General features: G+C 47.1%; 1 protein-coding gene and 1 long non-coding RNA gene across 2 annotated transcripts; one reads left to right on the top strand and one right to left on the bottom strand.

Moving 5' to 3' along the window:
- Positions 1–1456: 1456 nt before the first annotated feature.
- On the top strand, positions 1457–35944 carry BLK (BLK proto-oncogene, Src family tyrosine kinase). Its single transcript, XM_085218322.1, has 13 exons — positions 1457–1905; positions 16056–16158; positions 17608–17656; positions 23689–23782; positions 24723–24821; positions 25531–25634; positions 28913–29062; positions 29514–29666; positions 30077–30256; positions 30801–30877; positions 33916–34066; positions 34829–34960; positions 35388–35944. The coding sequence occupies exons 2-13, from the start codon at positions 16057–16059 to the stop codon at positions 35594–35596; spliced, it is 1500 nt and encodes a 499-aa protein (XP_085074448.1). The 5' UTR covers positions 1457–1905; position 16056; the 3' UTR covers positions 35597–35944.
- Positions 35945–36879: 935 nt separating this feature from the next.
- LOC146545123 (uncharacterized) lies at positions 36880–44584 on the bottom strand. Its single transcript, XR_014881707.1, has 3 exons — positions 44422–44584; positions 43958–44044; positions 36880–43220 (listed from the first exon to the last, which is right to left on the bottom strand). It is a non-coding gene; the product is annotated as an uncharacterized LOC146545123 (long non-coding RNA).
- Positions 44585–71328: the final 26744 nt, after the last annotated feature.

A 71328-nucleotide genomic window follows, 5' to 3' on the forward strand; every position in this document is an offset into this window, starting at 1 on the left:
CATTTGTCTGGGACCTCTTCTGCTGGGCAGCATCCAAAGGACCTGCTGGCTCCTTCTGCAAAGGTCACGGAGGCCCCGCATGTACAAGTAGAGGCCACATGATGATGGTGGATGAGCTCCCTAGGATTCAGCCATTTCTCAGTTCACGCTCAGTCTCACACTATGATATTTTGAGTGTCACAGCACGGGGTGGGTTGCACAGCGTGGGCAGCTCAATTCCCCAGTGATTTCATCAGCATCCGCAGGGGCCAACAGGAGCTGTAAGAAAGCTGCCCTGGGTCACAGCAGTGTCCTCCAAAGATGCAGGCTGCAGCATCCCTGTCCTTAGCACCCCTCTTGGTCTCTGCATCAGCATCTGCTCACTGCTATGGCAGGAACTGGGTGAGATTTCCTGGGTTTGTATGTGATTGACAGACAAAAAAACAGTTTCACTTCATCCTTTGGTGGCATGACAAACTGAATCTGACCAATAGCTTCTGCTCAGAGAACAAGTGAAAGACAGACAGAGCTGTTTTTGACTTTTTTTTTCCGCCCAGTAGTTTGATTTTCCTTTTTTTTTTTTCTTTTTTCTTTTTGGTTGCTGTTTCTGAACAAAACTGACCCATTTTGTAGGCACTCACTATGAAAATAGCAAGTGAAATATGATGGCTTTTTAGATTCTTCTGCTTCGTGGGTATTTTTTTCCAGGGTAGGGAATGAACCATTGAAAGAAAAGTTCTCAACTTCCAATGACCACCCTTTGGAGGTAGTCCACAATTCCCACATTGCCTTTGGCAATGTTGTCTCAGCCAGTGGTGCTACCTGAACTGCAGGACCTCAGATTCAGTCTTCTGTTAGATGAAACTGTAAGTCCTCATCTCAAAACTTAGTTGGTGAACACCCACCGATGAACCAGATTCAGGGAGGATCCCTATGTTTGGCAATAAGCTTGGGCTGGCTTGTGTTGATTCGGCAAAGGCTCCATCCAAAACCCGGCAGAACCAATAGGAGATGCACGTCAGCTGCCTGGGCTTTAGGTGGGTCTGGAGATCTGAAAGCCTGCTGATGAAAGTGTTGATGATCGCCTTTCACCACACTGAGTGGTTGGAAGCAATCTGTGCCCAAAGACCCTATAAGATCTTAGGAGACTTTACATACATGGAATAAAGAGATATGGTTATGTGCTGTCATCTGTCTCCTGCATCTCTCTCCTCCCCATGCCCTAATGACAGCGTAGCTCTGAGGAGGAACCTGACTGTTCTCTTTAGATGAGATTTGAAGCAGAAGCAGAACCTCAAATGGAAAGTGAATGAGATTACAGCACTGTAACCTTGATAATCACAAAATGGGAAACTGCTCAGGCTAGAACCTGATAAGCTCTCACAAAAATTAAGCATGCACAGTAAATATCTCCACTCCTACCATTGGCCCAGAGTGCTCTGAGCTGTGAGTGGGCCAATCTAGAAAACTGAAGGACCCATATTTCTCCTCCCCTTTACAGATAACCTTTAACGCCCTGTGGATTCACAGGTGCCTTTCAGCTCACATCAGCCTGAATGAGAGCAATTTGGGGCATCTGTTGAGAAGGAACAGTCTTTTTTAGATGCTTTTTTACAGCCTTTGTGGATAACAGTTCTGCTGGGGTGGCCACATTTCTAACATTAGCAGTAAATGAGCAGTGTGGTTATACTACCAGTCCTACAATATCTACAAGTGTAAAAACCTGTTGTCGACAGGAAGCCACTAACAGCAGCCAACTGACAACACCAAGAAGAATTAGGGTTTCTCTTTCTACGTGCTGTAAGGATTAAAGCTTATCAAGGAGAGCTTATGCTCTGAAGTTCGCACCCTACAAGAGATTTTTAAACTCTGGTAGACAACTTGGACCACGTGGGCTATGATTTAATCTGACAAAGGAGCAGCCAGGTAAGTGCAGATAATTTTGCAAAACCTTTGCTTCATTCTGCTGCCTGTTTTTTGCCCGCCTCTGGATGCATCCTCTTAGAGTACCCAAGGTGTGATCCATTTGTGGTTATCGTCCATGCATTAGTGGTGACCGAGCCCTTCAAGATGTGTGGTGGGATGGTCAAAGGGAATTGGCTGTGGGCTGAGACAGCGTGCATTTCTCCCTTCTCTTCTGGCAACGTGTATCATCTGGAATCTGGGCACCCTCTGAGGTGGGAGTGATGCTCTAAGCCAGAAGCTGACCCAGGCACTGATCAATCTCTTTCTCCTAAAAAGAAACCAAAAACTTATAAGTAAATGAAAGCCCTTAAAATGGCAAAGGGAAGTAAAAATTTTGATGCTTGTGTTCTTGGTGGCGGTTGCTGAACTGAGTGCTTGGATGCTGCATATGGTGCAGAGAAGGGCTGAGGCTTTAATTCCCCATCTGCCAAGAAGGTCACTGGGGGCTGAGGTTCTTTCCTTTGTTGTGCCCTACAAATAGGTTGGATTGTGCTGAAGCTGTTTGTCTTTTTGGAGGTAATAACTGTACTTTCACCACCTCCTCTTGTCAGTCTTGTACAACCAACAGCAGTTTAATAATGCTGGTTGTGGACATAGCTTCTGGCAATCTGGAGTACTCCAATGGAGTTATAGGAACTATATCCTCATGCTTCTCTCCCTGGTCATTTCCCATTCCCATGCATGCAATCCTCCACAAACCTCCATGCCTTTCACTGTTGGTTGGATACCTCAGACACCACTGTGTTTACTGTGAGACCTCTGTGAGGGATGAGCAGCTGCACTGACGTAGGCTGTTTGCATCTCAGAGCTCTGCAGATGTTTGCTTAAGGCTTCATGGCCGGTTTGGCAAGTTAAAGCTTTCTTATGGCACTTTAGTTACCTTCCCTGTGAAATGGGGGCACTTGTCGCCTATCCTGTAAGCGTGCTGGAAAACTGTGTTGATGATGAATCTTCATAAACACAGAGCCAGGAGAAGGTGCTACACATAGCACTGACACGTGGTTCCAGGTCTGGTATGTGCTGGAGGAGAGGAGACAGCAAGAAGTTAAAGGGAGAATAAGACAGCTGCAGACCAGCAAAGGCATCTCATTAATATGCTCCACCAGTCGTTACATGAAGGTTTAATTAAATCTTTGTCAGAAGGTCTGAGGGCTGCAGAATGCGTGGTTTCTTGCACACATCTTGTATTTTCTCCTAGCCCTTCTGCAGCACTATCATTATGCTGATGCACAAAGATCTGTAAAATAAATTTGTTCGGCCTATTCTTGATTTGCTTTGCCGAGATAGGGCTGCCACTGCACCCTGGTTGCAGCTAAAAGGCAGAAGGCTGAGTTTTCTGATGGAGGAGAAAGAACCCAAGACATATTTAAGTGAAAATTTCGCCAAGGTGCCCCAAAATTTCTTTTTTTTTCCTGCTTATGTAACAACTTCCTATATTCTACTTAAGAGAACCTGGGGTGTTCTTTCTTGCATTTCTACCCTGGAGTGTTGTGTTCCTCAACCCGCGTTAAATAAGCTCATGATATCTCAAACTGAGCATTAAAAGAAATTGAAGCATTTGTGTGTTTTGGAACAATTTGAGCATCTACTACAGACAAGAATATCAGCTCTTTTATTTCCGCTTTGTGGCTCTCCTCTTAACCATGCATTCAGCCTTTAACTCTATGAAACCTCTGTGGACACTTCGAAGTCCAATGGGTTAATTAATCTGTCTTCTAGTGCAGACATAGCTTTTGGGAAGGGGCTGCTGTTCACCAGCAATACCATCTGGAAGCAGGTCTTGTGAGTTAGATGGGAGTCACGGCACAGCACTGGGCAGAGTAGGAGCATTGGGGAACACTGTTAATTCATCGTTATTTGTCTTCCTTTCTTCCTATCATTCTTTCCATTTTCTCTATGTTAAAAAGGGAGTTTTCTTGCTGCTCTTCCTGCAAGATGCAGGAGGCAACCAAGCGTTGACTCCGTGTGGATGAGCTCCCTTACAGTCAATAGTTTCCTGCAGACCCAGAGAGTTCAATCACGGGCAAATGTTTTGCAAGATCTCCGGAGCTAAATCCTGCTGGAGCCATCGGCAACCCCGAATTTTCCATTCACTTATTCATCTTCGATGGTGCAAGTCAGCTTTTGTGTTGGGGTTACAGCAGATGGCAAACAGCAGAGATTAGAAGTAGCGGAGGGGATAAAGATGGATGGAATTCTCCCTTTCCAGAGGTCTTGGCAAGAGATTACAGCCTCAGGGTCCTGCTACTTGTGGAAGAATTAGCTACACCGTCAAATGTCACCATGGAACTCAAAAGAAAGTACATCCCTGCGTGAAACAGGATATTCAGGGTCATGGTTATTGCTTAAAAATAAATGTTAAAGCGCAGCTTACCCGGCGGGAACATAAAGCAGACCTCCAGTGCTTTGTATTGGACAAGCCCTGTGCTTCTCAGAGATCGATCTGTCTTCCATATCAGGGCTAAACCCACTTGAATTCCTTCCACCGGCCAGCCAAAAAAAATTCCCTCCCAAAAAAACAAAGCCCAAAAGACAGCAATTCCTCGTGTCGAAATAAAAAATGGACTCATAATTATAATCACTTCCAAGAAAATGTTGCAACCGGGCTGGAGAACAATGTTTCTGGGGTTTTGCAGAGTAATTTTGCTTTTGTTAATGTTGGTCAGTTTTAACTTGGAAAACATTGTGGTTTTGCCTATTCAAGAAAACCCAATTATAAAATGCCCAAAGCGGAGGCACACAGCTGAGCAAAGGTGCAGACAGGGTGAACAGTGTAGGATTTTTGCAAGAAGTGATGCTGTTTGATGTGTGTCACTGGCACTGGAGAAAAGGAGGGAATAAACTTCACGCCCGTGATGGACAGGATAAGCAGATGGAGCTTTCAATGAGGGTAATTAGTGCTGATGATTAAGAAGTCATCTTAAGGATGTAAGAATTGGAGGGCTGGGACAAGCTGCCTGGGGAGCAGTTGGAATTTCCATCGCTGAGAGCCCGTAAGCACAAGTTAGGCAGTCTCCCAGAAATGATATAGGCCTACTGGACAGACTAGATGACCATTTAGGCATCAGTCCTATATTTCACAGAATCATAGGGGTTGGAAGGGCCCTCTGGAAATCATCTCCAACCCCGTGCTGAACGGGTTCCCTAGAACCTACAACCCTGTAAAACATATGTCGGTTCTGAAAGGAAACAAACTTTTCAAAACTCACTACTGTTTACTCCCTGCAAACTTGTATTTACTTATGAAATTGTTTGTTTGATTTGACAGAATCTGATAGAACACATTCTGCTCCTCTGGGAACAGAGAAATCTGTTACTGATCAAAAAGCAGCGCACAGGATCCTTCGTGTCTGGCATGTCAGGCACGTAGGAGATAGAGCAGAAATACAAATGAGTCCTTTGCTTCTCTGATGAGAGAAGAAGAGTGAAAAATTACTTGTTTGTCTGGGGCATCTGGGCCGCTTCACCAATGGTTGGATGCGCAACTCTTGGAGGTTAAAAGCTGGGTGCACAAACTCCTGGTGTCATTTGCATAAAGGTCTTTATGGCCAAGAGGAAAATGAGGCAATTAACTGTCCAAGTCAGCAGGGTCCCCGTTTCCTGCACTATGATGTATCCTAGTGCACAGAAGGTCATAGCTTGCTCTTTTCTCAGACCCCTGTACTTCCCCAGGTGATGGTGACACGTGGTGAAGGACCATCAGATTGCACAGGTTGCCTCCATAAGAGGGTACCCCCCTTCTCAGTGAGGGAGCAGGGAAAAGGGAAACCCTTCTGTGGGCAGAGAAGCTAAGATGTTGCAGAACCTATCTCAGGTCGGGTTGGTGCCTACCCAAAACCTGAGCCGCAATGGCTTCTGTTTTTATGCGAATAACTGCTCACAGTGAATGGCTTGAAACCAAGAATATTAGGGGCAGCACAGCTCAAAATGGGGTTGGAGCTAGATGATCTTTGAGATCCCTTCCAACCCAAGCCATTCTACGGCAATAAATGGGCTTTGAATATACAGGTTAAGTGAGATCTATGGAAATATTAAGGCATCGTGATGGAAGGAGAGAGATCCAAGACCGTGTTAAACAAAAGGAGAAATTGATACAAAAGCTTTTACTTGACATTTATCTCAGAGTTTTTTCCCAAATATCTCTTACGTATTTGGCCTTCAGACTTGAGAGGCAGAGGAAGAAGTCTGCAGCTCTTTGAGACATGACTGCAGCAAACACGCATCAGAAATTCTCATTTGTTTCCAGCACCAGAGGGAGAATACTAGTCAGTTAGGGTCTCAGCTGACGCAAATAACCAGAATAGGCATGATGTGAGCAGCCTGGCAGGGAGGGCTGGGGAGAGGAGAGCTTGTCCCACATGGGCAGGCTCCTGGGTGCAAGGAGAACAGATTCTGCCAAAGCCACAGCTGTGTTTTCATCCCGGTCCCTTGGGATGTAGTACCCACATGATTTAACAGGTTAAACAAGGGAGAGCCCTGAAAAGTCCTAGCAAGGAGTTTGCCAGCAGCCACCGTATTTTAAAAGGTGAGAGATTTTACTATTTTATCACTGGAGATGCTGCCTTCAGAGGTCAGAAAATGTAAGTGGTCACAGCCCTGAGCTGCTGGAGCTCAAGGAGCATTTGGGCATAGCTCTCAGACATATGGTTTGGATTTTGGGTGGTGTTGTGTGAAACCAAGAGTTATACTTAGTGATCCTTGTGAGTTCCTGCCAACTTGGTTCCTATCCTACAGTTCCTATGAAAATGGAGGCTGCCGGGTTGTTTATCACACATCAGCATCCTCATCAAGAAGCACTATGTTGCCTTAAATTAGCTTTTAATCTGCCAGGGGAATGGAAACTGGAAGGTTCAGATGATAAATTAGGCTAAATTAGTCCTGTGGAGTGGTAGGTCCTTGAGGTCCTACAGGTCCTTAGGTGCCTACAGACACCTAAAAACCATGGAGGTGGCAGTGTCACTGCTCCTGGAGCTGTTCAAGAACCATGCGGGTGAGGGATATGGTCAGTGGGCTTGGGGGGGTGCATTGAGCTTGGACTTGGTGATCTTAGTAGTCTTTTCCAACCTTCATGATTCTATGACCCTATGATTTAGCTCACAGGCTGGATCTCTGGGATCCATGCATGGCTTTTGGGGGATTATAAAAGGCAGCAGAGACCAAGCAGCTATGGAACTGCACACTGCTCCTGGAAAACATCTAGGGACTGATGCACTGCCATCTCCCTACTTGGAGGGTGAGATAACAGCCTGCATTTTCAGGATAGAGAAATTTGGGGCAGGTGGAATCCATCTGGAGTGATCTGGGAACTGCATACAAGACATTTTCTTTTTTTTAGTGCCCTTTTTGTATGCTTTCTGAGTGATTTCCTACCAGTTATTTTCAAAAGACACCTTTAGGCTGATGCTTCATCACTTCTGAGTAAGCAAACTGCAGAAGGGATTCATTTGTGTGGACTCCGAGACTCTGGATCTCATCTCAGGGCCGTGAGATTTGCACGTAGAAGCAATAGTTGAAGGGCTGACCTGCAGGTAACAGCCAGTGTCACAGCCAGGATACCTTTGGAAACAAAAAATCTCCTTGGAATGCAATGGATTTACCTATTTTGCTTATTTAAATTTCTCTCTTTGAGTCGCTTTAAATGTGTCCATGTCTGGAAGTGTCTGCACAGCAGCCTGGCTGTGGCTGTTGGGTTTCCCCGCTGCCAGAATTGGAAATGTGTCTCAGATCAGAAGCAGGTCGCCTTGTTTCCCAAGATGACTTGGCAGCCTTATTTCTAAGCCTTTGCTGCACCTCATGGCAGCTTCTCCTTCCTACCTCTGCGGTGGATGGCAAGCCGCCTTCTAAAAAAGCAACTTCCTTTTTTGTAGGAGTAGGAAGTGAAGCTCACTTAGCAAAGAGCAGTCAGGTACCTCAGATGAGCTCTCTGCCAAAGGGTAAAGCCCTTCCCAGAAGTTCAAAGTGCTCCAGCTAGCCCTGACACTGCCATCTTCTTCCCCAGCCCCAACCCGGCCCCCTCTGGCTCTGTGTCCGCTCCTCTGGCCTTAGCCGGAGGAGAGCGGGGACAGCAGAATGAGAGCTGGCGAGGGAGAGGTCTGACAAATCTGCAAGGGCTTCCTCATTTCTGTATCTCTTCGGTATGCAAACAGCCAGCCTGGTTCTGCACACGCCTGGCTGGGGGCAACCGAGTGGGTGTCTGCCCTGGTTGTCTGCGGGGAGAACCTGTGTTGACCTTGGCCTCTGCCAGCTATCAGTCAAGGGGCATGGAATGACTCCAGAGAAGATAAAGTGCCACAGATTCCTATTTAAGGCCCAGCCTAAGGTCCCGCGGTCTTGCAGCCCTCCATGGGATTTTCTCCTTTTGCCAGGAGCACAGAGCACTTGCAGAGGTGATGCCCACGAGCAGCATTGGGGCAGTGGGCACGTGCATCCTGGACCAACTTCTGCATGTGCACAGCATCGTGACCTCAGCCAACCCCGTCCTGTCCTTGGGTCTTACGGCCATTCAGGGTCCTTTGCTTTGACCTCAGTGCTGCCCCGCGAAGCCTTTCCTCTGCCAACAACATCAGCAGAACGTGGGTGACTTTGGGGCTGTGCACTGCACTGAACGGATGTTGGCTTACGTTTGTCTTCCCTGTGAGAGCGGCTGAACTACAAAGCATGAGGTCTTTCCAACCTCAAGAGCACAGAGACCCAACATCCCTTCCCTCCTGCTGACCCATATGTTACAAAACCACAGCATGCAACAACTCACAGAGGTCACTCAGTGGTTGTTTTTTTTTTTGGGGGGGGGTCCTCTGTCCTTGCAACAGCTTAAAGACAACAAACAGCAGCCCAGCAGGTCTGCTCCACAGACGCATTGAAAATGCCCTGGAGAAAAAAATCCCCTTATAAGCACCCTATGAGAAGCCTCAGGAATCAGCGGGAACAAGTTTTGCTCCTTATACAACAGTCGTCTCCTGAGATAGACAAATTGCAGCCTTCCTACTGATCGTGCTGAGGCAGAATGAGAAAGTCACTTCTTCATAGTCACCCACAAGTCTCTGTCCAGGTCTTCGTCATTAGACCGTGTTGCCCCCTCAGTGCTATGGTTGAGTAGGTTCATAGAGGGCTGGGGCTCCCTGGAACAAAATGCATTTCATCTGAAAAAGTCTTTTTATTATTTTTCGTTTTGTATTTAATCACTGCAAAGTGAACAGTTTGTTCAGCTGTTTCCTAAACTTTGGTGGTTTGCATGGTGGAAACACAACCCATTCACAGTCGTCATAGCTTATTTTAATGACGGCTGTTAGTAGCCTGTGTGTTTTGATGGGTTTTGTGCCTGGGTTCTCTCTGAGTTTCTCGCCTTCCTCAGTGCTATTTTGGTCAGATTGTCTGGGAAGTGCAACTTGCCCCCCCTCCCGGATGGATCATGCCAGTATTTAAAATAGAGCAAGGAATCCTCTGAGGGAAGAAAGGAGTCAGTTCTGACACGGAGACGTGATTAAAAAAAGAAAGTCCATTAAACGCAATCACAAAATCAGGCTGCTTCTGCAACCTGAGGGGGTGCAACATTCAAAGCCTTCAGTCCTATGGATGGTGGGGATGTGGTGTGAGCCAGGGATCTCTAACGGGGAAGTTTTCTGAGTGCTCTCAGCCCCATGGAGCATCAGTCATGGGTTGGACCAGTGCTTCGCCCATCTTCAGGTCGTGTCTCCAGGAGCAGCTTCATAGGAAACAGGCAAGTAGGGCTCGTCCCACCCCTCTGAACGTTTCCCTGAGGGTGGGGGAGGCTTTCTTCTATCTTCTTCCTCTTTCATTCCCTCTTATTTGATATCTCCCTGCCCTGTTTCCTTCCCCTTCGATCCATAGGACAGAGAGGGAAGATGGGAGCAGCACCAGTGGTTGCTATAACCTGCTCCCAAGGGATGGTTTTCAAGGAGGCTTTTCCCTTGGTTTGCAGCTAAAAGAGAGAAATGTGTGCCAGGTGTGTGTACTTTGATCCTCCCATCCTCCCTGTCCCCCAGGGCCTGCAGTGGAAGAGATCAAAGTGTATGTGTGGGGGACGCTGGTTGGAGCTGGACACTGCTGTCATCAGCAGGGGAAGGCTCCTGAGCTCATCTGTTTCTGATCCGGCTTTCCAAGCAATTGGAAGTGTTCAGAAGGGGGGCTGGAGATGTACATCTCTCCCTATAGAGATTCCTTCTTTCCCCGTGGAGATCCCATCTTTCCCCATGGAGATGTACATCTTTCCCTGTGGTCCGAGGCCTCATCTGAGCATGGTGGGAAGGGGGATCGTTCCAGCTGAGCCTGACCCAAGGGGCTGATGGATCCTGCAAAATACCATCAATTTCCAATGGAAAAAACTTCCCTTGCTGACGAGAGCTCATCTGAACTACTCCTGTTGTCTCCAGAGGGAGGGCTTGTGGGAGGGGCATATCCCAGGGCAGAAATATGGCTGACCAAATGTAGTGGTGTGGAGGGACACCCCATCCATCTCCTCAAGCCACCATCACTGAGGGCACAGCCCTTCCTCATGTCCCCATGGCTGAAGGCTAGTTTGGTTTAGGCCAGGCTCACTCCACATCCCTGTAGATCACCAGAATGTGCCCACAAAGTATTTCAAAACAGAGCTTTGCAGGTTTTGGCCAAGGAGCACAGGCTGTCCCCACTTCTACAGGATTTAGACCTCAGTCAGAGTTGGCCTGTGTAGTGGATCTCCCTTTGCCGTGCTCCAACTTGCCTATAACTCATGAACAAGCTTTGGACTGAAATGCCAACAGAAATTGTTATGCAGCAGTGCAGCTTTGTGATAACATTGTTCATAAATGGTAAGCCCCAGAGACACTCCTGGCACCCAGAGAGTTGTGTGTACTTCTCCTGGCCCTGTCCTCCTCCTTCCTCTCTTGACTGCATCCCTATCCCCATGCTGCAGGATCTCAGCTCCTGTAGATCCATCCCCACCTGGCCATCACAACATTAGGGCTGAGGTCTTGATGAAAGCGTCCTCAAAAGACATTCACAGAATCATGAAGGTTGGAAAAGACCACTGAGATCATGAAGAATTACGTTGACTTATTGCCACCATACCCACTGACCACATCTCTCAGTGCCACATCCCCATGGTTATGGAGCACCTCCAGGGACAGTGACCCCACCACCCCCCTGAGCAGCTGTGCCTGCACATAACCATTATTTCAGAAAAGAAGTATTTCCTAATATCCAACTTGAACTGGACGATGTTTGAGCATTACCAATAGGAACCTTCCAGGTCTTCAGTGATTTTGTGTAGATGCAACACGTAACATAGACATCTGCTTCACTCTCCAACGAAGGCCGTGATACTCACTGCTCTGTGCTTTCCAGCTCTACTTTCTACATTGCTTTTCTAATTCCTCTATGCACACTCTGGTCCCTCCAAGCGAGAAGTAGCTTTTGGACATAGGAGTGATCATGACTTTAGCTAGGGACGCAGCACTGCGTGCATTGCCTTCTTTCTGAGACAGACCTTCTGTGGGATTGGTGCTGTTTATAGCATAGCACATTTCTTGTTGCTCAATTCTGACTTCTAACCACCTCCTAGCAACAGACCCGCTAATCATGCAGACTTAAACGTAGTGTTAAAAACATCTTTACCAAACCCCAGCAAAACTGGAAAGCAGTCACAGTAGCGATGGCTTCTTTGTTCCCATTTGAGTAACTGATCTAATCAAGCTCTTCTGTAATTCTTTGGTGCTGTGTCTTGCAAAGCAATCCAAGGTTGCCTAGTTTGGAAATGTAATGAACTATTTTGTTAAGATAGAAGAAAGCTTCCAGAGTATGTAATGCATCTGGGGCATGCCTAGATCTGCGGGGAAAATTTCAACGGATCTTTTTTTCTCCTCACTTATACAACTGCAAATCTGGCATAACTAAATCACTGTATCTAAAGTGAGTTGATTTCATTCATCTTTTCTGGTAGGAGAAAGAGAGCTTCGGCAATCAAGACCCTTCATTTTTAGAATATGTTTTTATAGTTTTGCATTTTTTTTAATGCCATTTCCTTTTAAATGCATTTTCTTAAGAAAGACTTTCTGAAACTTTAAAATGAAGTGAAATATCCAATCTTGGTCAACTATGAAAACACTTTGCTGGACCCCCTCTAAAGTCTGAATGTAAAAGAGGTAATTTTGAGATTTCTTGGGGGTTTTTGGAGCTGCCCTCACAGTGAAACACTTTTGGCTTGCTCAGGCCTTAAGTTCTTTTTCCATGGCACAATTTCATGGGCGTGAAGCAAATAACGAGCCGAGACTTCTGCTTTTTTGCAAGATTCGGTCTTGTTGTTTCCCCATGCACGCCCATGCAATCCCAAGGCTGTTCATCTGTGTCATCCACATCCCCATTGCAGAAAACATCAGAATAAACATTTGTTTGGGTAGCAGAAAGAAGCCAACTGCAGGAGATGGCATGCCTGTGATATAGGATTGCTTCCCATAATGAGGATGGGAAAATTAGGTCTTGCCACACCTGGCTTAGCACAGGTACTTCCATCCTATTCTCCCATCTGCTACAACAAATACAGAGTCTGTATATCCAGCAGGTCCATTTTGTCACCATCTTGTTGGTTTTTTTTTTGACACCCTAAAGAACTGAGAAGGCCCAGCATTGAGATAAGGCTGATCTCCAAACCCTGTTATCAGCAAAGACTTATATTCACCTCTACTGGACTCCTTAATGGGACTTCAGGCACAGCTTGATGGTTTTTTTTCAGTAGGGCATGTTCTGCAAGCCTTTTCAAAGATGGGCATTGATAGAACCTTCAGTCACATCCTTGATTCTCCATCACAAATCTGTCACCCAGTTATCAGTGGAAGCTTTGCTTGAGATGAGCTCTGATGGGATCTTCAGAAACCCCACTTGGACCATTGTTGCAGGAACATCTGTACCTGCATCCTGCTCTCCTGGGCCAAAATGTCCCCTCTGAAGACCATCTTCTGTCCTATCCAAGCATCCAGTGTGTATGTGATGTGCATATGTGTCATGCATTTATCCAGAGATGGATGCTGCACAGAGCTCACCGTTCTCGTGTCTTTCAGTTTGCTCAGCAGGGGCTCACTTGACTCTCTCAAGGAGACTTCTACGTGAAATATTTTTACTCAAAATTTGCCAGCAACCGAGCTGGACATCTGGAAAAATGTGCATTGCATCAAATACTTTTATTCAGTTTTGAACTCTGGTTGCTTTAAAAAGATGTTCTTAAAATAAACGGTCTTGGTTTTGAACTTGAGTAGACTTGAGGAAGTGAGTGAAAAAAAGAATGAACACAGGAGAGCATTTTAGTTAAGAATTAGCAATGCGATGTATAGTTTTCTTACCTATACTCAAGGACTATCAGAAAGAGAGGTTTCCTCACTTTTAGTTATTAAAAATCATGGAATGACAGAATGGTTTGGGTTGGGAGAGACCTTTACGATCGTCCAGTTCCAACCGCCTGCTATAGCCAGGGACACCTCCCTCTAGACCAGGTTGCTCACAGCCCATAAACAAACATTTTTAAATGGGTGAAAATTTCATGTTTTTCTGACTTACTATTTTCTCTTTAGTTCTCTTTTCCTCTAGGGAAGAACAAACAACAAAACAACCAACCAAAACTACAACAGAAAAAAAGAACAAATAAAATGCCGGGAGAACTATCAGTTACTTTTAGTTATTTTTCTCAATCTTTCCTTTTTTTGTGTGTGATACAGGTTTAAAAAGAAATTAACCATAAGCAGAAATGCTTTGAATAGCGTGTGTTCCTCTCATCCACCTTTTTTTGGGGGGGAAAAGGAAGTTAAAAAAATGAAAACTTCACCAGCAGTGTGCTGGGAGATGACAAGCAGCGTTCTGTTTTGGTCACTGTTTGACTGCAGCATTATCTGTCTATTTATCTAGGACCTTCTGGCATGAAGGGTGGGCTCATTGGATACCGAAGGCCATGTGAGCGTGAACGTTGGGTTTTGTAGGGGTTATGAGTACCCAGAGCTGTGCAAATCTCTGTGTGCAGTGCAGGAAAAGATGTGGGTGGGAGCGGATGACCTTTACCAGAGATTTCTCACCAGTTCTATTTCCCGCCTGAGATGGGACGAGTTGTTTGCTTCTCGGTGCGGCTTTGCACAGCTGTGTCCTTGACACTTGTACGTATGTGGGGAGAAAGCTCCGTGGTGGGACATGGCCCTACCTGCAGCAGGGGGGTTGGAACTTGATGATCCCCCAGGTCCCTTCCAACCGGAGCCGTTCTATGACACCCGGCTGTCACAAGGATGATCCCCTGGACACAGCAACACTGTGTGGACATGTAGAGCTCAGAGCATGGTCTCTGCTCCCCTCAAACCTTGTCAGTAGAGACGGGATGGCCACAAAGCCCTTCGTCATCTGATGGCACTTGCTGTAGCTGACACCTCTCCATGCCCTCCCATGACACTGGTCCACCCTGCCATCCCTGAGAGTGACTCACGACCCCAAAACGTGCATTCCTCATTCTGCATATTGTTCATTGGTCCTCTCATAAAACAATCCCAGTGGCATGATTGATGGTTGAAATATAGCAGACTTCTGCTATTTCTCATATACCCTAACTTCGTAGAAAAGGCAGCAATTGCCATGCCAGCATCTCCCATTTAGGGGCAAAGTACATCAAAGATCCTGTGATGGGTATTTAGACAACATGTACAAAGACCATAGATATGTGTCTAAGGCAAAGGCAACCTGCACTGAGTCTCTGCCCAGAGAGATGCTGAGGTCTGTCTACAGGTGGATGGACCACCTGAAGGCTCAGGTCTGAGAAAAACCCAGAGATGTATGGATGCTGTAAAGCTTTTGTTTGGGGAAAAGAACACATGCGGGTCTACCCATTTTCTTCATTTTAGCAGAAGAGAGAAGGCCAAAAAAGAAGTTGGGGTCTTCCAACTTCTCTGCTCTTGAGGCTCCTCATCTTCTGCTCATCTTGAGGTCATCATCTAAGGGCTTGTGGTCTCCTCCTCCTTGGGGTCTTCACCTTCTCCACCTCTCTGGAAGCTCATGGTTTTCTTTTTGGGGCTACCATCTCCTTCTCTCTCAAGGACTGAGGACTTTTCTTGGTCACCTTAAAATACTGAGATGGCTCTGTTGGAAACTTTCTCATTCCAAAGGGCCCAGATTTTGAAACATAAGAACCATACTAGAAAACAAAATGTCACTTTTACTTGAATAATTTTTTTCCCACGAGTCTGATTTGCTGGAAATTTTTTAGAATCACCTGTTGGATTCTGACTATCATGACACAGCATCAGACAGGGGGAGATGACTATTAATGTTGTTCCCTGGATCGTTAGTCCTTTGTATTTGTTGCAGACCTTGAGGTATTACGGAAAAAACAGAAGTCAAGTTGTCTTTGACCAGCTACAGAGATTTGAAGTTTGGATTTGATTTGTTGTTGTTGTTGTCTTTTCCTTGATGTTTTGACTATATATTTCAATGTCTTTTTTTTTTTTTTTTTTTTTTTTTTCAAAACAGGGACCAGAGCAAAGTTTGGTGCTGGATGATGTAGTGATGTAGATACTTTATATACTTTTCCCAATAGCTTTTCAATAATGCTAGATTCAACTGCTCCCTACATGTTTAAGGAGCTGAGAAGACTAAGATTGCTGTGGTTTGGCTATTTTTACCTAGACCAGGTATTATGCAGGGATTATTGATCAGAGTGAAATTACATTTCAGGGCTGCAAATTAAACCAGGCCTCAAGCACAAGTATGGAAAGACCTAGAGTGAACCAGAAGATAGCTCATGGAAAGAGATTTATTAATTTGTGTCTAGTGCTTCTCCAGGCACCCACATCTGTCTGGAAAACATAATTCATGACGTGCAGGAGACCCACACGTCTAAGGTTGTGAGACCTTAGAGCATCTCAGATAGTACTGGGGCATTGTACATGGCCAACTGAATCAAGCTCTATGCCCACACCTTATAGGTAGGATTGATGGGGTGGTTTTAGATTCATCCACCCACTGCCCCATTGCCCCTCATTCACATCTTCTTCACTTTCTTTTTCATGAGTGAGAAGGTTGCTTTGTCTCTCTGCTTACATCCTTCCCCAAGAACAATTCAATTATAAAATACTTTCTGGTCTTTCTTCCAGGATGGGGTTGATGGGGAGCAAAAACCAGCTGATGTCCAATGAGAAATTTACATCAGGAAGCCATCCGAAAAACAGAAGTAGACCTCCTCCTGCCCCACCCAAAGTAAGTCTCCAGCTTTGTGTCCTTATTGAAGTCCTCAGCAGCTCAGATAGTGTCTGGAGTTATGCAGGCAACACCAGTGTGTGCCAGTAGGAGCTGGAGTACTTCTACTGTCTGAAATTTAGTCAACCGATTGGGAAAAGTTCAAAGCACAGGAAAACAAATGTTTACACCTGGCTTATCCCCATCAGCTTCTTAATATGGGGTGAACAGTTCCATCGTCACCTTCTTGCTCTGGATTTTTTCTCTGTAAACTGGATTCCATTTTCTCCTTGTGTTATGGATGTCAATTTTCTGAGTGTGCTTGCAGTGATGGTGCTCTGAAGCACTGTGTTATGCCGAGCATCACTTGGACACTGCTGCCTTCAGCTCTCTGCAATCCAGGCTCATGTTGCTGACTTGCAAACAGCACAAAGATGGGTCAGATTCAAGCTAAGATTCAAAGCTGCCACATTCAAACCACAAAGGAAGCTTTACCATCAGGGAGGACAAGGAGCTTAATTGATAGAGGGTCTGCAGCTGATCTGTGTTGGGCTGAGAATCAGAAATGCTGAGCTCCTGCTGCTCCCTGTGAACTCAAACAGCCCATGTTTGCACGTGCACAGATCAGTCAGCTATTGGCTTCAGATTTTGGTGCCCTAAAATAATAAACTCCACATATAAGCCTAGGAAATCACTTAATCTAGCGGCCTCTCACTGTACGGAGAACATGAAGATGTTTTCTCTCTTCCTGCCCTGCAGCAGTGCAGCACAAGAGAAACTCGGGGTGCAACTAGTATGTGAAAACCATCTCAGGTCTCAAGCTCCCGGAGCAGGGTGGCATAACCTAGGGAGTGAGCTGCCTTCCCTCTCTCCCCGCACTGCTGCTAAGCAGGAAGTCAAAGAGTAACATGGATTGGAAGCAATGCATGTTTTTTAATTCTCTGTCCGTCGTTCACTCCTTTGGCAAATATATAAATATCCCTGGCAGCGGTCAAAGGCTCCCTTCAGTGGGTCTTAGTTTACTAGAGAGTCACTGCCTCTTTTTAAAACATATCCCCAAGCAAAAAATATTCCACAAGCCTTGGGACAATCACAGCAAAGAGCATCCCAGGTTCTCTGCTTCAAATAATACTGCAACAGTTGTTTCTCAGTGGGGCCGTTCACGTCTCATCCTCCATTAATGCAAGACTGGGCATCAGAGCTAGACAGAGCAGGGTCGGAATGAGTGGCTAGGAAGTTACATTTTTATGATTTACAAGGCAGTCAAGGTTTATGCAAGCTGGCAGTCAAGCCATCTACGATACTTCACAGCAAAACATACTAAAACCATCATGACACGTAGGGATCCAGGTGTGGGGGCTGTTGGCTGGCTGCAGTGGGCTCCCACTCATCTCTGAAGCTGAAAGCAGGTCCTTCTGCAAACATGGAAAAGTAATTATGTCTTCTTTTCTTGTTCTGTTTCAATCAAAGGGCAGACAATTTATCAGCCTCTCTCATCTAAACCAAGCCTCTGCACAAGGTAAGATGCTGAGCTCAATTGCTGTTTCCCTTGCCTTCCTGTGGGGCTTTGCAAAGTGGTGGTCCTCCATCAGCAGGTCTTGAGAATGAGCTGTCATGTTACAACCATGTGGTTTTTGTAATTTTAGTGTTGCCAGGAAGGAGTTTATTGGTTCATTTTGAAAGAGTTTAAATCACTACATGTTGATAGCAGCCAGTTTCTCTTACTCATCGAAGAAATTAAGAGAGAAACACACTCCTTCCCTGGCTGAGCAAAGTGAGATCTGAGGCACCAACTGCATGAGATCCATCTGTCTGTAGCACAAGAACCTGTGGATGCGATATCCAGCCGGCTGAAGATTTCAGAGGAAATAGCAGAGAGAGACTACAAAGAGAATGAGAAGAAAGCAAAGTACAAAATAAGGATGCTCAGAGCCCCTGCTCGGAACCTAGTTGTTGGCTTCAACCACCTCTGCAATTATCAGCTGATTGCAGATGGCATTTTGACGATGATTGCCTTTCAGCAGGAAGCCCTCTGCTACCTCTGCCCAGCCTCCAACAGCAGCTTGTAGTTATTTGTGTCAAAGAGATTTTGCAGATTACAGACCAAGAGAGATGATTAGAAGAAGGCAAAAATATATAGGAAGCTTGGACAGAAGCGTTTGGCAAATCACAACATTTTCTCATCTGGATGGAAGAGTAGAAGGGGAGATAGGGCTGAGGAAAGGAAAAAGGGATGATGGATATGATCAGTGTAACAGCAGATCTGGCCTTCATGGTCTTATCATAGAATGGCCTGGGTTGAAAAGGACCACAGTGGTCATCCAGTTCCAACCCCCTGCTATGTGCAGGTCACCAACCAGCAGACCAGGCTGCCCAGAGCCACATCCAGCCTGGCCTTGAATGCCTGCAGGGATGGGGCATCCACAGCCTCCTTGGGCAACCTGGTCCAGTGCCTCACCACCCTCTGTGTGGAAAAGTTCCTCCTAATATCCAGCCTAAACCTCCCCTGTCTCAGTTAAAATCCATTCCCTCTTGTCCTATTACTATCCACCCATGTAAACAATCATTTACAAGTCTTCTACCTCCACAACTGAGCAGACATCACTGTTTTTTCGTGCTTATTTTTTCAGCAAAGTTTTTTTGCTCTGTCTAGAAGCATGACAGAAGTAGTCTTCAGAGACGCCTTTTACTTCTGCTTCATGCCAGAAGGCAGAAGTGGAAAGATGTAAAAAAATGCATTAAGTACCATGATAGACATTTGCAGATGTCAAAAATATTGTTGCTTGTTGGGTATGGTTCCAGTTTTGGAGGAATACTCTCACTGACAATTCAGGAACTTCTTGTTTTTCTCTGTCGGTACCTAAGTTTCCAGAATGATGCTGTGTCTGCCTCTATCCTGTGCAGCAACATGAGCTGATAGGAACCATGTGAGACATTTGAAATATTCTGGTGACAAAGAATTATTCAAGGGAACTGATAAACAAAATGTAATTTCCAGACCATTCAATCATATAACAAAAACTCAAGATCTGAATTATATCCTGTGAGAGCATTTCAAGGTGAAAGTGTTGACTACAGATGCTTGAGAAGTAATATTAATTGAGAAGCAACCTCAACCTTTCCCTCCCTTCCCTTCCCTTCCCTTCCCTTCCCTTCCCTTCCCTTCCCTTCCCTTCCCTTCCCTTCCCTTCCCTTCCCTTCCCTTCCCTTCCCTTCCCTTCCCTTCCCTTCCCTTCCCTTCCCTTCCCTTCCCTTCCCTTCCCTTCCCTTCCCTTCCCTTCCCTTCCCTTCCCTTCCCTTCCCTTCCCTTTTCCCCATTTTTCCTTATGTCCCCCTTCCCTTTCTGTTTCCCTTTCCTTTCATGAAGGCTTTTTTTCTCCTTCTGATCTTGTTGTTGTGCATCTTGTTCCACAACTTCAAGATTTCACACTGCCATCTTAGAAATTATTTATTTTTTGCTAACAAATCCTAATTCCTCCTGTCATTTCTTGACTTAATGGAAGTAGCATGAAGACAGGCAAGAAAAACATAACTCTGAGTTCAGCTGTGGCAGCATTGTGAACCCACTCTTCACTTATTGTGGGTTATTCCATCATGTGAGTCTCTCATTCATTTTACCACAGATCCCTGATCGCTCACAATGCCTCTAAGGTAGGTGTTGGGTCCTCCCTCCACTCTATGAAGTGAGAACGTACCATTAATTCTGCACTTCCAAAACCCTCAGCACATCATAGACCAGGTCTGAGCACACAGATCCATTGCTAGAGCTGCTGCTCTTAGCTTGCATTAGATAGATAAGATGTAGCAGATAGGAAGAGTAACACCCACCCTTGCCCTTTCAGCTGCTCATAGCTGAATGTAAGCACTACTGATGGAAACAACTGATTGTTTTGGATGCTTCTCATCATGCATCATTATAACCTAAGAGTGCACGAAGAATCAGCTTCTCCACAAGAACGTTTCTTCCAATTGAGGAACTGCAACTTCTTCAACCTCAGGGCTTGTTTTTGACTAACCATAGCATGAGCAGTTCTGATTTTCAGAAGGTGAGAGCTGAGTGTGCTCTGGAAATCGAAGTCCTTTGAAGTACTGCAAAATTAGCATCCAAGTTCTTGGTCATTTTTATTGTTCCCTGAAGATGGGTTTGAGCTTGACAAGGATGCTGCCAGGAATTATTGGAAAAATAATAAAAGTGGCTATTATTGGAAAAAAAAAAGAGAGAGATTGCTTCTACTGAAAAGGCTTCTCAGTGAGAAATGAGGAGTTCTTGTACAAAATTCTCATTCTCAATCAAAAGTAAGAGAGGGAAAATAAATAAAAAAAGTTTCCTAATAAAAAAAGTTAGAAGTTACAATCTGATATGATTTTATGAGGAAAGCAGAAATTGCCTGCAAAAACATTCACTGAGTCAAAATGGTGCATGGACGCAGAAGGCAGAAACGTATCTGGCAGAAAACATTCTTTCCCTGCAAACTTACGTTCTGAAGGCACGCTTTCCAAGCAGACCTTGGTGAACCAGCCCATGTCTTGCTGAGCTGGGAAACAAGACCCAATTTTAACAGCATATCTCTTGGTTGAGCCGACGTAGTGTCACAGAATCATGGAATCTTTTTAGTTGGAAGGGACTCTTGAAGGCCATCTGTCCCACTCCCTGCACTGAATGGGGACACCCACAGCTCCATCGGTGCTGACAGCCCCATCCAGCCTGACCTTGGCTGTCTCCAACCCAAGGTCACCCACCACCTCTCTGGGCAACCTGTTCCAGCGCCTCACGACTGTCTTTAACCCTACTGCCAGCACTAAACCAATTCACCATCCTCGGTAAGACACTGGCACAACCATAGCATGGCTCCACCACCATGGGATGCTCGCAAACACCTTCCATTCATGATGGGGCAATGGTGGGAAGCCCGGTTGAATCATTTCCATTAAGCCATCAAACTGGCACTCGGCCTACGCAAACTGAGCTGGTATCTCACTTTCCTGACAGCAGCTCTGAGCCAAGACGCATTTGGCTCGCAATCAAAGCCCTTGTGCTGCTAGCACTATCTGCAAAGCAGTCGCTCCCAGCAGCCCCGACGGCTTCATGACCTAACTCAGTCAAATGGGCCAAGAAAGCCCAAATTATCGCCGCTGTTTCTCAGCAGGGTGACAGACTCAGAGAGGGAAGGAGCTGCTTTCATCATGAGACAGCAAGTCCTGCTGGCTTGGCCAAGGAGAGCGCTTTTCTTCTGGCTCACTTTGGCGTGCAATGTTTCTCAACATGAATGTTGAAAAGGGGATAAGAGGGAGTCACAACATTTTTTCACCATGCAAACCCTTTTTCTTGTCCTCGCAAACTGTATTCCCTTTCTTTCTCGATTTCTCTCTTTTGGGTTGGTTGGTTTTTCTTTTTTTGGTTGTTTACTTTTGGTTTTGTTTATTTGTACTTCCCTTAGTTGCTTAAAGATCAAAACTATTTTTTCTTTCTTTTTTCCTTTTTTTTTTTTAATTATTCGAACATGCAGCTACTCGATACTTAACATTTATTTTTCGAAGGAAAAGCAGAACTGCTGCATGATTTCACTCACAAGAGGAGTGGGATGGTGCACATCGACCAGCCACCTTGTAGCAGGCACATGCCCGGCACCTCTCGTGTTGGAGAAGCTGAGCTAACACTTGCTTTCTCATGGAGGCAGCAAGTGGATGGATGCACTGCTAATGCCAAATGCTCTGAGATCCCTCAAAGGGAAGCTCACAGCCGTGCAAGCTATTTTAAGACTTCAAAGCCTTGCGACCGGCCACGCTTTTCCCCTCATGTAGGAAACAGCACAGCTCTGCTGAAACTTCTCCTGCGCCTCCAAGTTCCTCCTTGCAACTGCTCACAGCTTTGGCTTGCAAAGCTGCATTTCCCTCCTCCCACCCCTCCCACGCTGACCCTCCACATCCCTCATTGCCCGCCAGTCGCCAGCGGGTCCAGCGCCCGAGCTGCCCCAGAGACGTCTTATCTGCTGATGACAAAGGGCCAGTCTGGCTCTCTTGCTGGTGGCATTATTTGAAAAGGTCACACGGAGACAGTGGCTTGACAGTCTGTTTTGAAAAACGCTATGTATAGCCTGTCCATGGCTCTTGGTGCATTCGTTAGGCTGCCTACAAGCTAAAAGGATTCCACGGCAAAGCGTCTTTTTTGTTTTGCTCTTTTTTCTCTTCTTTTTCTTTTTCCTCTTCATTTCTTCTTCTTTTTCCTCTTCTTTTTCCTTTTTTTCTTTTTTCTTTTTCCTTTTATTTTTACTCTTATTTTTCCTTTTCTTTTTATTTTTTCCTTTCTTCTTTTCCTTTCTTCTTTTCCTTTCTTCTTTTCTTTTTCTTTTCTTTTTTTTTCTTTTTCCTCTTCTTTTTCTTTTCTTTTTCCTTTTCCATGTTTTTTTTATCCCACTTTTTTTTTGTTGTTGTTATTTTGCTTATTCCTTATCCTCTTTTCTTTCCCTTTTCTCTTCCCTTTTTCTTTCCCCCTTTTTTTTTTTTTCTACCACGTTTTGGTTCATTGATTGTGTTTGTGCATGAATGCCGATCACCTTCGTAGGTTTTGCTCTGCCCCAAAATAGCTGCTCGTTTCTGCTTCAGCAGCTGCAAGCACACATTAAAGGTCACACAGCCTCTCCACGAGCAGCACCAGCACAACCCGGGATGCAGATGTAGCAGCTCTGCTCCCATATGGAGATCCCCCAGCCCACAGAGCAGCCTCACGCACACATGCAGTGCCATGCACAGTGCAGCGTGTGTGCAACAGAGTGCAGAAATTCATGTGCCCAAAAGATGTGCCTGACCAACACGGATGTAGTTAAAGTAGGGTGTCAGGATAGGGGATGGAGACTCAGTCCTGCTCACAGCCTTGGCCCAAGTGGGTTGCAAGAGAAATGGGAGACGCAGAGCATTGGTTTTGGGGTCTGGAGAGAGGAAATGCTGAAGCAACCACTGCCCTCACGGGAATTGTAGCTGAGCCAAAATGAGCAGTGGATGCTGGAGTTGGAGACAGCAGCATGACTTACACGTGGTGACACATCTGCAAGAAGTGGCATGTAAGAGGGACGGAGAGATGTGGGCTGAGCTGAGAGTGTTTGGAAGGAGAGTCAGATCCTTGCAATGGGCTCCACTAGAAGGAACTGAAATGTCTCCGTATCTTCTCCAGACCAGAGAAAGCCTCCTCTTTTTGAGTCAAAATCCCTGGGCAATGTTGCCACAGCAGATTTCATTTACTGTCAATATAGTACCGAGGCCAAGCACTGGCAGATTATTTGTGACTTTTCTTATTCCACACAAAAACTTTTTCTTGTGGACACGCTGGGTTTTGTGTATGTGGGGATCTGGAGTGCTTTAAAAAGTGAAGCACAGGAAACATGGGTAAAATAGAGTTAGCTCTAAGCAGAGGTTGAGGCTGGCAGGAAAGATGGGCTGGGGGAAATCTTGGCTTTGGGATCATGGAGGGAAGAGGGAAGTGCCCCACTGCACCACTGAGTGTGTGTATCACCCCCCAGTAAAGAGCTGAATTCAATATGCTGCTTTTTCTTGCAGATGACATCATTGTGATTGCACTGTATGACTTTGCTGCTTCAAGTGACCGTGATCTGGAGCTGGTCAAGGGGGAGAAACTTCAGATCCTCTCCAAGTAAGGGATGCTTAAAGTCGAGCACAACCAGGCTGGTAGAGGTGGGGACTTTGGGATCAGACATGAATTTGCCGCCCACCAGAGCTTTGGAGATGTGGAAGGTGACACTATCCTGCTTTCCTGGTGTTACAGGCACTTTGGGGTCAGTTTGTGTCCATGCCTGGCTGCTGCTGGGATCTTCTCCCCTGCCAGTTCAGATGGGTGCAGAAGTTGCATGAGTAACACCACTAATGTAGCCCATCGCGTATTTTGTGCTGATTGTGCTTTTGCAAAGGATGTGGGTTGGGCGTAGTCAGAGGAAAGGACAGAGTTGAGCCAGGGAGATGAATGATTTCATTTCATCTTCTTCTAAAACTCACGAGAGAAGAGGCCAGCTGTAAATCTACCCAACCCATAAAAGGGCAAGAGTGAGTTTTGTTCCCATTTAGCCTTGGAGGGCTGCTCTGTCCTTGGCTATCCCATGAGGTGGCCTCCAGAAGGGACAGAACAGACACGTGGAGCATGGAACCGGTGGTCCCACTGGAGGGGCATGGCTTTTTGTCATGGCTGGTGCTTGAGTAGGACGGCAAAGCTGGTGGCTGGTAGATAAAGGTAGGAGCAGAATGGAGGAGTCTCCATGTCCCTGTGCAAGCGACAAAATCAAGTGATGGTGACCTTGATGTCCCATGTCTCCCTTTTGGTATACAGCAGGGGTTTGGGTCTATGCTTCCTCTACATCAATGGAAAGAAGCTGTCAACTGGAGAAGCCACTGATAGGCCACACACTGTTTTTCTCAGCAACCTTCAACCAAGTGGTGACCCTAGGAGAATGAGAGGGACCTCACAGAGTAACATCTCCCCTAAAGAGCGCTCAGAACCCCATAAACAGTGTTGTCCTCTAATCCTTACCCATTTGTGAAACCTCCTCTGGGCACTGACGCTGCTTCTTCTTGCTTTGCAGCGAGGGGGACTGGTGGCTGGCTAAATCCCTCAGAAGTGGGAAGAAAGGCTATATCCCCAGCAACTTCGTTGCACTAGTAGACAGCCTGGAACAAGAAAAGTAAGTGCATAAACTGGTGAGGGGTGAAGGTTGATGCAGGACTTTCCTTCCCAAAACAGCATCCTGACGCTAGCTGTTGCTTTAGCCCAGATGTAGGCTTCCCTGCAAAGAAAGATTTGATCCAATAGGGTTTCTGTATCAAAGCAGAAGAAGGAGAGTTTTTTTCCCCATATTTTATCCTCCCTGATGGTATTCTGTTACAGAGGATTAGCCCCAGTAATCCCCCTTGGGATCCACCTTGGCAATTGCCTCTTAGAGAGAGCCAGCCATTACTGAGTTCAGCATGCAGAAATGGGATCAAGGCATAGATGCTCTTTGTATCCAAGGGATATGTTTTAATAGCAGTTAGCACCTCCAGCCCATGTATCTGCTTCACACTTGGTCTTTCAGGGCTCACTGGTTTGCCAGGTGAGCTGTAGGTCCCTGCTCTGGCTGGGCTTGTATATAGCAACACTGGAACAAACTCTGCTCTCTGCTTTGCTTGAACAGGCAGTGAAGCAAGCCCAAAGTGACAGAAATATGCTGTTTATATACCAAAAACATCTCATTACTGCCACTTTCCAGCAAATGAAACTCTATTCACTGATAAAAATAACCCTCCGTTTCAGAGTGTAATAGTAAAAAAACGAACCAACTGGAAAGAATGTCCTTTTTTTTTTATTCTGAGCTTTTCCTTTTCCAAAATGGTTTTACCTTTTCTATCTCCCAGGTGGTTTTTTAAAACTCTGAGCAGAAAAGATGCTGAACGGCTACTGTTGTCTTCTGGTAACAAAATTGGCTCCTTCCTTGTTCGAGAGAGTGAGACCAGCACAGGTGAGATCCACAGAGCAACTGCTGGGCATGGGCACAACTTGGAGGACCTTCCAGACTTGAGTTGTGTGGCTCAGCAGTGCCAGTGTTGGAGTTTGCTGTGGGACAGAACCACACTCTCCAGGCTCAGCAGGGCTGCATTAGATGTCCTCATGATGCTCCTCATATAGATCAGGCTGTGGTGAGGGTGGTTCCTATCACCACAGCTCGTGGCAGAGATGCAGGAACAGAGATAAGCAGCAAAGACTTTCCAAAACAATGCTTTAGAGGCTTTTCTTTTTTTAATTTTTTTTTTCTGCCTTTTCTCCCTAAGGAAATATTTCTCTCTTGTTTTGCTTTTCCCTTTTATTCATTTATTTATTTTATTATTTTTTAAATGGTGATTCTTCTACACACCGCTGGGGAAAGATCTCTGCACCTCTTAGGCAGTGGATATTATTGTTAACTAATACTTAACACAGGGAGGTGGTGGGTTCACCATCCCTGGAGGTGTTCCATATCTGTGGAGATGTGGCACTGAGGGTTCTCGTTAGTGGGCATGGTGGGGCTGGGCTGGAGTTGGACTGGATGACCTTAGAGGTCTTTTCCAACCTGAATGGTTCTATGATTCAATGGGGCTTGATCTGGTTGCCTAAACGTGGACATCTCAGAGCCATCCAGATGCTCCATAAAATATAGTTTTGCAACATACCTGCCAGGCCCATAACATCTCACAGGTATGTGATACCCATGTATAGGGGACTAAACAGCCCTTGGTATGATCTGAAGCAGAATCCTTTGTACCTTCGGTGCTTTTCCCATGTGCTGGCATCCAGCACAGAATGTGGACCTATCTGCATGTAAACCCAGGTTTGTGCTGGGATGTGATGCAGGACTGTAGGACAAGGAAAGTCCTTGTGGTTGAGCGGCAGTAACCCCTTTTGGCCATCCTAATTATCACTAGGGAAGATGAGACTCTTGCCATCCACATGACTCCATGTAATATTTTAAATGTTCTGCTCTCATTGAGAGAAGAGAGAACAGGTGCTTTCCAACTCTTATGCTTTGCATTTATACACTTCTCCCAGGGGAGCAGGAACCAACCACAGTGAATGACAGGGAAAGCTCCATGGCACTCACTCCAGCACACCAAACTCTGGCTTTGGGTGAAATGTAATCATTAGCTCTAATGACAGGATAAGGATTAGTCAGGTAGTAGGGGGGTGATATGTTGGCCCGGAGGATGCCTGGAGCCCCTGTCATTGCTGCATGCTGCGCATCACTGCTCTGAAAGATATAGGAGGTTTGGAAGGTCTGTCGGGTCTAGAGAGCAGGTCCTGCAGGAGACCAGACACTTGGGGTGCAACCATACTAACAAATAGATCTCTGCTGGTTTGCAGTCTCCAGGCACACATACGCACATGTTAGTCATTAATTCCTGCTCTCACTTCTGCAGGGCTGTGTCTCGTCACTGCAGATGGGTTCACACCATGTTTGGCTCCTTCCTTTTGCAGACCTTGCTCTGCAGAAACCCCTACATGCCCTAAGCCATGTCCATGCATGCTACTTGCTCTTGGATTCATGCCCTATAAGCCCAACTTTGCTGAGCTGTAGCCTGGCCTGTGGATTGTTTCAGTCACTGTGAAATTAAAATAACCAGCAGCCACAGCAACAATAATAGAAGCAATAATAATAACAATGACAATAATAATATTGCATTCTAGCCAAACTTATGCTAAGCACTGCGGACACAAGCCCTATGGCATCACCTCTCTGCACCCAACAAGAACCATACATGTCTCTCTGGGAAAGACACTCTTAGTTGTGTAGTTGTAGCCTTTAATCAACAAGACATGGGTTGTGAAAAATGAGCCATTCTTTGGCCCTCTGCTGGAATGTTTTGTTGCACAGTTGAGGATGCAGGGCAGGGCATCCTGCAGGGCTCCATAATGCTCAAGCGGTGCGCTTCCAGTCTTGTGTTCCCTTGATCTGCATATAAACCAGAGGGTCTTCCATGAAGATTATGTGACTGTATTTCATAGTTTGGAACAGAATTCATCCCAAAGCAGCTGCTTGCTCGTGGAAAACTCATATATTCTCTCAGATCCTGCTTGTCGAGGCTCATAATCAACAGCAATAGAGTAAATGTCCACAGAAGTTATTTTCTATTGTTACTTTTTAAAAATTATCAGCATAAGGAATGTTTCCAGATGTAGTGCAGGAAACTGCAGTGAGAAGTGGTGTTGTGATGGAGAAACACCAGCCAGGCAGCATTACATACTGGCAAACTTTCCCCTCATGTGGAGGATTAAAGTTTCACAGTCAGCATGGAATGCCCCACTTCTGCTTATGATCCTGTATGACAGATACATGCTTTTTAACATATATAGCCTTGCCTTTTCAGATGTTAAAAAAACAGCCTATCAACCCGGTTGATGTATTGGACTCTTAACAGCCCAGCAGGCTTGTAACAGCTTTCTCCAGAAATACGATCCAGACAAAGGGGGAAAAAAAGTAATGTTAAGCTGTATTGAAATTTACCCTGTTCTGGTTGTTTTGGTTTCTTTCTGTGAGAAAAAAAAAATAATTATATATATATATATATATATATAAATCCACGGGTTGGATTATAACCCCATTATAAGGAGAAAACAGATCAGTGTGGGATTGGGCCATGGGCTGTAGGGAAAGACCTTGGAGATCTTGGATAACACTGAGAAGGGACACATTGACCTTATTTCTCCCACGAACCAATATTCTAGTTGTTCTGATGGGTTGTTTCTACAAACTGGCAGGTCTGCAGTCACTTGCTTTGTCCGGATAAGGTGGTATGGTTGAGAGAACTCAGACGAAAAAGGGAAGCTGTGGAAAGACTATGATGACCTAAAAAGATGTGTTTTTGATGACCGTGTGGTTTCCACAGGGCCTTTGGTCACCACACAGACAAGTCTTACCCAACCAATCCTCAACTGGCCCGGTCAAACTCTGGTGAAACTTCACCCTCTTCACATGCCTTGAATCACAGAATCACAGAATAACCAAGGTTGGAAAAGACCTACAAGATCATCCAGTCCAACCATCCACCTATCACCAATAGTACTCACTAAGCCATGACCCTCAACACAAAATCCAAACGCAAAAAAGATGGAAAGATGGAAATTAGCAGTTTTGGAGCCCGATGAGAAGGAATCAGCAAGGGCAGGGAGAAGTGCCTACTGCTGCAGACAGCTGAGAAAAGAGAGGGTTGCTGGTCCCTGAGTTGCTGCTTGTCCTCACAGTTTTTTCTCTTGCTTGACCTCCAGGTGCCTATTCCTTGTCCGTGAGAGACAGTGATTCTGCTCATGGGGACATCATCAAACACTACAGGATCCGCTCCTTAGATGGTGGAGGTTATTACATCTCCCCAAGGATGACTTTTGCCACCCTGCCAGAGCTAATCCATCATTACAGCCGTAAGTTGCTTTCCTTCCCTACTGATTTCCAGCAGGAGGTGGGCAGAGGGAGGGTGGACTTGCTAGCCACCACCATTACTCCATCCACTCTCATAAGTAAGATACTCTCCTCCAAACTGGACTTCCATGCCCTGTCTTTTGTCCTTGGGCAATGTGAGGCTGAGCTCCGTCTACCACCTTGTAACTGGGAAGTCACCAAGAGAATGGAGAACTGAAGGGAAGGTTTGGGACTTACTAAAGAGAATACTCTCCTTTGTGACTCTTTTTGAGCCTCTTCCTTTCATTGGATCCATTTTGGCTGTGCTGATCCCTGTGGCTGAAACAATGTGGGCTTATGGAATTGTGCCATGAGCTGGCTTTTTCCTCTTCAAGGAGGAGCAGGTTAGTTCTGGGGCTGAAAGTTTGCTGTCAAACTGTCCACTGAACTGTCTTATGGTTTTTGCTCACACAGAGAGGGGAGATGGTCTGTGCCAGAGGCTCATAGCTCCCTGCACATCCCTGGCTCCCCAGAGGCCCTGGGCACAGGATGAATGGGAGATCCCACGGGAGTCTCTGAAACTTGTGAAGAAGCTTGGCAGTGGGCAGTTTGGGGAAGTGTGGATGGGTAAGTACAGTGACTCCATTCCAAGGAAGAAATGTATAAACAGAGGAGACAGAAAACCCTCTTTCCTCAAGACAGGACTGGTCTGGGCATAGGGATCCTAAAGTATGAACAGGTACTTAGTGGGTACACCTGCTGCAGTAGATGCTGTTCTCCTGGGAAGGACCAGACAGGTTGTACTTGCATGGGCTTCATAGGGTAGATGTGACTGATGTGCCTCTCCAATCTCCTCCTATACCTGCTGGTTGCTCAGAGCCTACTGGTCTGAGATTACCACTCCCTTTTGCTGGGAGGTTGAAAGCTATTACTGTGGTTTTCTGCTCCCTGCTCCACATGCTCTTCTCCTTCTTACGTGGCCCAACAGAGCCTGCAGAGAGGCCAGAATTCCTCAGTGCATCGTTATCTCCCTGCAGGCTACTACAAGAACAACTTCAAGGTGGCTGTGAAGACCATGAAGGAGGGCAGCATGGATCCCAACGCTTTCTTGGCAGAAGCAAACTTGATGAAGAAGCTCCAGCATAATAAGCTGGTCCGGCTCTATGCTGTAGTCACAAAGCAGCCAATTTACATCGTGACAGAGTACATGGCCAATGGTAAGGAGCCTTACCAAATGCTTTTGTTGAGTTTCTTGCAAAATCAGGTCAATGAGCTGACTGGTACTCCCATGTGTAATGGGTGGACATTGTACCAAACTGACAAGAAAAGCAATAAGTGACCTAGGAGCCTGTTTCTGGAAAACGAAGGGATTCTCTGAGTGATTAAATACATGGTCACATATTTCATAAGCCACTTCACAAAATGGTGGCACTCCATTTGAAGATTATCTCAAGCTCTGATCTCCCCCATTCCTACTGGAAGTGCAGAAGTTTGTTCTCCTCGTGGTGAAATTGTTTTTTTGCCCCTCTTGACCATGAGGCATTGAGTGAAGAATGTCCAGCACTTTACAGAGGTGTGTGCAGGGAAGAACTTGGCTGCTTTTCAGAACACTTTCAGAAGGTGCTGCGGGGGACACCCACTGCCTTCCCTTGGATTCTCTCCAGGATGTGGACAGATTTGTTGCCTGTTCAGAGAAGCACCAGAGAAAGCAAATGCACAGACATATTCAGAAGATTCACCGCAGTCTCTTCTCTTTTGCAGGGTGCTTGCTGGATTATTTGAAGTCAGAGGAAGGAAGCCAACTGAATCTCCCCAAACTCATTGATATGTCTGCTCAGGTTAGTGATCAGCCATTGGTAATGAACTGGAGGCCATCATTTCTTTTTGTCCCTTGCAAGTTCAAAGTAAGTCTGTGCCAGAATCAAGTGTCACAGAGGAAAACAGCACCTCCTGGTATGCTGTCAGAGGGTTCCTCTCTCAGCCCTCATCTTAATGTGCATGTCACATCAGCAATGCTCTGCTGGCCTTTGGGCAGCCTCAGAGGAACTTAATGCAATGCTAGAGGACTTCTTCTTCTTTTTTCTTTTTTTTTTTTTTTTGCTTATTTTTTATTGTTATAGTTTTACCTGTTTGTTTTTGGTTTGTTTTATTTTTATGGCTTACTGAGCAGGAAGAAGGTTTTTTTCTCTTATGACAAAAAGGAAAAGAAAACTCAACAAAGAGAGTTTCACTGTAGAGATGTGCTGGTTTTCCTCAATTCTTCCCTCCTGATGATGGGGCATAAAAGATGTTCTGCCCCGCAAAACTGCCAATACCATTCCTTATGAGAACTACTTTTTGCCTTTGTAGGGTTTTGTTCTTTTAAGTTTTGTCGTTTTAACCCATCTGCAACCCCCTTATTTAGTATTTTTCCCTCAATTTCTTCCTTCCTTCTCTCATTCACTTTTCCCTTCCCCACTTGTCTCCTTTCCTTTTTTCATTCTTTTATTTGATCTCTTGAAATATATTGCCTGTGGTTTGTTTCAAACATCTGACAATAAGCATAATGATCCAAATCCATTGCTATCAGATAACCATTGGATTTAAGAGGAGATTTACACCTCAGAACATGGCTCAATGAATTTCTGTGGAAGAGGAGAGCAATACTGAACGTGTAGAATGATAGAGAATTGCTGGATTCAGCCAGCACCTATACAACCAGCACCAGGGTTGTATAGGTCTGACAGCACAGAGTTTGCAGGAGACCTTGAGAGAGACCTTTTCCAGTGCAGCTTCCAGAGTTGAGCACCTAAACATCTCTCTGAGCTCAGGGTTTGAGCCCTGAATGTCACCTGGTGGTCTGAGCTGCCCAGAAACCCGTTCACTGCAGTGGAGAAGGCTGAAGAGTCCCCATATAGTTGGCACTGACACTGGGGTTCAGCAAGTGCATGTGGATGTCCCCTCTCCGTGGGCACCTGGAAGCACCTTTCTGGGAATCCCTCCATACTCTTTGCAGGATCCTGAACTGCCCCTGGCTTCCAGGACAAAAACCCACACATCTGAGCAATGCGATGCCCCACAAGAGCCGCCTGAAGTGCATGAGAAGGATTCTGCTCATCCTTCATGCTGTGGGTGTCAATTCAAAGATTTCATCATCCCCTTCCCTCCTCGGCTGGCTTCAGACACTCAGTATCTCTGAGATGACGAGGAGGAGGAAGAAGGCAGTCTCTTGAGATATTTTGCTATCTACGACTGTCTGTGGTATTGGGATGACCCAACAGGCATCCAGCCCCATCAAACGTAATTTTGGATCCACTAGCATCCGTTGGGGCTAAAATTAGAAAGTACTGGGCTGATGCACTTGATCCTGTGGTCACTCTTCAGAATGAAAGCTCGAAAGATCTCTGGGCCAGAACGAGCCTATCACTGGGTCCTATCTCATTAGGTCAGAAGAGGAAATGACATCAATTCTTCCATTTTCCACTACAGAAGGCAGCACATGCACAGAAAGGGTTCTGATACAAGTTAGAAACGCAGCATTGGAAAGTATGTGTTAGTATCCTGTTTGAAACCACATGTAAGTTGAGATGCTGATGTGAATCTGTATGGGGTGGAAAATTGCTCTGCCATCACCCACAGGCGTTTAAAAGCTTTAATAGGTGCTAACCATTATTAGCAGTGCTGCGTGCATCCATTCATCCTGAAAAACGCCTGGCCCAAATCTGGAGTTGGCTGATACAGTAGTTTTGGAATCCCACATACCACACCACCCAGCACTCAGCGGTAAAAGATCACTGCCCTCATTTATAGGGGTTCATCACACACCAGATATGTCCCCAGGGCTGCTCCAATGAGCTAAACACTGAAGGACGACCTCAGGTGCAAGAACCTCACAAAGTATGGAAGTGACTGAAGAAGGCAATTTGTTCTCAGGACAAGGGATCTGCATCGGGACATACCCTGTATGTCAGACATATTACAATGCGTATCTGGGTTTTCTGCTCTATTGCATCCCATAGAAATCTGAGGGCAGCTACATTGTGTCCTTGATTCCTATTCTGGGTCCAATCCAAGGGATGAAAACATGAGTCTCATCTATTGTATTATAATAACATATTATTAACATATAATAATATATTATATAATATGACATGTATAATAACGTGTATTTTAGAAGACTCTCCAATGATCTGCAACCCACTCTAAAGCAGATCTGCTTAGGAGAGCAGAGGAGGTTGCTGAAGAGCCTTTGATTCTCCTGGATCTGGACTTTAGTACTGTGACTGAGAGACAGACAAGCTCTCTGAGTGTGGTGTTTTTTTTTTGTTTGTTTGTTTTTTTAATTCTTCTTTTTCAATTCAGTTATTTAATCTGTAGTATTGATGATTAAAATCCCAACTAGAAGGGATAGTCTTGTGGCAGAAATTGGGAATCCAGTGATGTGATGGCTTCAGATCAGATTCAACTTTCTGCAGCTCACTACAGACACGAGTCACAGCCACAGCTTCTGAGCAAAACAGAGAGTGATGCTTCTGCTCTGCTTGACTTGGCTGTTCAAAGCTTTGAGAGACTGGCTGAATGCTGGTAGAGCTGCACATATGCATAGATATGTGGGTAACATCTGTGTGTGTGCAGATGTTTCTGTCTACCTGTTTATCTACCTGTCTATGGATCTATCTGATCATCCACTTATCCATCCATCCATCCATCCATCCATCCATCCATCCATCCATCCATCCATCCATCCATCCAAGAATGTAATCCCATGCACATGGAGGCATTTGGGCAACCCTACATACAAGTTGTGCGTCTATAAAGGTGGGCGAGATGCAGCCATGCTAAGAAGTGGTCCGTGGGAAGGTGACAGCTGAAGATGGGCTCTATTCTCCTTCCCTAGGTGGCAGAGGGAATGGCATACATTGAGAGAATGAACTCCATCCACCGTGACTTGAGAGCTGCCAACATCCTTGTCTCAGAGACACTCTGCTGCAAAATTGCTGATTTTGGCTTGGCCAGGATCATCGAGGATGAATACTTGGCACAAGAAGGTGGGTGTCATTCCTGCATTGCCTCACTCTCTAATTTCCCTTACCTCCAGCCCTCTTACCTTGTAGACATGCCAAGACACGGGGCATCCAAAGGCTGGGCTGGGACCAGAGTCCCCATTTCTGCCCTTGTATTACCCAGGCAGCAGGCACAGAAAGCACCAGACTCCCAGGAGAGGCAGCAGCACTTGGGAACATAAATAAACAAATGAGGTTTGCAGGTGGAAATGGGGAAAAAGGCCTTTGGGTACTGTTTGGAGGAGTGCTGCTGAATCTCAGGTTGCATTCTGATCTCCACTAATGAAGCCTGCTGCCTGTACCTGCATGTGAACAGTGAGTCAGCCCAAAGGGGAGGAAATGGCAATGTAATTTGGTCACTGCACCGCAGGACTGCAGAGGGGAGCCATGAACCTGGACACAGGGAAGCTGACAGATGTCCCAAGCAAGCAAAACCCAGAGCAAATCAGGTCCCTGTGCATCAGGACGTGTGTGTATTTCTGACCACAGACAGGTCAGAAAATCATTAAAGCTGGAACAGCTTTGATTCTACTGGGGAAAGACCAAATTGATGCAAACTGTTGTCAGGTAGAAATAACCTTTTAATGAAAGCAACTATTACCTTCCTCTGGCTGCATCTTCATAACCTTCAGTAAGTCACACTGCAGCTCCCCAGTGCAGGCAACAGCATGCAAAACCCAGGGCTCATGCCTTGCCATGCCCATGGGCACTTTCACATCCTTATTCCCCTTTGCTTCCACTGAGCAGGAGCCAAATTCCCGATCAAATGGACGGCACCAGAAGCCATTAACTTTGGAGTTTTCACCATCAAGTCTGACGTGTGGTCTTTTGGGATCCTCTTAACTGAAATCATAACCTACGGCAGGATCCCTTATCCAGGTATGGTGAGTAGGGGATGAGCATACATCAGCTTCAAACGATTTAGTGATGGCTTCAAAGCATCTATTGATTGCTTCAGAGCATGTACTGATGGCTTCAGTGCATCTAGTGATGGCTTTAAAGTATCTACTGGTGCCTTTAAAGAACCTAGTGGTGTCTTCAAAGCATCTACTGAGGGCTTCAAGGAATCTAGGGATGGCTTCAAAGCATCTAATGAGGGCTTCAGGTGCTTTATGCCTGCAGACAGTGCAGATGGGTACTTCCAATCCAGCCAAAGCATGCAGAAAGGAGTTGGGGGTGGGGTGATTGGATGGATGAGGGACTGCAGACGGGGGTGATGCTCAAATGTAGCCCAGCATCGGGTCTTCCCTTGTCCCCGCATCCCCACAGTGCTGAATAACCCATGCTGGGCTGTCTTCTTCTCTAGGGATGACCAACCCTGAGGTGATTCGCAACCTGGAGCAGGGTTACCGTATGCCCTGCCCGGATCTGTGTCCAGCTGAGCTCTACAGCATCATCCTGAGATGCTGGCGAAACAAACCCGAGGAGCGCCCGACTTTTGAGTACCTGCAGTCTGTCCTTGAGGACTTTTACACGGCCACAGAGAAGCAGTATGAGGCAGAGCCTCAGCCATAAGCCACCGGCACCTGGGGACAGAGGAAAGCCACCATCCTGCACAGGTTGGTGATGGCTCTTGTCAGGATCTCCCTTTCTCCTGTGTGCTGCCACGATGGATTTGGGGGATGGGGAGAAAGGAAGGACGTGAGGGAAGTGGATGGTGTCACAGCTCCCCAGCTTCCCCCAGGAAGAGGGGAACACTGCCTGGAGGGTGGCATGGGGCTGCATGCAATGCCACTGTCCCCTCCACACCACAGGGAGGTGTCCTCTCTGCACCTCCTGGGCCCTCATCAGGCTTCCGAGCTCTGGAGTCATCCCTGCCTGAGGTGCCAACCCTGAATCCTTAATAAAGAACCGGAGAGACCATTTTCCATTATTTTATTCCTCCGTCAGGATGGCAGCGTGCTCCTGCATTTCCCATTCCCATTTCCCAGCTCCCTGAGAGGAGGTTGTGCTCTGCTCCCAGGTAACAGCAATAGGATGAGAGGCGATGGCCAGGGGAGGGTCAGGTTGGACGTTATGAAACATTTCTTCTCCAAAAGAGTGGTGATGTAGTGGGCCAGGGAGGTGGTGGGGTCACCGTCCCTGGGGGAGTTCCAGAAAAGGATGGATGTAGCACTGAGGGACACGGTCTAGAGTAGGCACAGGCATTGGTTGATGGTTGGTTTGGGTGATCTGATTGATCTTTCCAACCTCGATGATTCCGATTCATCCTCCCAGCCCGAGGAGGAGAAGAGGAGAGGTTCGTGGTGTGGCCACCAGATGTCTCCACTTCCCCGTGAATCTGAGGGCTCCGAGCACAGCGGGGAGGGGGAAAGAATGGTACAGAAATGTCCACAATAAAACAAAATGGAACAAAATAAAATAAAAATAATAGAATAGAATAGTATCCTCCCTCACTCTTCCTGCTTTGCAAAGCTCTTGTTACCTCACCGGTGATTTGTGGTATTGGACGTCTCCACATCCTGCCTCAGGACTGATGGTTAGGGGGTCTATGGGAGACCTACACCCCTCTACCACTGCAACTGCAGCTGGATGAAAAGCACAGAGTGCAGAAAGGAGCATTAGACACCGATGGTTGGGCTGTAGGATCTTCCCAGGTGTCCAAACCTGGAGGTGAAACAACCCCTGGTGTCTCAGCTGTTTCTTTATCTTTACATGCTCTGCCACTGCCTTTCACAGCAGAACCACGGGCAGCTTTGCCTCTCATGGAGGAAGATGCAGTTTTGCTAAGATATCAGAAGTAACCCTCCAAATCAGCATTACAGGGAGCAGACAACTATGGTTACACTGACCGGTCCAGCAAACCACATCCCACCATCTCCATCTTCACAGCCTTGCTGCTGGGCCTCCTGAGCCCTGTATGAGCAGATCCTAGAGCTAACTTGGGATTAAACAGGCTTGGTCCACTTGTTTTTATTAATGATAAGGCATGCTGCAAATAAATACAGCTGAAATAGAAACGGCTCCTGTGGATCTTTTATGCTGGAACAAACAGGGAAGGAGAGTTCCAGGGTATCTGCTAAACACTTGTGCATTTCATTATCACCCAAGGCCAAAGAGTCAAGTATTGTAGCTCAATTTAGAAAGGAACTGGGTATTTTTATGGCCAACAACAACACGTGGCCAAGCCCAGGGTGAACATAACAAAGTAGAAGCAGAAAGTTGCACTTCCTCTGGACATCGTGGCCTCTATTATTCATGTGTTGAATTTGTTCCCTGCCACACCTGTGACAAATGGAAGGGGCAGACACTCACCTGGCTTCACAGTTCCAGGTGCTTCTGCCACAAAGAGCTGGGGGAAGAAACAACTTGAAATGCTTCCTTCCTGAAGGCAAATGGGGCTTGGGTGTCTCCATAGCCCTGAGAGAGACCTTGAGCCCCATGGGCAGCAAAGGGGTGCAAGTGATTGGGAATCTCACACTCTGTGATCCTTTGCTACCCAAACAGCTCACTTATGAGGAGGCAGTGAAGCTTCCTAGCGAGAGCATGCTGTTTATTTTGTGCAGGTATCGGGTTCTGCAAGGTGTTTTACAAGATAAGAGGTAATCCTTGCCTTAGACAGAATACGAGCTCACTGAATGGCCCGGACAATACTTAATGATATATACTTCACAAGACAACCAGAAGGGTCCTTTCATTTCTTCCCCACGTGCCAAGCAGTCTTTGTGAAGACCCTTGAAATGGCCTTTCCATTCCTCGTACAGAAAGACTCAGACCTCCATTATCTGTCTGTGCTATTTCTACCCTACATGGTCTTGGTCCCATCACTTCATCCACATCCTTGACCTAAAAATTCCACCTGTGCAGCTAATGCTCTTGTATTGGCGTGGAGTTGTTCATTAACTCCCTGTCTATAAGTGGTTGGAGGCTCTGGATGGAAAGTTTGTGGTGTTTTTGAGTTGTCCACCTTGTAAATGTGGAAATATTCCCCTGGCCAAAGTGTAGCACCTTCTCCAGGTGACAGCTGTGTACTGGGACAGGTTAGCAAAGTGGAAAGTGCATCTGGAAACTTGGAGCCTGGGCCAGGGCTGAGAAAGACATGGAAAAATCAGCAGGTGCCCAAAGGGAAGAGGTGGGAGAAAGAGAGACAGCAAAGGAGAGCCAGTGGGAGGGCAGAGCTGCATAGAACATATGGAATCAGGTGGCTTCCCTGATGTCTAATAAGCTGCAAGCTCCAGATGAGGCCTTTCCCATAACCCAGGCATTCACAACACAGTGGATTTTCTGATGTCTGATGAAAGATTAAGTGCAGCATACACTGTAGTCTTTCCCAAAAGTCTTTAGGAAGCTGAGTTAGAATCACAGAATCATAGAATGGCATGGGTTAAAAAGGACCTAAAGATCATCTAGTTTCAAACCCCCTGCCACGGAGGTTTGGCAGAGCAGGACAGAAATGAGGTTAGCAGAAATGAACAAGAAGAGGAGGGAGAAGGAAGATGAGGGAAAGAAGGACCTCTCCCAAGGTGACAAAGGAGCAGTACCCTGAGGATCCAAGCTTTGCAGGTGATCAGAGGCAGGGTCGCCAAAAAGGGAGATGGCGGGGAACCCTCACCTCACTCTGTTTTACCTCCACCTACTCAGGATGGAGCAAATATCTCCCAGTAAGCAATGCAGAGCAAGCAAGGGCATCAATGCTTTGCTAGGCTGTGCCTTGGTCTCTGTACTGCTCCACTAACAGGAATATTTACCCTTTTAATTTCCAGGAGGGCCCACTCAGCTGTAAGCCCGGTGCTCACAGCCCAAGGACCTCATCTGGCTTGCTTCCCCAAGAGACTCGGTTCAGAGCATCCCCCAGGACTGGTGATGCTCAGGGCTGGGTCTGAAAGATGTGGGTGGCCATCCCTGAGCACTCTCTAAGCAAAGGAGAGGGGAGGCCATGTGGCATTGCCAGGCCGTTTAGGTGAGAGTAGAAATGTGGTACTGATGCAAAGCAGAGGCCGAATCCCCCAAAAATCTGCCCAAGGAAAGGCTTCTCCAGCTCCACAAACACCCAGAAACAGCCTCAGTGAGGAAGAACATCAGGAAAAGGTCCTGGGGAAGCACTCTTCTTTACACTCAGGACCCTACGTCGCCAATTTCCTTATTCTTTTCTCCCAGAACTCTTCCCGCACCCTTTCTCTGTTCTTCTCGTGGCATCCACACTCACCCAGCCCTGGAGATAGGCTTTGCTGAGACCCACCAAGGGTGCTGCCAGATGTCCCTTCTCCAAAGTTTCCTTCCAAACAATCAGCTCAAGGTGACTCCCAGTTAAAATTAGCAGCTTGTTCAGCATAGGCGAGAAGGGCCAGCCAACTTCCCACAGCCTGCTCCAGCACGAGCCTGAGGATGAGCTCGTGGTGTTGGGAGCTGGCACCAGGGCATCCAGCTTCCCATCCAGCCTGCTTTTGCTCATAAGGAGTCACGGCCTACCTCTCAGCCATAAGACCGTGCTCCAGAGCAAAGCAGGAGGAAGATGGGTGTTCCTGGAGCATCCTCTGGTTCCCACCACCATCTTCTGCATGCTAGTTCTCACCCCACTTGTACCCAAGCCAGGCATTTCACTCATCCTAATTGTCTCTGTGATAGCAAGAGAGTTCCCTCAGCCTTTCAAATCTATATTTAACTCGTCCTCACCTGATCCCTCTTCCTGGTCTCCTTATCTTTCTTTTCTCTTCATTTATTTATATATTTTCCAGAGCAGGCTGAAGCCACAGGGTGGAGATAGCAGAAAGGCAGCCATGGGCAGTGGGGCGGTCAGACCTCTGCCCTGGGTTGGGGATGCTCAGGTGTGTGATGCTCGGTCTGCCAGCAAAGGGCTTGGCTGGTAAATGGAGTCATGACTTTGATCCTACCTTGCTACTCAGCCCAAGGAAACATCTGCCCTTGCAGCAGGAACCATCAGGTTTCTTGTCCTTCTTGAAATAAAATCTGGTCCCGGGGAAGTAGACCATCTTTGTTTCCCTATTGTACAAGCTAGGGCATCTCTTGCAGGTTAAACTCAGCCTTGAACTCAAATGTCAATGCATGAGCCACTGGTAGTTGATGTGGGCAACAGAGCGATGGCACTTAGGGCAGTTAGGATCATGGTTTAGTGGGAAATACTGGCTGGTTGGACTGGATGGTATTCGAGGTCTTCTCCAACCTTAATGACTCTGTGATTCTAGGAAATCACGTGCCCTTAGTCAGGAGAAATGAATGAGCACGGTGGGTTCACTTTTGCATTGGGCAGCTGTAAATGAAAATTTCTGTGACAGCAGTGCTTAAGAGGAGACTCTTCAAAAATAAGAGATGTCTCTGTGATTAATAAAAGGCTGGGAAGAACTGCTCTGAATGAGCAGAGCACCATCAACTGAGTCTGGACAGCAGGGCTCTGGGGACACCATCCCTCCCAGCCCTTGTCCTTCTGGTAGCACAGCTGAACCCTACCCACACTGCCTGGCTTCTGGTCATGCAGGTGTGGTGTGCCTTGCCAGAAAGGTGGAGATGTGCTGAGCTTACTGTGACGTTCAAGGAAATGGTCAATGGAGAAGAGAGAGCCCATGGATTTCCTTTCTGAGGGAAAGACTGTGGCATGAATACAGTCCCTGGCAAATGCCATGGAAGCTGAAGTTCAGCCTGCAGGAGTTGCCATGCAGGAGAGTCTGAGCTTTTACTGCTTCTGGATTTAGGCACTGTGATGACACATCTCCACAAAGGGCCAGCAGGCAGTAACAAGGAGGTGGGCTGTGGTTCCCAAGTAGCAGTGAAGTCAGAGTGAGGCAAATAACAAATGCATTGCGGAGAGTCATTCTTTGAGGAAGGGTTGGTGCACATAGATGTGGGTCGGCTCATGTGGCCTTGTTTGCCTGGAAATGGGAGCTGAGGGAACATATCCACCCTGCTGTGCCCTTGCAAAGAAGAAAGGCAGAACATAGAGTAGCTCCAAGACATTGGGGTAAATTTTGGGGCATGTGATCTTGCAAACTGAGGGATGTTCAGCTGCTCTGAAGAGGGAAGTGTGAGAGCCTTTGCCCCACATTTTCTTCTCCAGACCTATCCTGCAGAACAACTGGCCTGTGCTATCCAGGAGGTCCGATATGAGCACCACAACAAGCCTTTCTACATTGGAAATTGGAGCTTGCTACTCATCACGTATGATCCAACCTTCCAGCTCCGCCAGAAATTTGCCTTTGCAAATTTCATCTAATGACCTCTACCCTCGCCATTGTCAACCAAAGACCTTCATGGCCTCCCCTCTGCAGGACTAACCCCATTCAGGTTGTTCTGAGTGGTGATGACTCTTCTGTACGTTGAACTTTTGAGCACACTCATTATGGCCCTGCTGGTAAACAGAAAAAGTGCTGGGCTCGTCCTCTGACCCTGAGGCCAGCTGGTCTGGTTTGGTCGTGTCTGTACTATTAAAAACTCTCAGCCTCAAGAACAGAATGGACATATCCAAAATACGTTTTGGCAATGGTGCCTGATGTGTGTTGTCTCCAGACTCATTCCCAAGGATTGTTCAGATCAGAGCTTGTTGACTTGGGCCAAGCTGATGATGGGAGTGTGCAAACAATTCAATAGCGTGGAAGATCCAGTTGCCAGCTGTACTAAGTTGACTGGTATAGATAAACCAACTAAACCCAGTTTTGCTGGAAGTCACCAATGTTATCTTTCATCTGGTGAACTGAGTCACCACAATCTACAGGCCAGCACTGCAGAGGGGGTTACTCAGCCCACTGGACAGACTGGGACAAAGCACCTCTGTCACCTATAGGCTGAGAACCATTTTTCCCAGGTGTTTAAGTGCTCATATAGGTCCCCATCCCTGGATCTCTGTGGGCCTGTGCTGACTGTATCTCCAGATCCTGTCTCCCTGAGCTGGACAAGATCGCTGCACAGCTCACATCGCACCATAGGTGGTCCTCCAGCCCCACCGCATGGTCGCTTCCCTCTGATAACTCTGGGGTCTGAAAGGTCAACCCAAGGGCAGTGATTGGACATGTATCAACCAGCTTCGACATGCTGCACTCCAGGAGTAGCTGTGTTTAGAGCCAGCAACTCTCTGATCTTCAATAACCTGGCAGCAGCTTGTAAACACTGAGCTTGATGTGATAGCATCCTCAGTGAGCAATTTACACCCTTCCCCCCAATCTTGCATCCCTCTTCTCACTCACACAGCATTAGAAGCCTGAGAGAGATGCATGCTTGGAGCTGAAATCACTAAGAGCAGCTCAGCTATGGTGGGTTGGGGAGTCAATGCGAGCTGAAGGGGTGGGAGCATTGATGTGTACATGTCTGCCCTATATGCACAGCCTTGCATGTGTGGTAAAGAGCCCAGAAAAGGGGAGATCTCTCCATCTTTCAGGAAATGTGACAGTTTTGGGGTTGTCTGCAGGGGATATTAGTGGAAAGAAACCCTAATGAAGCAAAAATCAAGTCCCAGGTCATACTCCCATAGGCATACTCCCAAAGGGAAGAGAAAGTCAGCAGGTTGATTTCTGCATTGACACAGTTTCTTTCCTAAGTATTTGATCTGAAAAAGTGGGATACTTTAAATCCTTCACGTTGTACCTGCACTACCCCAGTCCCAAGGAGTGACCTGCAAACCTGGAGCTATCTGTTGAGGCAGAAGTAACTCAGGCTAATGGGCAAATCACGCTGCCTGCATCCCAGTCTGAGCTCAGTGTGCACAGGTATGGAAGATCTGAGCACTGGAAATGGGCTGTGTTCCATTCAGGGAGTTTCTCACAGCCTTGTGCCCCTTGGGTGCAGGACTGGGTGTCAGGATTGCTCAGCACAGGGACGGCCCGACCACTGTCCCTTCTGAAGCAGGGAGAGCTCACAAAGATGGACAGAGGGAAAGAGGACCACCACATTGCAGCTCATTCCACTGTGTTATCTCATGCTGAAACACACAGAAAATACTCTGAGACATTATCTCCAAGTTGACCATTGTGCTGAGGCTGGCACGGGTCTGGCTCTACTAACACTGACCCAGGTGAGTCCCAGGCATGATCTGGGGGTGATCATCTCCACGCAGTCAGTTCAAATGTAGCCCACTCCTTTCTGAAGATGAAGAGAGCTTAATAGGACGGATTCAACTCATTCTGACCCGCGTGTATTTGAGACCAGAGAATGCTCGATTTGCTGGAGAGAGTGCTGTGTTCCCATTCTCCTCCACCTGGGAAAGAACAAAGTCTGAAGGAGAAATCAAAGCGCTCCCCAGCCAAGTCCTCCCCTTTCCTTTTCCCCCAGCAAAGCGGCGAGGTGAAGGCCACAGGACAGAGCCCAGCTGTGCCTCCCCTTTCCAACGCAGTCTCCCATGCAATCCTTGTTGGCGTCCCCTCTCCTCCTCCTCCCCTGCCCGGAGGAGGACTGCAAAACAAGCCGAGCGTATCCCCCGCTCTCTCCGGAGCCGTTCCCCGGCGCTCAAGGTAACAGGAGGGCACGCATCTGCACCCAGACCCCCCCACGGGAATGTTCTGTACCCAGGCATAAGGGGGGGATGCCTGCGTCAGGCCCTCCTGCCTCGGGGACCTTGGCTTCTGGCTGGCAGTGGGAAGGACAGTGCTGTGCGTTCAGACCGGAGGGCTGCTGGGGGGCTGGGGGGTGGATGCTACGGGCTGGAGCCGCCTGTCCCAGCTACCAGCTTCCATGGAGCAGTTGTGTCCGAGGAAGGTGCCAGCATCGAGATTAGCAGCTCTGTGGTGTATTTTTTCTAGACACCGTTCGTCTACTCCCTTCATACATAAGGCATTGTATGCCTTACAAAGCATGGTCTTACTGGTATAACACTGGATTTTCTTGCTGTCCAAATAAGCACCCACTTTGTTTCCGTACAGACTACGAACCCGCTGTGATCCGAGCCCCTGTGTCTTCTGGTGGAAAGGATTCCCCCTGGTTTGTGGCACTAATTACCTGTTTCCCCACGCAGTGTTCTGGCTGTAGCTCACTCAGATCTAATTTCCAATGGAGGCTGGAGAATTAAAGCCACGTTCTTCCCTTCTGTCTCCATAGTAGAGAGATATGGAAAGAGGAAATTAGTTGAAGACTCATCGTGGCAGAGCTGCCTTACTGTGAGTTGTCCGCAGTTGTGGGGGTGAGGAAACTGAGACCTCAGAGAATCATTAAAGTTGGAAAAGCTCTCTAAGGTCATCCAGTCCAACCGGGAGGAGAGGAGCCCCCAGGCACGCCACAAATAAACAGTCCGTCCCCTAATAAGACCCTGAACATGGCACACAGCCCACACTCAGCATGTTGATGAAATAATATCCAACCTGCCCAGCAATCATGAATCACAGAATCATGGAATCATTCAGGTTGGAAAAGACCTCTAAGATCCCCAAGCCCAACACCAGCCCACCCCCGCCATGCCCACTGACCACATCTCCACATTGAACTCCTCCAGGGCTGGTGACCCCACCAGTGCAGTCTGTGCCACACTCCTTCTTTGGGAGAAGTTTTTCCTAATACCCAACCTGAACCTCCCCTGGCATCTCTCTATTCCCTTGCACCTCCTCCTGTTGTTGCAGGGGACATCTACATATCTGGCTGGCTTTGGAGCTGCTTTTTCTCAGCACAAGTCAAGAACAAGAGTGACAACAGCAGGGAGGTTGGCTGTGGCACGGTTGGACAGATATGGGTAGGCAAGGAATTGTTTGGCAGGGAGAGCTGACATTCGCTGCTCAAGCTATTTAAAAATGGTGATTTAATGGGCCAAGGTATTTCTGCCCAACTCCGTGCATTTGGCAGCTTGCTGGAATCAGACCAGGGATTTTTATCAAACAGTGAGGAAGGGAAGGAAAGGGCAAAGCAGATGTGGATGCAGATGGAAAAAAAAGAAGGATTTTCAAAGCTCTTCCATGAAGAAAAACGAGGAAGAGAAAATAGAGTTAAAAATAACACCGTGGCATGTTCTGGGCAGAGATACCAGCATCCTAGGAAAAATATATGTGCTTCTGTTTTGCCAAGAGGGAAATAGAAGGGAGGATGAGGGAGGATGCTGGGGCTGTTCTTTGCTTTGAAAATGAAGCAAGGTCAAAGAGAAGAGCTGGTTGCTGGGATTTTTCAGCAAAATGTGCATTTTATAGCTAAAGCAAGCTGCCACGTGCAGAAATCTGCTCCCAGGGAGAAAGGCCAAACGCTGTGGGACAGATCCCCTAACATTGGCTGGTGCACCATGAGGAAAAGTGTGCAAGCCATTGGAAGGGGATTTCTGCTGTCTGTGGTCACTGCTTCGGTCTCTTCTGCTGTCAGAAGCTGTCGTCACCATCCAGGCACGAAATGCCATCCAGAAATTAAGTGCTCACTCTCCACGATCTGAGAGGGAGTTGGGTACACGCATTCCTTTAAGGAACTCGCCATAAAGCCTTGTCTGGGAAGACTTTTGCACCATTTTAACTTTATCTCTTCAAAACTGCTCTGGGCTTTGTCTGAGCTCGCTGAAATTTTTCATGACAATCATTAATTTACTGAAAAATGCAGTTTCTTGGCAGATCCGGTCTTTGTGAGTTCAGGTCAGTTTTGGCAAGGCATTTTCAGCCAAAAAAAAAAAAAAGAAAATTGGGAAAACTTAGAAGCAGTTTGCCCTGAGTTGCAAAGGGTATATTCTTGCCTTTTCTTGTGCAGTGGTTGTGCCTTAGAAAGGAGTTGTGCGTCCTTTATTCAGTTCCTTGGAGATAAAGTAATAAAACAAGGGAAAATGAAATATTTGGCATTATTTCTTTTTCACCTGAAAAGAAGGGTCTGTGTTTGTTGATTTTTTTTGATGGGGGGAGGAGTAAGGGATTTGCTCCCCAAGCCAAATGCCCATTGACACTGTCTGCCTTTTGCAAAAATCTGCACGCCCTTGGACCTCTGCTAGCTGCAGAGAGTAGCAAAAAGGCAGCAGAGGGTCTCCCATGGGGACTTCTGGTTTGTTTTCAGCCTAGCATGTCAATAGCATCAAGCCTTACATTGCCTGTTTGGTGCAGAAATGTTGAGTTTGGTTCTTCCTCCTACAGTACTACTAGTGGAGCATGGAGAGCAGTTCAGGTGGACATAGATGTCTGCTTCAGCACAACCTGAATCCCTCCATGTTGTAGTAGTAAGGCACACTATGAGCACAGGAGAGTTAAAAAAGTGCTTTGCCACAATATTTTTCAATGCAAAGGCTATAAATGATTAGGTATTGTCCTTAGATTGGATTCTGATCTTGAGGAAGTGTTGAAACACGTAGGAGGAGTTTCACTGCCTTGAAACTAGAGAGGTTCCTTGTAGCAATGGGTTTAAGCTGGAGGAAGTGGAACATCTGTGGGGCTGATAGAAGCTGCTGTGTTCACTGCACTGCTGTGGCACAGAGCAGCTGAGCAGGTTGTGGCAACGTGGAGTTAAAAGTCAAGATTCCCACAGTGGACATTAATTTCTCATCACGGATCACTCTGCTCTCACTTCTTCTTGTGTTCAAATCAAAGGTAGAGATCACAGCACACATCTCCAGTCCATTCCTCACCACATATCTTGCTTCAACAGCTCCTAAACCCTGTGGTCCGAGCGAAAATAAAGACTTCTGCTGAGTCATATGACCTTATTTTTGATAACCAAACCCCACACTTTCTAAGGTAATTTAAGGAAGCTCTTAGCAGATGCTGAAAGCCCAATTTCTCCACGATGGCCTCCAGTTTGATCCAGCAGGTCCCCGTGCACATGTCTATCCAGAGAAGGATCTGTTCCATGTCTTAATAGGCCTAGGTGATATTTTCTCTGATTGGAAAGCTGGTTAGTACTGCAATCTGGGGGTTCCTAGAAAGGAAACCCAACTGGGTGTTTGCAGCTAATCTGCAACAGACAACATCCCTTCAAGGCAGCTCCTGGAACTGCATGGAAGGATAGGATGTGACACTACTTTTCATAGATTATTTTGGAGTATTTCTTGGTTTGGATGGTTTTGTTTCCAGGAGGGTTAAAGGGACAATTGGCTCCTGTTCTGTTATTGAGGAATAACTTTCATTGCAATCAACCATCGGTCACAAGACACAGGAAGAGCACTGAACGCTGGGGTAAATGAATGAAATGATGATGTTAAAAATGCAGAGGGATTGCCAGGGAACACTTGGAGGATATCTGAATCACAGCAGGGGAAACAAGATGAAAGCAGGACCTAATTTAAGAATGAATCATCCAATTTGCATTCATTATCCTCACACCCTTGCCTTCTCTTTGGCCATATTTAGATCCAGAATCTTTTATTAGGGTCTCAGATATTCAGGATTGTTTTCATATTTACTCCTGAATGACCCTGCATGATTTACAGCCTGGTTGGAAACAAGACTTGAAGGAAATCCATACCACAGAGATGTGCATCCAGCATCCCTCACCATGAGACCTCTTCTCCAAAAGAGTGGTGATGCGTTGGCACAGGGAGGTGGAGATGTGGCACTGAGGGACATGGTCAGTGGGCATGGTGGGAGTGGGCTGGGGTTGGACTGGATGATCTCAGAGGTCTTTTCTGACTGTAGTGATTCTCTGGTTCAGTGAAATTACAGGAGACCAGAGAGAGAAGGAATTTGTGCCTTTAGATCAGGGATTGCCAGTGCCATAAAGATGAAATGCACAGCCAGCCTTCCCTTCCCTTGGCTATCTTTATAGTCTAGAAGTCACTTTTCTTCTTTGATATATCCAGTTGTTCAACTCCAGCAAGAAGGTTGGAGGTGGGGGTCACAGCTCCTTCCTGAGAAACAAATGATTTTGGTTTTCATTTCCTGAGGTTAACAAGGGTGGTGAACGGAAATCTCTTCTCCCAGGCCATCCATCCACAGGGCTCTACTGCCCCTTCCATGGAGTGCCACAAATGGACTATCCACTATGGGACAATGTTTGGGATCCTGCTGGGGATGGGAATCCAAACCACTCTCACTAGGAAATCAAGGAGAAATCTGTCCACTTGCAAGCCATTTACAACACTTGATCACTCCTTCTGGTCACAACAAAACAATTTATGCTGCAAAACAGGGGCATTTCATCTCCCAAAAAGCACAGGGAAAATTGAATTTCAGTACTGCATCACCATCGGCTTTCCAAAAAAACACCTCAAGCAAAAAAAATCTCAATTATTCCTTCACTCTAAATTACTGTTTCACATGACTGGGTGCATGGATGTAGCAGAGACCAAGAAACTCAGTGCACATGGGGCTAGGACTTGGAAGGCACCAACACGTCCCCTTCCCTTTGCTTGTATATTCCTGGCCACTTACCAGGAACTGCAAGCCACTGCACAGTGTCCCACCAACTTAGGGGCAGGGGATGGGGCAAAATCAGTGTTTTCTCATAAATCCGGACAACGTGTATATCACTGTAATTGATGTCCAACTTTCAGCTTGACATGCTTTATAAACCCTGGGCGGCTTTGATCTCCTTGTCTTTGCCTATAAATGCAAGGATTACAAAAACATTCCAAAAAAAAAAAAAAAAAAAAAGAAAGAAAAAAGGACCAGCCCCCAAAAATGTCTTTCACCGAGGTACTTTGCTCCAGTAGATAAGGCTAATAAGCAAAAAACCCTCAGGTATTAGGAAACAAGGCTTTTCAGGAACTTACTCCGGGCAGAGAGGGGGGCTGAAGCAGCTGAAGGATATTGATGCTTATGCTCCCCCTGTCATTATTTCACAATATTGTTTATATACCCGGGATGTGGATAAAGGTAGCTGTCACTTCTGGCACTGGGAGATTACGGCGAACTGTGGCTGACACTGGCCAACGTTGCAGTGAGTGACAGCCCCTGTGGCATGGTTACTGTCAGAGCCCTTGGGGGGCTGGGGGTGCCCGGCCCTGCCAGATGTAGAAGGGGAAGGGGAGTCTGGAAGAGCCATGGGCTCTGCTCGGTGCAGTGCTAATAACGATGAGGGAAGTTGTTTCCACAGCCCCAGCGCCCAGATGTGGAGGTTCTTCTGAGGTCTGAGGGTGGGAGGGGGGCTCAGTGCCCTGCTCCCAAGGGATGCTCAGGGATGTAGGTGAGTTGGGGTCCTGCAGTGCCTCCACTGAGCAGGGTAAGGGGAGTCTCTGCATGAGACGTGTTGGGTATTCAGAAAAATTTCTTCTCAGAAAGAGCAGTGATGCAGTGGCACAGCTGCCCAGGAAGGTGGGGGGGGGGGGGGTCACCATCCCTGGAGATGTTCCAGAACCGTGGGGATGTGGCACTGAGGGACAGAGTAGGCATGGTGGGGTGGGTTGGGGTTGGATTGGGTGATCTTAAAGGTCTTTTCCAACCTGAATGATTCTATGATTCTACGAGGAGAAGAGGCGGAAATAGAGAATGCAGGTGTGACAACAGAGCAGGGGAGGCTGTGGAGCTGCGTAGGAGACTTGTCATGCTAAGTCATTACTCAGGTTTGGATTAAGGCTGATATATGTCTCTAAAACAATGTCTTCTTCTGAGCTGAGTGTCTAAATTCTCTTCATAATAGCTTTAGAATCATAGAATTGCTAAGTTTGGAAATGACCTCCAAAATCACACAGTCCAGCTGTGTACCTAACAGCAGTACTGCCCACTGACCATGTCCCACAGTTCTTGAACCCCTCCAGAGATGGCCACCCCATCACTTCCCAGGGCATCCTATGCCAGTGACTCCCTATGCTGCATTCAGCTGGACAAACAAAGGCACAGGAGAAGTCCAAAAACATCACAGATGCTGTTGTATCAACACAGGTCCAGCAGATATGGCACAGGACTTACACTCCTCCCAAAGCAGGATCCCTAGCTGCACCTAAATCCTCTTTAACCACCCCTATGGCAACCACCTCTGCACACTGACGGCCATTCCCAGTCTCCATTTTTAAAGGGAAATGCTTTTCCCAGTCCCCACGGAGGCTGGGAAGTGTCTGAGCCTTTGGGGAGCTCTGAGGGGTCCTGGCATTATCTATGAGGTTAGCTCTGGAGTTATCTCCTTGGTGCTGGGATGACTGGGCCCCCTCCCGGGCCTTTGGGCTGCAAGGGAAAAAGGGGTCAAACAGGGGACAACCCAAAAAAAAAAAAAAAAAAAAAAAACACAACCTAAAGGCAAAGAGAATGATGACTAAAGGAATAGAAAGAACAGATTAAGGAGGAAGCGTTGGTCAGCCTGCAGAGACACTCGGGAGAGATGTTCCTTCAGATACATGAAAGGTGGGAGAGGGGAGGGAAAGAAGGGGACTTCTAATTACAGGGACAAAGACAGCTCAGAAGGAGAAATGCATTTGAGAGTCTCCATTGCAATGTCACTTTCCACAGCACCCAGCTCTATGGCAGCTGCCATCCAATGTGACTCACCCCAGACATCTCAGGGCTTTTGGGGAGGAGCAAGGGACACGATCCAGCTCCACGGGCACCCACAGCACGTCTGGCTGCGGGGTCACCCTCTGTATCTGCCTGGATCTGTCAAACAAGCAGATTAGGAAATCTGAGAAGAGCAAAACCCAGGGATTGGGACTGTCTTTTGGTGGCATTGCTTGGGTCACACCGGGTGAGCTCTCACAGGCTTTTGTCAGTGACAACGTGGGGCAGGGTTTTTCAGCTCTGACTGTCCTATTCCAGGCTTTTCCATGTTTCTCCAAAACGTTCTTCTATTTCTCACATTGTAGGCTTTTACTTAAAAGAGACAAAGAAATGACCCTGAAATCTACATTCTTCACCATCCTTTGTATAAGGCACCAGAACGAGATGATCTTTCAGATCCCTTCCAACTCAGACCATTCTGTGATTCCATGATTCTGAACACAACTGAATAGCACAAATGATGGCCTTTGGTAGGCACGTGGGTTTCAAAAAAAGGAATCAGACATCTATATGAATTTAATGACATTGTTAATTAACATGATTTAAGATGACATACCATCTAGAAGGGATGTAAATTCTCTCATTTCAGGGCTGAAAGACAGCTCCAGTTTTTACAAATTCAGATAAGTCCTCTTTTTTTTTTTCTTTTTTTTCTTTTTTTTTTTTGAGAAATGGGAACTTGGCACCTAAATCAATTAGGCCTGCCAACTCTACATAGAGAAATTTATAACTGAGCACAGAATTAACCCTAGGCCTGCAAGCTGTACGTCATGCTGCTGAACACTGCCTTGGTAGAGCTGCATGTTCTGGAGAGAGAAATTACTTTGCAGTAATGCTGTCAGAGACCAAAGCAAATCTGATGCTCCAAGGCGTGTTGAGGGCATGGGCCTTGACCTGTGACTGTAACTAACTACAAAGAGTCCATGCATCTGAGCACGAGGGGAAATCAAAGCTAGTAGCACTGCTTGCTTTCTGCTATCTCTACACTGGGTCTGAGCTCTGCGTGTGAAGAACCCCATGGAAATCCCAGAGTTGTTCCGAAACCCACCAGCCCATGCACATGTAGTCCTGAATGTTGTATGCATCCTCTGTCCTCACAAAGGCAGACTTGGGACCCTTCATGGAAGCGTGCTGGACTATTTTGTCTGCCGGACATCACAACCACAAGGACTGATGGTGAGTGCATGCAGTGCAGTTCATATCTAGGCAATCTTGCAAATGTGCCTGTGAGTTGCATTTTTTGTGCATTTTGGTGATCTCTCTTCAGCACCAGTAGCTCACTCACTCAGCAGCCACTTGGAGCACAGAAGCAGAAATCGTGGCTTGCTGGTCTGCCTGGCCTCAAGTCTGTCTTTGGAGCCTCTTCTTCCCAGCTGTGCACACAAAACATCCAGAGCCCAAGCAATAAGCTTTGACTTGAGAAGTGTGATTCACCACAAGTAGGCATCAATTCACATTTCAGGTTGGATATCAGGAAAAATTTATTCTCGGAAAGAGCAGTGATGCAGTGGCACAGCTGCCCAGGGAGGTGCTGGGGTCACCGTCCATGGAGATGTTCAGTATGGAGATGTGGCACTGAGGGATGTGGTCAGTGGGTAATATTGGTGGTAGGTAGATGGTTGGACTTGGTGATCTTAGAGGTCTCTCCCAATCTGAATGACTCTGTTATTCTATGACTCCATGAATTTCACTGCCCTCAGCCTCCAGCTGCTCTCCAGGATTGGGACGGGTCTCCCACAGACCTGGCGTCACATCCCTCCATCCTGCACGGACATCTCGGCAGCACAAGAACGTCTCAGAGGACACCAAGTGCCCACATACGAGCAGCTAAATGGATGTCTCTGCTCAAGCTAATGACTCCAGTCTCCCTCTCCAGTCACTGCAGCCCCTTGCAGACACGAACCATTTGACCTCTCCAAGATGCCTGCCCGAGGCTGAGACGAGCCATGCCTTAGAAGTGCCTGCCTCTCTGTGCTGACTACAAAGGGAGCCCCGGGTGATTAGCTCAGCTCTGGATGTTTACAACGTGCACGGCAGAATTTGACCAGAAGAATCTCACCCTTGGGTCTTTGCTATTCTGCATGTCCCTGTGTCCCTTCCAAGGCTGGGTTCCTCGTAGGAGCAGGGAAAAAAAGAGAGAAGAGGAGGCCCTCCCACTCTGTCTCTGCTTACATTGTCCTTACATTAAATGGAGAGGATCCTAATAGGATATTTAGAAGAGGTTAACTCTTCAGAAGCCTCCGTCTCTGCCCTACATCCTGGACGCCTGCCAGAGCAAAGCCAAGGATAACAAACCAGCTTTCGTTCAAGTATTCTGAGCCAATTAAAAAAGACAAATTAGTTTGGCCTTATCTCTCCCTCCTCCTCCCCCTTCCCACCCGAGAGACAAGAGGGGATTCACGGAGGAATGTTTCTCCTCTCTGATGGCTCTGCCTCGCTGAACTCTTCAAGGTCTATGATGGATGAAAGCTCTCTCTTCCATTACGCTTCCGACAGCCCACTGGGCCCTAATGGGGATGGGGGCAGAGGCAGCATTGGAGGACTGGGGCAGCAATGTGGGGAGAAAGACTTCACATGGGCAATGAAGACAACGGAGCTCATGGAGACCTCTTCCTCAGCCAAGTGTGAGATAAACAAGAACTACCCTGTGCTATCTGCTCGTTTCTTTTGTTGGTCACCCTTCCTCAACATTTTTGATGTGCACTCACTACGTTTTCCATGTACTGCAAACAGAAACACTGGCACACGGTTAGGCCAAGGGGAAGAAAGCACTTTACAGGAAGGGCTTTGGGGAAGAACTCTCTGGTTTATTTCTGGGCTTTTTAAAGATAGCATATGCTAGTTTGACCTCTGCCATGGTCTGAGCTCATCTGCATGAAAAGAAGGGCAAAAACATCTGAGCAGCCGCAGTGAGTGAGACCAGAGCTCTATCTGCTTGCATGCTCTTTCCCAACCCTGACCACTGGCAGATGTTTATATAAAAGGCTTAAGAAGCAGTGCAAGAGAAGAGATGCATCCACAGGCTCAGCCACACTGCGGCCACATGCTCCCTGCATCCAGAGGTGTTCAGATGGGGTATCCCAAAAACGGGGTCCACCTGAACCTCGTGGGGTGAAGAGCACTGCCTCATGCAGATTTAGGATGGTTAAGGCTGGCACAAGTCGGTTTGGGCCAAAACTGTGCCAAGCATCTCACCAGTGATACATACAGTCAATTCCCAGGTGGTTCTGTTTAATTAGTAGATTTGTGTCCTCTAATGGATAATTCATCTCATTGTGAGGATTAGAAAGTCTTGCTCAGTCATTCTTGTTATTCATGACAATGATGAGCTCTTTTCATCCCATCCACTCGCTGTCTATGTTTCACAGCTGGGAAGATATATACTTGTCCATTGAGTCACTTAAGCCCCGTTTCACTTTCCAAACCAAATCTCCACCCGTTGGATAACTAACTGCCATTCTCGGCTATCTCAGTTACTGGGAGTCCCAGGGGCACTGCAGTAATCCTAAAATGTTCTGTCTCTACTTCATGGACCCTGTGATGAAGAAAGCCAAAGCATCCAAGCAATTCAGGAGAACAAGGCTGCTTGGTTTCCACCTAGTCATAATTATTTGCAATATCCAGATTCTGGGAGTCTGAAGGGAAAGTTCGAAGGATGTTTTCACTGTAAGACTATCCTTACTGGCAGGGCAAGAAAGAGCTTATAGAAAGAACCTAGAGAATTCCCTCATCCCTTTTGTGAAACTTCTATTGGGAAGAAGTTGTATGCCTGGAGAAGGGAAAATGGTTTCAGAATAAAGGAGGGAAAATTTAGATTGGATTTAAACCAAATGGATCTCAGGGCAGCTTTGAGACATGAACAGGTGCAGGGCACAGCTTGTGCTGTCCATCGAGCAGAGGTCCCAATTTTCTCAAGGCCAACAGATGAGGAGAAGGGGACAGATTCTTTAGCAAGATCTGTTGGGATAGGACAAGGGGAAATGGTTTCAAACCAAAAGAGGGGAGATTTAAACTACATATAAGGAAGAAGTTATTTACAATAAGGGCGGTGAGGCACCAGCAATGTTGCATGGGCAGATGGTGGTGCCCCATCCCTGCAGACAGCTAAGGTCAGGCTGGATGGGTTCTGAGCACTGATGGAACTGTGTATGTCCCTGTTCAGTGCAGGGACAGATGGCCTTGAAGGTTCCTTCCAACTCAAACCATTCTATGACTTTCTACTAATGATGTTCAACAGCTGGACACATAGAAAATAAGCAGCGCACAGGAGGTAGGGGGACAACAGGAGATAAGGGTGCTTAGAAAGAGAGGATGTGAAAAGGCACAAATCCGAGCTCCACGGAGAGAGGATGCTTATTTACACCTTGTTAGTTCTATGTGATTTGGGATGAGAGTTGAGTTTGAAGGGTTGGCTTTAGCAGGGTCTCAGGATCTCCTTTCTTCTTATTTAATCAGCATGACCATAGGGACACCACTGCAGATACCTATCAGATGTTATATTGCCCAGACAATATAATTCATATATAATTCATACAATCAGAATCGTTTGAGTTGGAAGGGAACCTTAAAGGCCAGCTGTCCCACTCCCTGCACTCCTGTGAGACGGTATGGAGACAAGAAAGGAAAAGGGCTCACAAATTATCCTAGAAGTAGTGGCCATTCTGAGCTTCTGGAGATGTGCACAGCTAGGGGGGTCATGCCAGAGCCTCTGTAACGTCAGCTTGTTGAGGACCTGGTCTCTGTGCAGTGTCTGCAGTGGTGAGGGCTTTGCCAAAGCCTGGGCAGAGCTGTAAGCACACCTCAGTGGGCAACATACCAAGTGGGGTTTCTAGGAACCACTCAAAGGCCCTTGAGGTCAGTGCTGCAGCACTGTCAGAGGCACAGGATTGCTCCCTCAGAGGGGCTCCAGCCAGGCTATAAAAGGAGCTGGTCTCTGTTAAATTCCAGAGGGAGGGAACACGCTGTGATTACTCCACTGCTGTCTCGATCGACAGTGGCACAAACCAGAGCCTCCCAGTCCTGCGGTGGAGAACAACAACATTTTGTGCCCTTGAAGGATGGAGCGTGCAAATTAAAAGTTTAGTCTGAAGCTCCACTCCTCTGCAGGCTCAGCCCTGGCCGTGCACAGGGAGTGTGCACGTGGGCTGCTGGGAGGGAGAAACAGTGGGAGAAATGGCAGGAAGGGAAGAGGTGGAGGGGGAGACACAGAAACGAGAAAAGAAAGATTTAGGATAAACATATCCCGTGATAAGCAATCAGGGTCAAGATGGGAAGGGCTGGAAAACCTGCTCTGAGGGACTGAATAAAGAGGTTTTCTTTTCTTCAGCCATGTAATGATAGGTGTTGGGGCCTCTCTATATGCAAGACCCTGCAGACCCTCCCTGACATGCCAAAGGCTGTGTATCATAGAATGACAGAATCATAGAACAGCCTGGGATGAAAAGGACCACAGTGGTCATCCAGTTCCAACCCCCTGCTATGTGCAGGATCACCAACCAGCAGCCCAGGCTGCCCAGAGCCACATCCAGCCTGGCCTTGAATGCCTGCAGGGATGGGGCATCCACAGCCTCCTTGGGCAACCTGTTCCAGTGCATCACCATCCTCTGGGTGAAAAACTTCCTCCTAATATCCAACCTAAACCTCCCCTGGCTCACTTTAAAACCATTCCCCCTTGTTCAACCACTATCCTATCACTATCCAATCTCTGTGTACACAGATTGAAAAGCACTCCATGCTTCCCAGGGCTGAGAGCCCATCTCCACTGCTTATGGGAATGGACAGCCCAATTTCCAAAGGATCTGGAGTACCGCTGGTCCTGCTGGTGTTAGTATAAAGAAAGAACAGTATTTCCACTGGTATCTTGGTATAGAAAATCTGTGCTGAGAGACAAGAATCTGTAAGAATAGGGGACAACATCCACTGATAGAAGGGTCGTGGGAAAAGAGACTAAAAAAGAAATCCTGCACACAGCAAGTTGGGATTGGTGGAGGCCAACCAGAAGGCAGTCGATCATCAGGAGATGGAGAGGGGCTGGATGCAGAACAGAAGCTGAGGATAGGTGCAAAGGAGATGCAGACTGGCTGAGTCTTCACACCGATGTAGAATGTGGGTTATAGGCTGCTTGGTTCCGGACCAGCTGGGGGCATCACATGGGAGTACGGGAATGACTGGAGGGAATGCAGATGTGCAACAAGGAGGAGCAAGGGAGGTGGTAGAGTCACACTGTTTATGGAGGTGTTCAGGAACCGTGGGGATGTGGCACTGGGGGACGTGGTCAGTGGGCATGGTGGGATGGGTTGGGGTTGGACTGGGTGATCTTTGTGGTCTTTTCCAACCTGAATGGTTCTAAGGGACTGGAAAACACAGCCAGTGAGGAACAGTTGAAGGACACAGAGTGTTTAGCTGGAAGATAAGGCATGGGGTAAACGTGATATGTCCCTCATTTCCCTCACTGTCTAGGGAGAGAGCAGAGAAAGAAAACAGCGTCTCCATCACCTGTGGTTTACAAGGACAGGCTGCACAGGGAGGAAAGGTTATGAGGGCTAATCCAGCCAAGGGAGGACTGTTTGGACTAGCTCAGTTCTCAAGGGTCCCTACCTGCTGCAGCATCCTTCAGGCCTGTTTTTTTTTATTCCCTTATTATTGCAGATTTGTTCAAGATCAGCTCAAGTCTCCCTCCTGGTTGTCAGACCTTTCACCCATGGACTTAATGAGCTTTTGGACTTCATATAACTGCTGGCAGCTCTCACTGTGAAGATGGGGATCTCTCAGAATGGCAGGAAGAGCTCAAGAAATGTATTTTCCAAGAAACACATTCAGAGAAAGCCACTCCTACAATTCTTGTGCAGTGGGAAAACTGCAGATTGAAAATGAAATATATGTGGAGGTTGGTGGCCCTGCATGTGGCAGGGGGTTGGAGATTCATGATCCTTGAGGTCCCTTCCAACCCTGGCCAGTCTGTGATCCTATGATCCTGTGATATGGGACTGAGTGAAAGCTGCCTTTAAAGAAAAGCAACAACAACAAAAAGGAAGAAAATGTGTAATAAAGAGAGGATGAGTCTGTTCTGAGGAGTGTGGTATTATATCACACAGCCTTCCTGTTTGCTTATGAGCTGCCAACCCAGCAGGACCAGCACTGCAGGAACACCAGTACAAAAGCTGAAGAAAACATTTCCTGGATTACTCTGAAGTTTTCCTGTGGAAATTCTCACTCTGGTTTCTCCATCGCCTCAATTTGCTGAGCCCCAAGCCCTCTCTCCAGCAGAAGCACCGTGACCATGGATAAGGGCTGTGCCCTCAACACTGGGAGGAAATCTCACTGCTCCTACATGCATTTACCTGACTGGACCATGAGTAGGTGACAAATCTCCTTTAGCAGCACTCCCAGGTGTGCTGAAGTGCATTCAGCTGGAATCCCCATCCATCAGCTGGGTAAAAAAAAGACTTGCCCACATCCTTTTCCTAAATCCTCCTTCACTTTTCATGAATTGTGGCATTCAAGGCCTCCGTGGTCTCACCTCCCATATAGTGCAGCCATTATATTTCACCCCTGTAAGAATGATATTCAGATGTAGCTCCCTATCGTGACTCAACAGCTTGCACTTGGCTAAAACATCACTTCCAGAATGGCATCTGCTCTTAATTTAAAGGTATCCAGGGATGAAGAACCCGGGTAGCCTATTGACTAATTACCCTCAGCAGTAACCACAAGCCTGGGTGGTTTGGCTCTGCTTTGCAGCCCCAGGAAGACCAGTTTTTACTGGATTAAAGAGACCTTTTGCATCAGGCACTTTTCTCCCAAAGCAATTCTTCTCTGGTCACCTCGCCATCTCCTTTCCTGATAAGCCGACCAGAACAAGCTTTCTGAACCTGTCTTGCTGAGGCTTTCTCTTCACTCTTCAGATAATTTCTGTAGCCCTTTTTTTCCATGCCCTTTCTCATTTTTCAGTGTCTTCTTTCAAGCAGCAATGTGTCTCTTTCATTGTCTAATAGCCTATCTCTGTATTTGCAGGGAGAATGCTTCTCTGGTTTAAGTTATGTGGCCTCGCCTGACATGACAGAAAAAGAGCCAATAAGTTTTATGAAGGCAGAGAAATTGGGATGCTTTCCTCTTTCCTTTTTCCTTCCTTTTTCTTCATATTTTCTTTCATTCCTTCTTGTTTTCAATTAAAAATCATAATAAAAATTTGACTATAGGGCCTACTCTTGATTATATTCATATATCTGTGGAGGGGGGGGTACTCATTTTCACTTCCATTTTTCTGGAAAAAAAGTGGGAAATTTTCAGAAATTGGAACACTTTCTGTGTTTTTATTTCTTCTGTCCTAGCTATACATGCCAAGGAAATAGGGCTGGAAGAACCCAATGGCACCAACCCACGGTCACCAACACTTTGCCATAGCCTTTGCCCTTCACCTACCAGCTGCAAGGCATCTCAAGAAATGGCTGAGCATCCAAAGTCTGAAGTCCTACCTGGAAGACATGATCTGCAGGAATTTCCTGGCCCTCGTGGTATTGACCCTGAGCTGCTAATTGTTGGCTAATTAACAGAAGAGCAAAACTGTAGCTTTGATGGGTAGGAGAATGATAGAATCATAGAACAGCCTGGGTTGAAAAGGAGCACAATGCTCATCCAGTTCCAACCCCCTGCTATGTGCAGGTCACCAACCAGCAGACCAGGCTGCCCAGAGCCACATCCAGCCTGGCCTTGAATGCCTGCAGGGATGGGGCATCCACAACCTCCTTGGGCAACCTGTTCCAGTGCCTCACCACCCTCTGGCTGAAAAAGTTCCTCCTAATATCCAGCCTAAACCTCCTCTGTCTCAGTTTAAAACCATTCCCCCTTATCACAAGAAAGAGCATCCCACCTCACATGGGCACTGTGGCGATGGCTCAGCGGTTGAACAAGATGATCTTAGTGGTCTTTTCCAACATTAATGAGTCTATGAATCTGTGATTCTACGATTCCATGTCCAGCAATGCCAATGAAAGAACGTAAAAGCAGAGCAATGCTTTTCCAATACTCTTTCCCAGCCTCTAACAAGTTGCACTCACGTAACACCTTGAGCTGGATGAGCTGATTTCATGCTAATGGCCCTCGATAGACTGTTTTTCTTCTACTTCACTGTCCGCTCGCTTTCCTGAACCCATATGAACCTCTAGCTGGGCTGGAGTTCAGCTCGCCGGGTTTGATCCCATGCCCTGGTGTCACAAGGCCAACCCTCTCGCAGGCGTGAGGTGGAAGAGGCGGTGGGGGCAGCGCGGCCCTATCAGCCCTACCCGCCGCTGAACTCCTGCTGACACCGCCAGGAGCCGGCCAGACTCCCCGGGATGCTGAGTGCAGGGGAACTGAGCAGGCTGGACTCCCAATAAACAGGAGGGGAAAGGCAGAAATGGGTTCGGGTAAAAAATGAGAGGGGGAAGTAAGGGGCAAAGTGAGAAGGGAAACGTCTGATTCATTATGCGCTTGTTTTGCTTTTGTCTTCTCCGAGGAGGAAGAGGATGGAGCGCCGCTGAAGACGGAGCCTAGAGGATGTTTCCTGGCCCAGTCTGGGAGAGGATCAGATAGTGGGCAGATAACAATAGAAATGATGACTGAGACGAAACCGCGGCCACTCGCCAGGCAGAGAGAGAAGCTGGCTCCAGTGCGGGCAGACGGAGACTGGAGAGGAAGATGCAAAGCACAAGCAGCTCTGGTGCGTGAGCTGCACCCTGCGGTGAGCTCATGTGAGACCTCTGAGAGCTGAGAACTTCCAGGATTGCTGCATGAGTGCTTGCACGTTTTCAGTTGGGGTCTGAAGACTCGGCAGCAAAATTCAGATCATAAATATGTCTGGAGAGGATAAATAACTGTTACCATGACTCTTTCTGTCCACCATGCTTCTTGCTTTCCTTTCACCAGTACTTTAGGAACTACTTCATGAGCACTGGGTCTCCTGAGCCCACATCATGGTGGGTTTCCCTCTAATCTGATAGATGCTGTCCTGTACAGAGGAGCAATAAATCATGCTAACTTGGAGGGTCTGCTCCAAAAGACCTATTTTGGCCTCTCTGTTGCAATTAGAATATGCTATGGTCTTCACACATCTCCAAGGGCCAACATGCAAATGTAGGCATCCAGGGTATGCAAACACAGATGCAAAAGTACTAGTAAGCAAATGCCAAAGTTCCATGCTGAAGCCCATTTGGTATGCATGAAAATTGTCCTTGTTCATGTCTAAGTTAGGACTCGCTACTGTGTATGAGGTAATCTCCAACGGAAGACCTCAAAAAAAAGTGCAAAATGGATATAGAATCACAGAATCTCAGGGGTTGGAAGGGACCTCAAGGGAATATCAAGTCCAAACCCCCCGCTAAAGCAGTTCCCTACAATAGATCACACATGTCAGTGTCCAGATAAGTTTTGAATATCTCCATAGAAGGAGATTCCACCACCCCTCCGGGCAGCCTGTGCCAGTGCTCTGTGTCACCCTTACCATAAGAAAGTTCTTCTGCATATTAGTATGAACTTCCTATGTTCAAGTTCTAGGCCATTGTTCCTTTTCCTACTGCTACACACCACGAAGAAGAGCCTGGCTTCAACCGTTTGCCTCCCACCTCCCTTTAGATATTTACAAACATTGATCAGATCCCCTCTCAGTCTTCTTTTCCCCAGGCTGAACAGACCCAGGTTACTCAGCCTTTCCTCAAACAGGAGATGCTCCAGGCCCTTCATCATCTTTGCAGCCCTCTGCTGGACTCTTTCTAGGAGATCCCTGTCTTACCACTTGATTCATACCACTTGATTCTTCCCTGAGGAAATCATGGGGTAGAAGCACTCCTAGCTCCATTCCACTCAGACAGCGTCCCAAAGGACAGTGCTCACACGAGTGCAGTTTGCCTGGGGTTGGCATTTCCAGTTCATTTGAGTTCCTCTCCTCTCTAGGATAAACTTTGACAGGGTAGAAACAGTTCCACAGCCTCTTCCTATGCGTCACGGAACAGCCTTGACTCGAGCTATTAAACAGGAGTGGAGAGCCGGCAGCACGACACGTGATTGCTTATCCTTCCACATCAAACCAGCCAGCTGAGCCAGCAGCGGGGCTGCAGAGCTGCGGTGTGATGGATGAGCAGCAGACACCTCTTTAGAGCCAAGAACACATTCCCTCACCCAGGGTGAGGCACTTAGGAGCTGAACCCAAGGTCCAAAATCGACGCTGCCCTCTCCTTGGTGGCACTGCAGACCAGGCACCTGTGAAATAGCTGCAGTGTGATTCATAGCAGCTTATTAATAACACATTAATTATTTCATAGCTTCTGCAAGTGACTACTGGATATACAAACTTCATGGGGACATATCCCGGCTGCAGTTTCTTTACCAGACTACTGGGTAAAATAGGAAATGAGCAGGTTCATTGTAAGCAGCGGACACCCAAGCTGACACATCTGCCTGCAGATATCTTCTGATCTGAACCCCACACACAGAGTTAATAGGAAAGGATAAGCACAAAATCCCATCAGGGAGGAAGCAGAGAATGTCTCACACCATCTCCCAGCAGAGACCACTCCAAGAGAGCTTCGATATAGCAATGATTCTGAATTTGGCCAAAGGGTGTTGGCCAAGGGCGATGGACAGCCAAGGGAAAGCAGGCCACAGCACTCAAGGGCTGTGCCCTGGGTTGATATCCTCCCAGCAGCTCTGTCCATTGCTAGACAGGCTAAACTGAGCAAGCTTACTTCTACCTGCCCATATATCCCACGTTGCTGTATTAGCACATATTCTATGAGCCACTCTTCCCAGAAGTGACTCTTCCTGCACACTGTTGCATCAGGAGCATGTACTGAAGTTTATTAACTGCAGGAAACAAAGCCTGCGAGGTCACCCTGTCATTTTATTACTTCACGTGTGTAGCTTCTGTTTGTCCCAACAATTTTTTAAACCGTTGGCCACTTCAGTACACTGAGCTGCTGGATGTTTTGTGAAAATAGATGTCTAGACGAATGGAAGAGATGGAGGGAGAAGCCACAGTGCGAGTTGTGCAAGACAAATCTGGGCTCACCCTGCTGGACCAGCCCAGTGGTCTGCATCGTCTGGGGTTTGCAGAAGGAATCAGACAGCACATTAATCCTGACAAGCAAACACATCACTTACAAATACTGTCCAGGGAGGCAGAAATCATGTTCAATAAAGTGCTGCCTGCAAACAGTTTGCTCAGCTCGGGCTGGCAGCCCCCCTCTGTCACCCAGCCACCCTCCTCCCTGCTCTGTGCTGGAGAAGGGCTCCTATCTCCTGAGAATCCTGATAAACCCTCCTCTCGTGCCCTCCCCTTCCCCCCCGAAATAAAAGTGAGCTGTCTTAGTGCTAGGATGCAGAAACCACTTCCAAGCCAGCATTACATCAACATTGCAGCTGATAAAGGGATGCACAATGGAGTGTTAGACTAATAGAAAAACACAGCTCAGATAAGGCAGGCTCCTGATAGCCTGGGCTGATGTAAAATGCCATTGTCTCCCTTTCTGTCAGCTGAGTCACGGAGCGATAGGGAATTCCAGTGGCAACGGGCAAGTCAAGGGTCAGAAACCACAGGACCTGGGCGATGCAAATGCCCCAGAGCTGGCACCAGTGGGCAGCTGGAGCAGCGGGGGGGGGAGGAGGAAGCTGTGGGAGGTGCAGGTAGGGTGCAAATCCCCCTTGGCTACAGTGGTAAGGAGTGAGGCAGAAGGATGACAAGGCTCCAGGTTGCTCTGGACTCTGTGTGCAAGGACATACCCTGTGCAGGTCCCTCAGCACCACCACTCCTGGCACGGACCTATTTATTATAGCACTTTTTTCTTGCTGTTCCACCTCCATCCCTCTACCCCACCCATCTCCATCTGGTTTCTCTGGGCACTCTGGAGTCACAGAGGATGGCAAGACATCTAGAGATATGCAGGGGATGGGATGCTGACTGCCCTGCCCTGGATAATTACAGTCTCCTAACTTCTGGATCAAGATCACTTCTTCCATGGGCTTTGAATAGCACAAGAGGGGATGGATCTCAGTTCAAGCCACTAGCTCACACAAATCCAAATGATAAGGTGGGAGAGGCATGGAGAAAGACACCGTGCCCACACCCACCCGGGTGCCCGGAGCCAGAGGAGGATGTCTGTCTCCATCCCTCCTGTGAAAGGGAACTCCCAACCGATGGCCATGATTAGTCCCTCAGCCATCGGGTGAGGGTGTTTTTCCCTCTCTGGGCTCCACTCTCGTTTTCCTGTCCTGTCCTTTGATCTTTTCTCACACAGCCCCAGCCTGTGAGGCTGCCCCAAAGGAGGAACTCCAGATTACGTGACAGGGTTATGTCATTTTTCCAGCGGACGTGCTGGCCTGGCTTTCAGCTGTGAGGCTTTTTTTAGTGCCGACGCTGCACTCGTTGGCCAGACTGATCTCAGAGAAACCTTTGCAGTGGGGATTGTGTGTCCCAGTGACAAACCGAGCCAGACAGCTGGAACCCAGGACATGCTCAGGAACCAGCCCTGGTTCCCCTGCTCACAGCTCACCCAAGCCCTTGGAGGCAGAGCGGAGCAATGGGGTCGTGCTCCGCTACAGGGGTAAAAGAACTGAAGCTCTGGTGATGGACAATCATATTTGGCTGCAAATCTTCACAGATTTCCCTTCTTCTTCACCAATAGTGGAGGCTTTTGCTGAAAATTAAACAAACTGGAGGTTTGTTGTCATAGTGCTTGGCCTCAGTTTCTTGGCCCAGAAGGAAGGACAGAAAGTCTTCTCTATTTGTAAAAGAGAGGGATAGAGACTCAAGCATCCCTTTACTCTTTAGGACTGCTGGGGTTACAGGTTGTGCCGTGGTTGCATTGACTTATAAAGATGGACAAAGGCAAATTTCATAGAATCATGGAATTATAGAATGGCCTGGGTTGAAAAGGATGTGAGGACAGTGCTTATCTTGGGACATGAAAGAAGGTAAGAATAAAATGCCTTAGAATGGGATGCTCAAATCCCAGGGCAATAAGAGCAGGTTAAAGGTGAGAAGCATGGCTTCATAGACTCATAGAATGGCCTGAGTTGAAAAGAACCACAATGCTCATCCAGTTCCAACCCCCTTTTAGGTGCAGGGTCGCCAACCAGCAGCCCAGGCTGCCCAGAGCCACATCCAGCCTGGCCTTGAATGCCTGCAGGGATGGGGCATCCACAGCCTTCTTGGGCAAATTTCCAGAAAGTTTCCAAAATGCCAAAGGCTTCCTCTGAATCTGTCAAGATGAAGTGCTATTTTGGAGGTAGATACACGCTTCTTTAGAACTTCATATTCTCCTTGATGTACTTAACTATGTGGAATGATCCACGCAATGAAGACCATCACTGCTCCTGACAAGCATGATCCTTGGGAGAACCTTCTTATCTCTTTTCCAGATGAGGCCATGCCACGTTTGCCATGAGGCCACACAAAGAAGTGGGAAAATGCAGTGCCAAGCTGCAGCCCAAAAGAAGAAGAAAGCATTCCCTGCAACACATCTCTTTTTTTGAAGTGATTAAAGCTGCCTGAGGTCGCAAAATACAGTTGGATTGAGCCCAGTGTTGAGCTGTTTCCCTCCTCTGACCTCAGTGATCTTTAGATCTGGTTCTGGAAGGTAAAAACTGCACTGTGTTACTGCAGATGTGGTCGAAGGCTGAGGAACAGGGATGGGGGTTGTGGGGTACGTTCTGGGTTTCAGGAAACAAAATGGCTTGGGTCTGGTCTCAGCTTCCTGCAGACGCTCAGTGTCATGTTTTGGAAATGCCTCGGTAAGAAAAGTTGTGAAACACAAAAGCTTCCAGACCAGAAACTCAAAGATCTTTTGAATCAATGGGATTTCCTTATCGTGAAGGTACTGTGCTCATGCAGAAAACCCTTTAACTCATGTATAACAAAACCTATGGGGAGATCTTCTTTATCTTCAGAGAAAAGTGTTATGCTTATCCTCTCACAAAAATTTTGAATGGGATTCAGTTGAAAGAGTCAGGAACCTAAATGTAGGGCTTAAAATAGTTGTCCTCACTGAAGATTGCAACTAAGATGCAGGTTAGAAGGCAAAAGAAATACTGGTAATTTATGCCATTCTGGTCCAGCAAGTGGGGATTAAGAGGAGATCCCCCAGAGCTGACTGAAATTTGGATGCCACCCATCAACTCAACCTTTTTCAAGAGAGAGAGATTGCTGAATTTCAGCTGGGAGAGAAAAATACGGGCTGGCACTCAATCCTCAAAACATTTCCAGCTCCGGGATTAGATGACCTCAATATGCCTTTTTCATATCTTCCACCACAGATATAGGCCTAGCTCAAGCTCACTGGGAATTTTTGGACAAAACTACTATAATTACTATTTTTATTTATTACTTTTTTTTTTTTTTTCAATTGAGAAAATTGTTGTTTGAGCTAACACTTCTATATGGAAATGTGCTTATTCTAGTGAATCCAGTGAATTTTCAGTTGTAGGTGGAATTTCTGGTCAAAACGGTCACATTGACCACCTCAGAAACTTCAAGACCTTTACAGCCCAAGGCAAGGATTTAATTCTCAGTTTCTTAGCACAGGGATCTCCTTTTATTCTTCGGACATTGCGTTTTAACCTTTCTCCATAGCTACCCACAGCTAGGCACAAGATTTCTACTGCTTCATGATGAAATGGCTAAAGAGTAGCTTTCTCACCTGAAAACTGTGTCAGGCTTTTAGCCTTGCAGCCATTTCTCCAAGCAACCTGGCTCTGTGCCCCACACCTTTCATAGCTCAGGGATCCTGGTATTCTATGCAGTGCCACGTCCTCTGCAGGAGCCATGGAAAGGCAGGACAGCTGTTCCTTGGAGCACAAAATGTGGTGTGATCCCAACTTCTGTCCTCGAGACATTAAATACAGCTCAGAAGTGAACATTTAGGGCACCCTTCAGCTCTGCAGTGCTTGACGTATCTTCAAGGCATCTGACTTCCATACAGCACCACACTCCTTCTCCAGCACTGAGTTGAAATTCAACTCTTGCAGAGTGGCTGGAGCCAAATCTTCCCCCAGCCACTAGTGAAAGCCTTGATCCATCTCAAAGAACAGATTTTCCTGAAGGAGTCTGGAGAGCTGTGGGTGCCCCATCCCTGGAGGTGCCCAAGGCCATGGATGGGAGCTGGGCAGCCTGAGCTGGTGGGGACAGCCAGACCATGGCAGGGGTTGGGGCTGGATGGACTTTAAGATCCCTTCCAACCCAACCATTCTGTGATTCTACGGTTCTACGACTCTATGATTCCATAAGTTTATGATTCTATGAGTCAAATCCCACTCTGAGCGCCAACACTGCTGGTCTCCTGAGAGCAGAAGTGGCATTAGGAGGCACACATCTGGAAGCAGAATACCACGTTGCGTACTGATACAGCTGTCCTCACACTTCCTGCTCAAACCAACCCAAGGAGAGCAGAAATCTTCCACATAGCAATCATTGCCACTAAATACACACCCTTGTGAAAACTGGCTTGTGAGTAAGCATGGCAATGTCCTATCTGAAGACAAACAAGTTGAAAGGTCCAGGTTGCTTGGGTTTGTTTTGCTTTTCAAGGAGGGAAAGGAGTTTCATTTTCAACCAATGTCCTTATGTCAAATCTGGGAGTCAAAAAGAGAACCCGTGGCCTGATTCAATTTGAAAACACTTGGAGGACAAGGAAAACGTGAAGCCAAAGAAATTCAAAGTGAAGTGTGCTTTGTATTATTATTATTTTTTCTTTCATTTCCTTTGAAGAAAAGCACGGCATGGTGGGCACGCCGGGTGGCAGAGCAACAGCAGCAGTTTGGGCACTGGGGGATGTTCCCACCACCCCAAAGGCAATATCATCCTCTCCTTTCCATGCTGCTGATGGGAAAGGGTCCTGGAGCTTGAGGCCCTGGCACAGCAATAGGATGGGGTGAGCATCCTGAAGGGCAGAATTGGGATAGAGAGAGCAGGGGAGAGGCGAGCTGTATCGATTGGTGTGTGAAAGGCCTCTCGGGAGCCCCGTTGCTGAGAGACAGCCCTGAGAGACGCAGGGCTGGAATTAATAACTGCTCCATTGGGGCCCTGTTTGCTCTCCTTGCCCAGAGCTGGAGGACTTTGGTCGCAGCTTATCGCCCAGCCGAAAGCCCCAGGAATGCAGTCATAGGCAAATGTGCATGTTCACACGACATCTATTAATCAAACGGCTCTCCCACCCTTTAACCCTTTGCGGGACAGAGAGGAGGGGGAGGTGAGCACAGCAATGCTTTGTCTAAAATCAGGGCATCAGGAGTCTCTAGAAGTAGCTGGAGATGGGGGAAGTCTCCTGTGAACTCTGGGGAAGCTATCATCTCCCTGCTCTGCATCATTTCCAGAAATGACATCTCCCAAGCTCTTCAACTGAGTTTGGCACCTGCTTCTGAACGCATCCCTTCCCAGTGGGAGCTAGGCATCTAATTGCCTCAAAAGCCCTTGAAAACACCTATTATTGGCCCTTGAAAGTTGCCATGGTTTACTTCCTGTTCACTCTACTCAAGCATCATGCGCAGTTTGCATGCATTCAACAATGGTTGTTGATGAGTTTCACCAGGCAGACCATGGTGTCAGCTCCTTTGTGCCCGCTGCTCTGGGACCATGTCCAGCCTGAACTAACTGGACACACTCCTTCTCCCCATCTTTCACATGGCAACACAAAATGTCATGCACGAATGGCTCCACTACATGTTGTAGCCTAACCTGTTTTCTCCTCGCTAAGACCAGCCAGCTTCTCATACAGCTGCTGAGAGTTTTAGCCTCATCACTGCGTGCTCCTATCCCAAAGCATGAGCTTGAGGAAGCTTCTCAGGCTTTTGATTTGTTAGCATTTATTTAGCCAGCAAAATAAACCAGAAAATCTCTTTAGAGCCCCTCTTGCAAAGGAAGTGATGGCAGCTCCTTCTGAGGACAGTGTAGCCCATCAAATGTAGGCTTCTGTTTTGTGTCATCCCCAGAAGACCCCCAATAACAGAAACCACAGGACAACGTCACATGCCAAATTAAATCTTGCAGGCTGACCTGCATACACATCCCTTCAGTGGTTACCCTGAGGTATCACTTCATCTCTGCCACCACCCTGAAGTCCAGAAGGAGGTTGCTCTGAGGCTGTATCAACAGGTCCATCAAATATGGACACCAAAGGGACGCCTCAGAAAGGCACCAGGGATGCTCTGTATGTCAAACAGGCATTAGGGGATTGCTTTTAACCTACACAGAAATGAGGCGGTCTCACAGGAGGAACAGATGGAATGAGAAACTGACCCAATCTAGAGATGGACTCTGAGCAGTTTACAGCATGGTGACCTGGAGCAGAGGCTGATGTTTCTCCTCCCTGTCCTCTGCCCCGTGTTCCTGGATAAACAGTGGGCAGTGATAAGGTGCCCATTTGGAAAAGGGGTGGGGATTCAGTGGCACAAAGTGTTGTCAGCTGCCCATCACCCAAAGCTTTCCATCCAGGTTAGCACCTCCTCTCCAAATGCCACCAATAGTCCTGGGTTCACGTTGGGTGATAGGGTGAGGCTGTGGCTTTTGCCACAAGACCAGGTCGGGCAGGATGACAGGGTAGGTGACTTTTAGCCTTCACAAACCAGGAAGAAAAAAGACAGATTTTTTGTGTGTGTTGTACCTTGAGAAGTCTTTATCCCTGGATCCTGTCCAGTTTGCTTTGTATCAGAGAAGAAAGAACTGAAGAAGGCACTTTGAATGAAGAAAGAAGGCAGCACCTCCCAGGTGGAATATGGGGTATTTCACCTGCATTTTGTTCCCAACCTAATTCACAAAAAATCCCTGGTGTGACTGCCATGGTCTCAGAAGCCAAAGGTGCCAAGATAACAGCATCCTTCTCGGCCAAGGTCAGGCTGGATGGGCTCCGAGCACTGACGGAGCTGTGGGTGTCCCTGTTCAGTGCACAGAGTGGGATAGATGGCCTTTAACAGTCCTTTCCAACTCAAATGACTCTGCAATTCTCTGATTCTGTTATTAGGACAATTTTCACCCGTTAAGGACAGTGAAGGAAACAAAAGATGCTGTTCTGAACTGGCATTTCAGTTGTGCAAACACTCGTGTATTTTTTTCTAGCTGTCAAAGAACATAGCACGTTTTCTGGAGTTGACTCCATTATCACTCCCCGGTCTGTGCTGAGCCTTGAAAAATTCCTCTTAAGATCCAGCAGTGTCTAAAACACTGGATTCCTTTTGAATGAAACCAACCCCAAAGACGCACTACAGCTGATAGCAGCTCTTGTTTTCTGTGGGACCAGAGCAGAGCTAGGCCAAAATATCCCCTAATGAAATGTGAGCAGTGTGGACACCATGTGCTCAAGACCAGCTGTCTGTTTACTGTGACCATCCCTATGGATGATGTAGAAATGAATCATTTCTTCTTGTTCTGCCACAACCTTTCATAGAAGACTCGCTGCATGTCTGGAGAGCATTCAAGGAAAAGGGCCTGAATGTGGTCTGAGCATGAAAGGCAAGAACTAGTTAGGACTCGCTGTGTTACAGGATCCTGGTCTTTATTCCTCACGAATCAATCTTGCAAAGAGAGAGAGATGCCAACAGGAGAAGAAAAGCACTATTAATGCAGCAGTCCAACCAATATCCAGCAAGGCAGGTATTATGAAGGGAGGGGGAAAAAAAAAAAAACCAACACCCAAGCAATCTGACACTTCCACCTGTAAATAATTACTCATCCAAACCCCAGCGATAAGCCCATGACACTCCATGCCGATTAGGACCCCGATGGAGAAGAAAGCCCTCCTTGGTTTCCCTCTTCTTGTCAAAGGCAGCATTGTTCCCAAAGAGTTAACGCCAAAGCAGGTCTGCAATTACCTGGGAATAATGGGGTGTGATTGGGGCACTAAAGAGCTGGAATTGATTTTCAGGCTTTCAGCCCTAGAAGCTCAGGCTGGGCCCCTCCCTGACTTCCTGGTAACTCATGACCAGCAGGGTCAATAGAGCAGAAATCCTTCTAAAGGGCCAATCTGTATTTGAATTATTTAAACAATGTAATACAGCCAAGTTAAATGGGGCTTATCAAATGCTACACCTCTTAAAGCACAATTGGAGGCAGAAGGATATTAACTGCTGAACTCCACGCTGGCCGGGGAGGGAGGGAAGAGAGAAGGCGTGAAAAAAAGGGAGAGAAAATGAAGGGGGGACCGGAGGCTGCTTTGTACCAAGGGGAGGAGATGGAGTCTGCTGTGTCCTTGGGTCTGCAGAGCCTCCGTGCCTACCCAGCCTGAGGTTGGCTTTGCCATCCCAGCCCAGGGAGCACGCAGGGAACTAAATTCCAAATTCCAGCCTTGTCTGAGTCATGACCCCAGGATGGGAGCACCTTGGGGTTACGGCACTTGATGGCGCAGATCCTTTTTTATCCGTAAAACCAATGAGCATTATTCATCCCAGAGCAGATTTGGGAGCTGTGAATTTTTCTGGGAAAACAGCCTCTGAACTTGTTACAAATATGAAAGCCAACAAGGGCACACCTGGCTGCTTTTCTGTCAGAAAACCCAATTTTTGGTGTTTGGGGTAGCTGGGCTACGCAGGTGACCACCAGAAAGCTCAGAGCTTCCCAGCGAGGGGTAAATAGTTCACAGGTAATTCACACCCTGACATATCCACACCACTTATTTGACCCGGAGAGAAAACAGCCATGTTTGCAGAAAGAAAGCGAGCAAAGTGCAAACAGACCCCCTCCAGTGATGGATTTGGGGGGGTTGTAGCCTGTCCCAGTGGCGGCACAGGGTCGGGGACGTGCTGCAGGCCAGGAAAACTCAGAGGAAAACGTTTCCTGTGGCACAAAACTCTTCCATGCACACTGGAATGTTTCAGGAGACGTTGCTGATTTCACTGGGGTTGTCTATTCTTTTTTTTTCTTTCTTTCTTTAAGAAAAAATAACAAGGAGAAGGAGAGGAAAGTTTTCCTGACTGTGTTCCATCCTTTTTATCAGAAGTTAGGAATATAAGAAGGTGCCTCGTGGCTCAAATCCAGCCCGGTGCTATCTC

This window comes from Meleagris gallopavo, chromosome 2 (assembly GCF_905368555.1).
Source record: "Meleagris gallopavo chromosome 2, MGAL_WU_HG_1.1, whole genome shotgun sequence".
NCBI classification, from domain to species: Eukaryota; Metazoa; Chordata; class Aves; order Galliformes; family Phasianidae; genus Meleagris; species Meleagris gallopavo.

What these genes read in the sequence shown, in the direction of transcription:
- BLK (XM_085218322.1), top strand. Translation starts at nt 16,057, where the DNA reads ATGGGGTTGATGGGGAGCAAAAACCAGCTGATGTCCAATGAGAAATTT. An exon ending in GACAGAGTACATGGCCAATG is followed by an intron (nt 30,257 to 30,800) that starts GTAAGGAGCCTT and finishes TCTCTTTTGCAG; the next exon opens with GGTGCTTGCTGGATTATTTG. An exon ending in CGGCAGGATCCCTTATCCAG is followed by an intron (nt 34,961 to 35,387) that starts GTATGGTGAGTA and finishes CTTCTTCTCTAG; the next exon opens with GGATGACCAACCCTGAGGTG.